The sequence below is a fragment of the Ochotona curzoniae genome, unplaced genomic scaffold (assembly GCF_017591425.1).
Source record: "Ochotona curzoniae isolate NIBS_2020 unplaced genomic scaffold, NIBS_Ocur_1.0 contig_3819, whole genome shotgun sequence".
In the NCBI taxonomy this organism is placed as follows: domain Eukaryota; kingdom Metazoa; phylum Chordata; class Mammalia; order Lagomorpha; family Ochotonidae; genus Ochotona; species Ochotona curzoniae.
In genome coordinates, this window is record NW_024466004.1 from 12,105,233 (window position 1) to 12,164,455 (window position 59,223).

The 59,223-nt window shown below is 38.7% G+C and overlaps 1 protein-coding gene across 1 annotated transcript; it reads left to right on the forward strand.

Moving 5' to 3' along the window:
• The first annotated feature begins 253 nt into the window (after positions 1-253).
• Positions 254-40,467, forward strand: OPN5 (opsin 5). The gene is made up of 8 exons (XM_040982991.1): positions 254-466; positions 4,296-4,415; positions 7,438-7,608; positions 10,806-11,140; positions 21,343-21,584; positions 25,128-25,185; positions 33,824-33,828; positions 40,372-40,467. The coding sequence occupies exons 1-8, from the start codon at positions 337-339 to the stop codon at positions 40,457-40,459; spliced, it is 1,149 nt and encodes a 382-aa protein (XP_040838925.1). The 5' UTR covers positions 254-336; the 3' UTR covers positions 40,460-40,467.
• The last annotated feature ends 18,756 nt before the right edge of the window (positions 40,468-59,223 follow it).

A 59,223-nucleotide genomic window follows, 5' to 3' on the forward strand; every position in this document is an offset into this window, starting at 1 on the left:
AGACCGTTGCAAAATTGCTAAAGCATAGTAAATATGGACAATTGTCTTTCAACTTCATCAGTCAAGGTGGGTGTGAGGGCAGTGTGAGGGAGCAGAGAATGTTGCAAGCTTGGGAAGGACACAGAATGAATTACGAAGTATTGATATATTTGGATCATTGAAGAGAATGTGAAAATACCCATCAATAATTAAAACGAGAATCATGTGGGCCTGTGGGAGTGTGTCTTTTGGTTGAATACAGAGGATAGCCTGTTGAGATGATTCGTACTGACTGATTCAGGTCTTTAGAGATTTCCACCGATTTGTTTTTCAGATGCCTGGTGTCTTGAGAACAGCATGGCACTAAATGACACTGCTCTACCTCAGGACCAGCACCTGCCACGCTACTTTCGAGATGGCGATCCTTTTGCTTCCAAACTTTCCTGGGAAGCAGATTTAGTGGCAGGCTTTTATCTTACAATAATTGGTAAGTTTCCTTAATTTTTCTGCGTGAATACTGCATTTAGCAAATTCATGGACGTAGAGTGAGAGTCTTACACAAAATATTCTAGCCTTTGTGGATATTTGGCTGGTGATGAACAGTGGGAGGAAGGTAGTCTGATGGCGCTGTGACCCTCAGTTAATATTCTATAGGCTATCAGCTTCATTACTCGGGATAAAAGTTTCATGGATAATCTATGGATTAGTTATGGCAAAATTCTGTGTTTTAAGACTATATTTCATTTTATTTACTTCGGTGTTAGGTTTATCATCTGAGTGCGAAAAATAATGATAATAATATTTTACTTTAAAAGTACTTCTATCTTTTAAAAATGCTTTTGACAGATTCATACGGTTTTTTTTTTAGCCTGAATGAATCTTAGAAATCATCTAGTTTAGTCTCATCTTCTCATAAAAGAAGGAATTTTGGCCCAGAGGTATAGGGAACATAGACACACTGAATTTACTTTCCTAAAAGTAAAGTTGCATCACAACAGCATCGCTAAATGATTTTGGTAACAAATGCAGAAATGTGTTGGCAATAAGTGGAAGTCAGAGTGCAATTGAAAGATGTTATGCATATCCATAAAGGCATTCATCTGCTTCAGGAAGAATTCAGGGGTCGCCAGGGGCTCCTGGACAAAGGAGCCAGGACTTCCTCAAACTGAGCTATCCTGCAGTAGAAATACATACCAGGTCCTGAGGACTCAGTGTCAGAAAAAAAACATGTAAAATACCTTCGCAATAATTAGAAAATGTCAAATAGATGTTGAACCCATACTATTTTGAATATGTTAGACTAAAGAAAATATATTATCAAAATGGATGTGCCAACCTATTTTTACTTTGTTTAATGTGGCTAAAAGAAAATTCAAAAATGCATGTGAGGGGGTCTGTAAATCATGATGGAAAATGTATTTTCTATTTTTGAATTCATTTTCCCACAAACAGTTGAAAGATCTGTGCCATATGGTACACATCTTATGCTTTATGTTATAATCCTATTGGGCATTGGCAGTCTAGACAATAACATTTTCCTGAAAATTAAATTCATTCTAAATTTGGGTGCACCGTGTACAGATGGGTTATATTTTCAGCTCTCTTTGCCTTTATCTTTCTTGGGTCAAATCTGCTTTCTCCCATGTTCTTTCTCTGCTTCTCTCTGCTTTTCCTTTCGTCCTGCATTCTCTGCTCTTCCGGCACCCCATGCTCTTCTACTCTCATCTATTTATTGCTTGCTAAGATTTTCATTTAACCGCCTGAAATTGGCAAAACTCATGAGAAAATTCTCAAGATTCCTCTATGGTCAATGTTTGAGGAAACATTCATGTATGCGGTGCAGTCAGAAATTCTGCCGCCAAGTGAGCCTCTGGGTCCTTGTCTTTCTAGTTAGCATTGTAGTTCTCTGAGGTCCATTTCTTCCAGATGGACCCTGTGCCCTTCGCTCTGTGCCTTTCCCAACACAGATCTATACGGTCTCTCTATGCTTTCTGTGCTATTCTTTCAGTAGTTGAGAATATAGCAGGGAATAATGGACAAGCAAGCTGAAGAAAGAGGGCCTTACCTGCAGTAAAATCTCCATTATGTTTTTATTAAATGTAAGTGCTTTCAAAATGCTGGCAAAACAAACACCTTACACATTGAAGTCAATCTATCTCAGCAAGTGAACCAAAGAGTAACATCTTTAACCTCTCCAGACTCTACATGAAACAGGGAGAAAGTCATCTCAGTCTGGGGAGAGAGGCAGGTGGAGTGGATGGCAGGGAGGATGAGTGGGGGTGCTGAGGCAGTGACAGGAAAACACGTTCCAAGAGTCCCTAAGGAGCAGGTCAGGTGAACCCTAGAGCTGGGCCCAGCGGCAAACACGCAGCCCAGCAGCGGGTCAGCTGAGGCGAGGGACCGGGCGGAAGCCTGGGGCTGGGTCTGGAGTCTGGTTTTCACCTTCTCCTAAGATCAGATTTTATAAATATACCCAGAAGGATGCTTTTGGTGAACTTTGTTAAACACTGAAGGTCTTAGGGATGAAAAGAAATCTGCATTTGAATTGTAAAAGAAAAATTTAGAGATGCACGCTCCACTCTCCTAGGTAAATTCCTGGTATAACAATGGTCTAGATATGTTTTTTTTTTTTTTCCTGGTATTAAACAGAGATGTGGGATTTTGATAATCTAAAAATGTCCTCACGTTACCTTCTTGTTTTCCTTGAATTATCATTAAAGACAAACTTGCAATTTTTTTTTTTTTAACAACACATCTGGTGAATAAGATTGACCTTGGAAATAAAGTCAACAGAGTTGACTGTTTTGTTAATACTTTGGGCACTGGGTGAAGCCTATGAAATAGGGATAGTAAAGACCATTTTAGAAAGAGGAAATCAGAAGCAAATATTCTTGACAGAGATTTAAATGAATTTTCATGTGGAATGCATATGCATATTTATTGTTTGAAAACTTTTTGGGATACAGCACAGGTGGCATTTGTTTTATAACTTTTCAAGCCCTGTTTCCACAATTTAATTTTTCCAGTGCGTTGTGTTATCTGGTTTCCTTTTATGAGACATGAGCCTCTTTTAGTTGGTTTGCTCTGGAACTCTGTAATCTCCTCTGCTTTTCCCCTCTTGTGCTTTAAGAAAGCTAAAGAGGTTTTAATGGACCATTAAGCAGCACTGACTCCAGGGAGTCAGAAGTTTCTCAGAGTACAATGCAGTCTGTTCCTGGTGGTTTCAGACCATCAGCTGAAAGACACATTCCTTTCCTTGCCCCCAAAATGAATTGTGGTGGAGAAGTAAAAGTTAAAACAGAAAACTCTGGGTTTCTCCTGTTAATACTCTCCTTATTCCTTACTACCGAAGGCAGCTGTACCAGATTCTCATTTATACACAGCTACTCTATGAAGCAAGAATTCCTGAGGAAATCTACTCTACATGTTAAGCTATGGAAGTAGGTGTATTCTTTTCTTAAATAAAGTCAGTAGGGATTGGGTCATTTTGGATTTAAACTGGGTTTGTAAGAACTTGTGGACAGTTTCCTTGTAATGCGAAAGCCGATCAGTCATTCGTTAATGACAGGATATAAGAAAGCGGGAACACATGTATGCTGTTGTTGGTAGGTCTGCTGGGTTGAGGGTCACTTTCTCTCCCCTTTGGTGGGAGGGGGAGTGCCTGTGTTCTCAGATTTCACCCACTTACCCTTGACACCTATTTTAGCAGCAGATGAAAGTGGTCCTGTCTGCCACACACCCAGAGTCCAGGTCTCCTTAGGAGACTGATGTGCTGGGATCTCGGCTAGGAGATGACCCTTCCTTTGTAGGAGGTTATGCCAGGCTCACCTGGCCCCTGCCTCTCCTGAAGGAGCCCACAGTGAGACAAAAGGCACCTGTTGGCTTCATGTTAGACTCGATCCAGAGCCAAGGGCTTAACCCTACTTATCAGAGGGAGGGAGTTCTATCAAGCCAATCATCTGTAACAATGGCTGAGGAGCATGCTCATTCCTGGGGGCCGGTCCACGCTGGCCATTGGGATCCCCACACCCTGCGGAGTCTGACTGCGAGTCAGCAGTTCCATTTTCTGGGTAAGTTCAGTCTCAAGGACCCTGACTCCAGCCCTTGGGAGGCAGCCCCTCCCTTGCCAGTGTCCCACTCACAACTCATGCTCTTTATTCCATCTTCTTAATTTAGACTTTTTGTTTAGAGTCCTCTCACTGCCCTCCAAATCTATGGTGTCCATTTTTTTTTTTTTAAATTGAGGAGTGTTTCGTATCCAAGTAAATGCTAAATGATGGTTTTAACGATGAGGCTTTTTTTATTTTTCTTTGTAGGGATTCTGTCCACATTTGGAAATGGGTATGTCCTTTATATGTCTTCTAGACGAAAGAAGAAGCTCAGACCAGCTGAAATCATGACTATCAACTTAGCAGTCTGTGATCTGGGGATTTCAGGTAAACACAGCCCTGCCGTCTGCTTCTTGCGGGTCTAAACAATTTCCTTTTCTAGTGTACGCACTGGCTCTGCTTCTCCTCCGCAAAGCATCTTTCCAGAGGTCGTGGTAAGTGTTTTTGGGCTGCAGAAATCATTCACTCAACATCCATTCAATCTTTCCTAAGTGCCAGGCGTAAGGTGTGCAGTGAGGTCAGCCACGCAGAGATCAAGCTCATTGGGAGGGTTTTGGCCACCGCTTGGAGCGCCGTGTCTTTGTATGCTCTCCCTTGGCAGGTGGTCTCGAGTGGGGTCCTGAAGGGTGAGTGGCAGCACAGCTCTGAGGGGAATAGAAGTGGGGAGGACTGCTTGGCTGCTGGTGGTTGTGAGTCAGGAGAGAATGCAGGCACAGAAAGCTAATGGCTCAGTGGTTCTCAGGTTTGACCGCCTGAGAAACCAAAACATGCTTCATGATCCCTCACCAAGATGTTTTGACTTTAAGTGTTTGGAAATGTAACATGGATCTCGGGATGTTTGAAATTGGAATCTCCCATGGAATCAATGTATGTCCCAAATTGAGAAGAGCTAGTTTCTTTTTTGCTGGTTCTGCTTCTATGACAACACAATAAGGAAAAGTTGGAATACTCTCTCTCTTTAAATATAATTCACTCAAAGGATGAAAGATATTTGGGTAGATCACCTCCCATCAGTTTCTGCTATAAAATTCCAGTGCTCCTAATAAGTCTTTGGATTCCACTGTCTGCTGATTAGCACATGGTTTTGGTTAGAGCTGGGAAATTGTGTTTGAACAACACATATTCACTTCTTTTACCACTAAAAACCTTTCAGCAATTTCTCATCTAAAGTTCTCTTCTTCAAATGTTCTCCTATATTTAATTCTTTGTTCCTAAGTGAAATTTTCAGCCCCAATCTACAAAATCACTACTTCTTCTTTAGCATTATACATGTTGTGGTCTTAGTTATTTGGGAGATATTTTACTCGAAATGGGAAGGTTTCAGTATCAGCTGATCCTAAGGTAAATAAACGCACATTGCTTATTAACAGGAGCATGACTCCTGTGAAAATAGGATGCATCTGCTGACCCGTAGTTACAAATGATTGTCATTTTAGACGTTGCCACACGATGGCGGTGTAGCAACACCAATGATAACTTTCCCAGCGCACTCAGCCAGAAGGCCCCTGGAGGTTCTCTCCGGGTACTGAGATGAAATGCCTGAGTGAAACCTGTCATTTCAACTTCATCCTTCACCAGCGGATAATGCCAGACTCCTGCTTAAGGCTGAATTAGCCTAGGCTTGGATGAAACTGTCTTTAATTGGCCTGAAACATCGAAAACACTCTCAACCAAGTGAGTCAGCTTTAAAATGGCACAACCCTCTTCATTCCTCTGCACGTCTTTACAGCAATTAATCAGAAAGCATTACCTTTCAAGCGACAGCTTTTGCTGATTAAATCAGATCAGTCAGAACGTCTGTAATGTACTTTCCCTTCCAATAAACCTCAAGTTTTGGCTGCCTTTTTTCCCCCTTACTCAGCTACATTCAATTGCAGGCACTTACAAGTAGCACAACCCAGAGAATGCTGCTCACCTGTGCAGCTAATATTGCTGTGAGAATACCGAAGGTTGACAATTGTGAATGCTTAATACAGCAACCTGGAGAGTCTAAAAAGGATACTGATGCCTGGCTCATTCCAGATAAACGATCTCAGCGTATCTGAAGGCTGTTCTCGACATTGATTTTTAAATGAATGAAGCAAAGCAATTTCTCCAGTGATCCTAACATGTGGCGATGTTTGGAGGAGACTTACTAGAGCACATCGCAGCAACTCACCAAAACCCTGATGAAGCAGAGAGCTCAAAGCAGCTCTTGCTGTCATTGTTTTAGGCACAACCAACACTACAGTTATCCCATTACATCTTGGCTTGTCCACCCCATCTGAGGCCCCTAGCCTTTCAGCCTGCTGTTCCTTGTACGATGATCTCTAGTCACCACTGACTTAGAAATCCTAGAGAAATACTACCATAAATTAAGAAACTAACTGGGTCAAATTATAATTATTGGGAAGTCGACTCTCAACCATCTTTGAATTGAACAGGTTTCCTTGTTGGATATTTGAATGTTATTTAAAGAACTAAGAATTTCGCATCAAATTACTGCTGAATTCTGGGCTCATGCCTTATGTTAATGAATTTTTTGTAGTTCAATGAGAGTACACTTTGTCGTCTGAGGAGCAGTGTTTCCTAAGGGATAATGGATGGAATGTGTGCAGGGTTTTATATTGAAACTCATTTGGAAAATGGTATTACATACAAACTCTGATACGTTTATGAATGTTTAAAAATGTTTACAGCCTCCAATTTTGACTGCCAAGAAGCATATATAATAGCTTCTTCAATATTGTTGATTATGTAAGTATTTTAACCTATTTGTTTTGCAGAAAAGCTAATCAGATTCTTGTTTGGGAGATTCTCGGGTTCTAGATGAGATTTCTGAAGTTGAACACATCCAGATGTGCATGCTACAAACCTCTTTTCAATGAATATTCTTTTATCCATCAGCTTGGAATGTCTAATATTCGATGGAGAAAAAAATAATGCGATCTTGGGCACTCTAGAGGGGAAATCAGTGTAAACATTGCTATTTTCTCTTAGGGTTCAAATGAACCGCTTCAGTAAAACATCAAAAGTGTCCAGATTGTTGCCACTACCCATTGAAGTAGTCCCTGCACTTCCTGAAGCTGGTTCCCTTTAAGCTGGTTCCTTCTAGTGATATTTACATTGAAATTTCCTTGAATGATTTTATTATCTTTGCTTATTGAGATGACTGAAATGATCAAGAGAGGTTTTCAATCTCAGTCTGTTCTGAGATCTTCGAATTTCATTAGGACAGCAGTTCTGTGTGCTGAAGCATGTCGGGGTGTGCCTCTGTGCTTCCGGAAGAGGAGGGGCCAGGTGACCTGAGGTCGGGAGGCACCTTGTCACCGGAGGGCTCTTCCCCCTGACAACTTGCTTGGTGCTCTAGTCGTAGGCAAGCCGTTCACCATCATCTCCTGCTTCTGTCACCGTTGGGTGTTTGGCTGGATTGGTTGCCGTTGGTACGGATGGGCTGGATTTTTCTTTGGCTGTGGAAGCCTTATCACCATGACGGCTGTCAGCCTGGATCGGTACCTGAAAATCTGCTATCTGTCGTATGGTAAGCTGGAAGGTTTCTCACTTTCTGATTCTCAAAGCTGGGTGGAATCACTGTCACACAGTTAATAAACACATTGTTAATAACCTCAGAGATTGAATGTTTCTATTTATCGCTTATCTTGTGCTGATGAATGTTGAAGTATTTGAACCCTTTGTCAACACAGATTTCTTTTAATACTTTTCATAGTGATATCTCATGTTTTGGTTATAATATTTTAAATAGTATACTTCTCTTTATATAACTGCATAAACTTCTAACATGTTCTGCCACAAAAACCAAAAGAAATAAAGTGCATTGAAAGGATGTTAGACCCAAGATGCTTATCTGATTTTCCATGTAGAAACTATGATTATGGATAAAACTTCTGATTCTCCCTGAGGATTTAAGATTCCTATGATATCAGAGATAAGTTCCAAAACATTCAGTTTCAAGTTAAAGAACCATGTAACTGTTCCTATGTAAAAAGGCACACATACTGAAATACGACTTCCCATTCTTTTGTTATCAGTAAGTAGAAATATGAGTAAAAGGAATTGATGAAGTGAAGCCAGCAGTTAAACATGTTTTTAAAGTTCAAGTATTTTTAAATAATTAAATGATTTGGCTAGTGAAATGTGATTTTTTAATACTTTGCTTATTGAGGTTTTGGAAATCTGTTGAATGTGAAAAGACATTTTTAACTTTAACATTGAGAGTCAGCTACAGCCAGGTAATAGTACAGACTTCTGGATAAAGCTGCTATCATTGCAGTGATCTGTCAATCAGAGTGGCTGGGACCACAGGACGAGAGTATAGCCAGGAGACCAAGGTGGAAAAAAACAAAGTTGAGCTGTCATGCTATCATTGTGGTTGACTTTTCCATTATAGACCCCAAACTCTCAAAAAACCATTCATGGATTGGTGGGAGGGAGGGTCATGAACCATTGTCTTCACGATTCAGTCTTCATTAAAAAATGCATATCTTTTTCTAAACATTTAAATCATCCAATATAAATAGCCCAGATCATCAGTGTTTCCATAAGATTAAAAATATACAATCATACATATTCTAGACATGAAAATATAATTTGTAAATCTTATTTCTGGTCAAACTAAGCAGATTTTAAATTCAACCATTGATCTTATAGATAAGAAGGCAAAAGTATTTCCTTGAAGTATTCAAGAGAGATTAAACCTTCGCATTTCTGTTTGCAAATCTATTCTTGAGGTTAGGCTTTGTGTCAGTTAAAGAAATGACGCTCTACACTGCCAGACTCATTGCAGGGCACAGCTCTGTAAGAAAACTATATATACTTTATGCCTCCTCTAATATTAAACCTCAACAGTACAGCTTCATAATTTGATCTGAAGCACTATGGAACTTTCCACACAGTCTAGAAGGTTGGAATCGAAAGGTCACTTGGGGACATATAGACCTTTCTCCCAGTTTTGTGGTAAGCTGTGTAAATGCATCCTGAGGGACGACTATTTGGCCTCTTCTTGAATAATTCCAGTGACCAGTGACGGGGAGATTACTACTGCACAAGGCAGCCCATTCTCTGATTGGTCTGCTCTCATTGTTACAATGTTATTCCTTATATTGAGACAAAACTGCCTCCCAGTAACCTCCACCCATTGGTCCTAGTTCTGACTTCTGGAGCAACACAGAGCCAATCTACTAATCTACTCCCTCCTGTACTTGACAGCCTTTCACCATACTCGAATGTAAGTATAAAACACCTCACTAAGTAACCTTAACCATAAACGCTTATAAGTATGCATATATGCACATTCCCATAATTATGAGCATTTCTGCCAATGTTTTATCCATTACAATGGAAAACCCAAAGTTGACTTGTGTTGTGGCGACATGTGTGCTACTCATATCTGGTTGGGCTTGACAGGTTTCATTATGCAAAATACTATGTATGTGAGGGAACAGAGACAATAGCGTATAGAAAGCATCTGCTATGTTCCTTGTGCCAAACTAGACAAACATACAGGAATAAACATTTGTGATGGAATGGTGCTTTTCTCAGTTTGCAAAGCAGGTTCTTACATGACAACCCTTAACCCTTTTCAAAACCTGTAAGCATTTGATCCTTCCCTTGATTTTACTACGAAGAATTCCGAACATCCAGAAAGAGTATATGAGTAAGCTTAAATACTAGCAGTGATAATTAGGGTGTACTAAACTGCCCAAACTTCATCATGTACCAAGTAGAGGCAGGCCCCGACTCTACATTGAAGAAATCATTTAGCTTTTATATATAGATATATATTTTTACCTACTCTAGCATAACCAAGGCAGTAAGAATTCCCTCGCTAGCCGCCTTATTTGAGGTGATGAGTCAGGTGTGCAGGCAATTTCCTGTGCAGGATACAGCACTTTATCAAGCTGAACTAACGGTGGTGGTAGCTGTGTTGAACTTTGGAAAACAAAAAAATCACTTGTGTTTCTCAGATTAGATGATTGCCTTGTTTCTATCCCTTGGAATTTCCTTTTGCTAAAAAAAAAAAAAAATAGAGCTAAAAAGTGGAGCTCATTTTTTTTTTCTAGTCTTCCTGAAAATATTTTCACAGAATTTCATTTGTAGAAAGACCATCATGCTACCTATTTAGATTCTCTGTCTTTCCTTTTTCTTTTTTTGGCTACATGAATAATATTTGAAGATTCAAATAAATCACCAATGACAGTCAACCACTTTTTGTAGTATAATGAACAAAATCTACCAGCCCTCACTGAACGAGTTCTTAGAAATAAATTATACACGTGAGAGTTCTCAAGAAGAAGGACATTTAGAAGACATGGTGATATTTTGTGATTTCTCACTCCTCTCCCAGAGAGAACTCCCCTTCCCTTGATCCCTGACACGTGCTTTTGAGATGTTTTCCCTAAGAGCCATCACATCTTCAGCATCCATTCATCTTTGGACTGTTCCCTTTTCCCAGCCTTTGTCACTTCTCCTTTGCAAAGCTCCCAGGTGCCTAGAGAAAACCTTCCTTGTGAAATCTCTGCAGAATTACTCTCCTGGAGACAGGCCCGGGTTCTGGAACGCGTCCCCCTTCACTGCACTCTCCCTCAGGCTTCAGTTACCTGCTCACGTCTCCCAGAATTCAATGGAATAAATCTTTGGAGGTGGAATTGGATGTATCGAGGGGAGGTATTTGGGTACAGGGCAGATTACATCGAGGTAACGCTTTCCTTCCACCTCCAGGGGTTTGGCTGAAAAGAAGGCATGCCTACATCTGCCTGGCGGTCATCTGGGCCTATGCCTCCTTCTGGACCACCATGCCCCTGGTGGGTCTGGGGGACTACGCACCTGAGCCCTTCGGAACCTCGTGCACCCTGGACTGGTGGCTGGCCCAGGCCTCCGTAGGGGGGCAGGTTTTCATCCTGAACATCCTCTTCTTCTGCCTCTTGCTGCCCACGGCTGTCATCGTGTTCTCCTATGTGAAGATTATCGCCAAAGTTAAGTCCTCTTCCAAAGAAGTAGCGCACTTCGACAGTCGCATCCACGGCAGCCATGTTCTTGAAATGAAATTGACAAAGGTAACTGCAGTAATGATTCACAGATGCTGTTTTCTTAGCAGTTGAAGCTGACTTAGTGTCTCCTCTGTTGATGTACTTCTGAACTTTGTAATTGAGTCGTTGTAGTGTTTGTCCGCTGTCTCCTGCTGCCCTCTCTGTTTCTCTTTTTTGTCTCTTACACATACAATTGTGATGGTTACCGAAATTTGTTTAATGGATGCAATGGGGACACATTTTCTCAATTGAATGGGGGAAGACTTGATTTTTAAAAGTTAATTTGATAACAGAGTAACTTATGAAACATATATCTACATTTTCGCATGGACTTCGGTCGGCATAATTAGCAATATTCAACCCTTTGGGGTGCTTAAAGAGTATGAGTTTATCTCATAGAGCTTTCCATGGGGAGCTTGTCTTAACACAGGAGCAAATTCTGCAGTGTTGAATCTCTTAGTTAGTGTCTCAGAGTTGGAGATTCTTTATAATTTGTGTTTGAAGGAAAAGAACACACAAGTTGGTAACAGGCTCTTCACTGACACCACGTTTGTGGCTCAGAGCTGGATACTTAACTTCTGTGGATCTCTGTTTCCTAACTTGCATGCCAGGAACGGTGCCAAATATGTTAGTGTAATTGTGGAGATTCAAAGGGATAAAAACTTGTTATTCTGTCCTTCTTATACAGAAGGTGCTAACGAAGCTATAGATTTCTCTTTACCCTGCTTCCTAAAAGGAATCCTTGATAAAGTCTAAAGTGGTTGTTATCACACTGTAAAGATACTCCACCCCTGTACTGAAAACATCTTTTCCAGAACACATAACTTCAATATAGGTGATGCACAGGTAACACCACTGAACTGTGTATTAAATATTAGTATGCCATATTTCTGTCTTATATATTTATTTGTTTTTATTTGAAAGGTAGATTTATGGGAGGGGTGGAGGGATGGAGGGAGGCAGAAAGAGAGGGTGAAAGCGAGAGAGAGAGAACTTTCATCCTCTTGTTCACTCCCAAGAAGATTACAACACCTAGAACTGAGCTGATTTGAAGCCAGGAGCCAGGGATTTCTTCTGGGTCTCCCACATGGGTGCAAGGACTCAAGGACTTGAGCCATCCTCCCCTGCTTTCCCAGTCCTTAAGCAGGGGATTGGACTGGAGGTGCCAGCATCTGCAACGTGAACACGGGATGCTGGCACCTCAGGCAGAGGATCAGCCTGTTGACCAACTATGATGGCTCTTCTATTTTAAAGATGGAATCAAATATGCACTAACTTTGTAATCGTTTCTTCTCATATCCCAGTTGATCACATTATTTGATATCTTACGCCAAGTGTTCTCTCAGACACATTGGTCTTGGGGATCAATAGCAGATAGTGCCCTACAGAATGAAGTCAGCTTCTTCCATTAGGACCTTGATCCTGGTAATATTTTCCTGTCCAAGTGGCAGTTTTTGAAGCCATGTAAAGATCGTTCATTTACACAATCTGAACTAAAGATTGTTTATTGTTTAATTCATCCTTACTTGCTAAACTCACTGAGCTAGAGGAAGCTTTGAGGAAAATTTTCTTTCATTGCTTTAGACCTCTTCAAGTCATCTGATAGAATAATTTAGGAATGAAAATGTGGAATCTGTATAACTACTTCATTTAGTCTGATAAGTGGTTGAAAAAGTTGGGCAAATATTTCCATAACACATGACATTGCAAATTATGTTCTTCATTTCTAGCTTTGCCTTTATTTCTTATCTGTGAGCTAAACATTTGTTGAAGACAGCATTAGAGGAATGGACACACACACACGCATACACACAGAGTATTTCCATTTTCTGGTTAATTGTCCAAATACCAGAAAATACTGGATTGGGGCCAAAGGCAGGAGCCCTGAGCTCTCACATGGGTGGCAGGAACCCAAGTCCTCACTAGAGTTTGCCATGTCTGTATTAGCAGGAAGCCAGATTTTGGAATTGGAGCCGGGAACTGAATCCAACTAATCTGATGACAGACTCATCCATCCTAGCCAGTATCTTTTTTGTTGTTTAAAGATTTTATTTTATTTTTATTGAAGGTCAGATATTCAGAGAGGAGGAGAGACAGAGAAGAAGATCTTCTGTCTGTTGATTCACTCCCCAACTGGCCACAACGGCCAGAGCTGCACTGATCTGAAGCCAGGAACCTGGAGCCTCCTCTGTGTCTCCCACATGTGTGCAGGGTCCCAATGCTTTGGACCATCCTCTACTGCCCTCCCAGGTCACAGGCAGGGAGTTGGATGGGAAGCTGGCATATTGGTATTAGAACTGGCACCCATGTGGGGTCCTGGCACATGCAAAGTGAGGACTTAAGCTGCTAGGCTACTGTGCTGGGTCCCTAGACAGTATCTTAACCACAGGTTAAATGCCCACCCCTTTTCTGTGGGTTCTAAAATTGAAATTTAATCCAAACATAATTGAAGTTAAATTTGAATTGAATATAAATTATATCCCGCTTTGTATCTGGTACTGCTTTAGGAACTGGACAGATGCAACAGTGATAAATTCCTACTTTCAGTAGCTGGTGGGGTGCCCAGTTACATCCAGGGAAACAGTGTGAGACCCATCACAAGTATAAGTGGGCTTCAGTTTACCTGGAAGCCTTCTTGTTCAACATCACGCTAAGTGGTCTCATGCAACAGTGCTTTTGCTGTCCCGTTCATCTGTCTTTATGTCAGCTTGCCAATGATGCAATCAGTCAATCTTGTTGGTCTTATTGCATCTGGGTGCTGATTCCCATGACGTTCTTATTTAATTTTTCTGACTCTGTGACAAATCATCTGTTCTGTTAGTTGAAATGTACAACTTGACCCAGTTAATGCTAGCATCTTGTACTTTTTTATTTTTGGGATGGGCAGCTTGTTTAGTTCACTCCTCTGACTCAGGGCACATGGCAGGTACAGCTCAACATCTGCCGGTTAGTGTGGTATGTTTTTTCTATCTTTATGCTTGAGTTGTACAGTGCGGATCAAGTAGTTAGGCTCACTCTGAACCAGATTAACCCAGTAGACGCTAGATGAATAATTTAAGAATATGTATGTATAATTTAAAAAATTTATAAATAGATGTGTATTCATCTAACATATCCAAAATGATATTTTGGATAATGGCATGTATTATAGTATGTCCACATTTTATTCATATTTGTCAAACATATATAAATAACCAAAATCTAAGATGTTTATAATTATTAATATTTGTACACAAATATACATCAAAATTCAACTGTATGGAAACATAATAGCATCTTATGTACTAAATTTGAACTGTTTTCAATCATTATTTAGTTTTGACCTTGATTTTCCTTTTTGGATAAAAGTAAGTAGAAACAGCTGCCTCCTGGGCCTTTTTATAACCTCAGGGTTCTTCTCTCATTCAGCTACTGGCAATTTGCTTGTTCCCTGGCACTTCTGAAAATCAGAATAAATTGGTCTTAAAGTTTAATATTTAAAACCTACTTTACTGAGTTCTACAATCAAAACTCATTTTCTTGTGTGCTCTAATTATGTTTAGCTAGGTTATTGTCCTTATATATATAAGACTAAGTCTCCAAAACCTTCAAGGCAAATGAAAATGCAGGGTATGAGAAACGTAGGCACAGAGTTTAAAAATTGCATCAAAGAAACTTTATCATATTTCTTTTTCACAATTTTTATGTATTCTTACCTCTGTGGTTCCACATAATCTTACTTTTAAGACCACAATTACTTTGTAAAATAAATTTTAATTTGAGCAATCAGGATCAGTTCAGTAGAATCTAGGATTATTTCCTTTTTCCAGGGTTACCAATCCATTCCAGGAAGGGCTTTTCAATGTTGGCGATGGTGGGTGAGCCTCCTGATGTAATTATCATTAACTTGGTATTGTTGAGTTGTTTCAAGTTCCTCCCACTGGTCTTAATAGGTGGCTCACTGCATCTCTGATTTGTTCCAATTATAAAGCCTTTTAAGCTCATCATCACTGCCCAATTTCTCCATATACTTGGCAATATGTTGCTTCTCTTTAGGATGCTAGTCTGTGAAGCTAATATGCCCAAATGTGCTGAAGGTTCTATTGCTACCCAATTCTTTATCCTGACCTTTGGTGCTCAGCTCAGTAAGACACTTATCATTGGTTTGATAAAGGTACAAAACAAGGTTTTACATATCTGTGTTTTCAATACTGATACATACAGACATTTATTTCTTTTTTCTTTCTTACTTTTTAAAATTTTAGCTTCGACAGGATGGTGTAGGTGTCTTTTTGATTCAAGGTGTTGGCATCTTTTGAGTATATTCCTGGTAGTGTATATGGCAAGTCTTTCTAGTTTTTTTTTTTTTAAATAAATTTCAATATTGTTTCCCACAGAGGCTGTACTAATTTACATAGCTGCCAATAGTGTATTTGTCCTTTCTTCATCAGGATTTGTTACTCCTTATGTTTTGACTTTTAGCCATTCTGACAAGTGTGAGGTGATAGTTAATGGTGGTTTTGATTGGCATTTCCTTGATGACTAGTGACACAGAGCAGTTTTTTTGAAAGTTTGTTGCCCATTTGTACTTCTTCCTTTGAAAACTGTCAATTGCAATTCTTAGTGCAGTTCCCAACTAGATTGATTGTTTTTAGTTTGTGATGCACAGCCTTCCTAATTTTGGGGATTGTTGCTTCTATGTGCAATTTTTGGACAGGTTTTGTCATGAGGGCATGCTGAATCTTATCAAATGCTGTCTCTGCCTCTAGTGAGAAGGCCATCTGGTTTTTGTCTTTCATGCTATTGAGGTGATTTATGATGTTTTTTTGATCTGTGGAGGTTGAGCCACCTTTGCATTTCTGGGATAAAAATCAACTTGATTGTGATGCATGATCTTTCTTGATTACGTTCAGACTTGATTTGCTAGTATCTTGCTGAGAATCTTTGCATCTATATTTATTGAGGACATGACACTGTAGTTTTCTTTTCATGCCATCTCTTTGGTTTTGGTATCCAAATTATACTAACCTTATAGAGAGTTTGACAGAATTGCTTCCTATTAAATATTTGAGAATAATTTGAGGAATGTTGTTTTGGAGTTTCTTCTTCTTTGAATTGCCTTGGAATTCAGGTACTGGACTGGGAAATCCACTTTCAGTCAGTCCCATGTTCCTATCAGTAACATTCTCTTCAAACAGGCAAGATCTTTCCTTCTCCCTTCTCTCAGTGCACTTGACCTGGCGATCTCACTCTTGGTGACCCTATTTCAACGTGAGTTACTGAAATGCCATTTTGTCAATAGTCTAACTGCTTTTGAAACTCAATGTTATTGATGGGAATTTCTTTCATTCTTTTGATCCTCTCTATAAAATGTCACTTTTACAGCAGTCCCTTGTCCTCTTCTCATGTATTTTGCAAAACTCCACGTCCTCTTCTTGTTTGTTTTATTTATTTAAAGTGTCATGCATTTTTAACTGCTAATGAAGCCTTATTCACATCTCAGTCTCAGAGTGTGGTAGGAAGGGAGGGCGCTCCTTCTGAAATGAGTGTATGAAGAGATCTCCCTCACACTTGTCATGGATGTTGCACTGTGACTATAATGACCCAGGCACCTCCGGTCCTATCTTTGCCTATGATCTTTTCCCCCATTCCATTCTGCCTGACTACACAGAAAGGCCTTTTTTTCTCTCTCTCTGTCAATCTCTCTTTTAAGAAAGAATGTCTTCCAGGATAGTTCAGATGTTTTTGGACCCAAAGTAGAACATCCTTCTAGTATTTTTCACAACATAAAATTCTTACCTTGATCACATTATTATTCTGTTATGGTTTTAAGTGACTAATTCGTTGGAACTGAGTACTTGTGGACATCATGCTTGAGGCATTGCATGCCCCTTAATTAGAGCTAGAAATCATTTATATCCCTTGATCCTCTGCAGCAAGTTGTATTTTTAATGAATCAGGTGGCATCACACCATAAGGTGGTGTTTTAGAAGGTATTCACATATTCTGGGAATTTATTTTCACTAAAAAGACCAATTTTGGAATTAAAGATTTGATTGCAGAATGAGTGTTGTGTTTGGTGAGTTAGGGCATGACCAGGACTCTTTCAACCTATATTGAAGTATTTAGGATCAAGTTTTGCTCCATTTTTGCTTCCAACTCAGCTTTTTTCTAATGCACTTGGGAGGCAGCAGATGATGGCTCAAATACAGAGGCCCTGCCACCCTGACATGAGCGATCTGGAGGACTCCATCCTCCTCCTGGCTTCAGCCTGGTACGGCCATGCTGTTGTGGGGACTTGAGGTATGAACCAGCAGATGAAAGATTTCATTCTCTCTCCATCTCCCTCTTTTTTTCCCTACCACTCTGACTTTCATGTAAATAAAAAGCCAATAAATATTTATAAAAACATTTTTATTGTTTTTTCAAGAAAAGGCAGAAGGTGATAATAGAATTGAAAGAAGGAAAAAATGAGTTAATTTGTACAGTGCCTGTGTCAAAACTGATTGAAGGATATTTGGGTGAGGTATTTTTGGAAACAGAAGTGAGAACTCAGGAAAACATGAAGTTAGAATTGAGAAGAACAAGAAACAGTCTGATGGGAAGATCAAGCATATACTAAGATACATAGAAATTCCTGGAAAAATAGAGGATAAAATGAAGGCTTTGGAAAGTTTTGTGGAGTCTTTTTAAAAATAGTTTTGGTGCTTAAATGTTTAATATTTCGGGAGTCTTTTGAAATTGGAGTCTATAAAATGAAGATGTCTGATATTAACTTTATACTTACTTCAAAACCATAACATTTTTAAGTACCTTTTAGATCCAGCTGTTTATCCCTCTCTCAGCTTGAAAGTCAATTTCTGTTAAAATATTCAGATTTATTCTAATCTGAGAGGAACTGCAATGATTTATTTGCTATGCTTAAAACCACAATGTAGTTTTAATAGCTCCATGCCTTTACAAGATGACATAATGCAAATATTCTAGATCCTTCCTTTTTCTCTGTGGTGCAGTCACTCAAAAGGAAAATATGTAAGATACAGAAAATATTATGGACTAAGTGTTAATCTGTTTTTTTTTTTGTCAATGACTTCTTCAGCAACAACACAGAAAACAGTGCTTGAGATACTGTGAAATCATCATGTGACTCACTAGAGAAGCAGGGAGGGAGCTATCTTAAATCCACAGACATCTGCAGAAACAAACTTTATTTATATAGTTAGTGTTTATTTGGGGAATTTTAAAAAGAAGGTCCTCACTGTGCACCTCAAGGCATCTGTTCCATTTACAAAAAAAAGAAAAAAAATCCCACAGACCAAACCAAATGAAAATTTCTCCTGGGTATTATTTTGCAGAAAGATAGAAAATCAGGCCCAGGGGAGAGCTGGTTTTTTGTGCATGAGGTCTTAACAGTTTCTCAGTGTTAAGCATGGGTGACAGTTTTAGCTCAGGACCCAAAAGCAGGGTTGTGGGGCACCTGGGAGATCTGGGCTCAGTTGATTCATTTCTCAGGGTTTCTGTTTGCAAAATGGAGCAAAATAGATGTTAAGATTTTTTTTGCTGTTGCAGTTTATTTTCAGAGATGAACCTTAAAATACCTGGGTATAATTTTAGCACCTGAAAATTTAGGGCAGATTCATTCTTCTTACACACCTTCTAGGCTATGTTCCCAAAGTAAACACACTCCACACGGGCAAAGTAGCCTGCGTGTTCTGGCTACCTCCTGGAGGTGATGGCTTTGTTTCCACTAAAGCGTTCTACACCCATTTTGGACCTCTAGAGTCCTGCCTCCTCTCATCAACCTTCCTTTTAAAGTACCTGAGAGGTGGAAGCAGGTGTTCAACTATTTGGGTCTCTGTCAGTCATGTGGGAGAGCAAGATAGGATTCAGGGCTACTGGCCTCAGCCTAACCCAGCCTTGGCTGTTGCAGGAATTTGGAAAGTAAAACAGGGTATGGAAGATGTTTTTGCTCCACATCCTTTTCACTCTGCCTTTTACATCAATTAGTTAACCTTAAAAATGTAAATGGATACATATGATTATGTTAGAAGAAAATACACATTCAATTGAACTTCCAAAATGACAAAAAAAGCATTTACAAATATGTTTGCTTTAACTATTATTTTTAAAAATATCTTGCATCTCACTCCTTTATCACTGATTCTCCATAAAACTTGTCATTATCCTGGTGTTGGGTATTACTGCCTTACTTTTAAAAAATTAGTTTTATTATTTTGCATGACACAGTTTTTTAGGTATAGGGGTTTCCTCCCTTCTCTCCCATTTATTCCTGCCCATTTCTCCTGCCATCACTTTCCCCATATTATTACAACAGTATATAGTCCTCTAGTAACAGTACAAGTTTGACATTCTGCTATTTAAGTTCATCATGGAATTGTAGGCATATACAAATCTAGAAAATCTAATATCGTACTGTCAAGGTCTGTTGACCTGTTATTCCGCCTTTTATTTGGGTATAGAGATGCCTATTGTAACATATCTTCACTTCCAGGCTTACTTCTAAAATTAGAGCAACAGTGAGAGGAAGTCATAGAGATAACTTCCTGGCAGCTTCCCAAGATTGTGGGAGCTTGAAGATAAAAATTTCCCTTTTCATACAAAGCATTTATAAAATCCAAAGATTGGCATTATCAAGCTTTTATGACTCATGTGCCAATCCCTGTTCCTATTATTGCATCTGAGGGTGTGTAATCTTGTAATTGGCCACATTTGAGTCATGTGATGTTATAACATCAATTCTTGCCTAAACAATCCTGCTAAGGGTGGGAATTCTGTGTAGGAAGGATGTGTCTGCTTTGTTCAATGATTTTTTTTTTTCACAAAACCATATACAAGATTCTCAGTAAGATTCATTGATTCAATGAATAAACAATAATTCTACTGTCTATTCCTTTCTGTGTGTTTTACTTTTGTGTGTTTTATCTATTGTGTGTTTTATATTTTGTGTGTTTTATTTTGCAGGCAAATCTTGAGTAGAGCTTGCATGTTTGTTGCTCAAAAATCTGTTAGTGTCCCAAAGCATATGTAACTAAGCTGCAAGCAAATTAATATGTTGTACAAATCTGCAAATACCATGATGCTTTATTTCTTTTCAAGCATCATTTCCTTTTTTTGCTTTCCTGCTTTTTCTTACAGCAGTAGCTCCCTGTACAACCACATGCTTCATACTTTTCTTAAGTTGCTCTGATTTCTGTTCCTTTATTTCTACTGATAGATGGGCAGTTTATATGACACATCTTCGATGAAACTTCATTTGCCCAATAGGATGTAATTTTGTTCTCCAATCTGACACTTAAATCACAGAAAACTTTGATAGTACATGTATTTGCATTTTAGGGGGATACAAAGCAGGCACTGAAGTCCACTATGATCCCACACATGGCATGGCACAAGGTTTTGTAGAGAGCTAAGGTGAATGTGTTGAAGTGAGATGATTAATGGGGACAAGGTCGCTAGCTTCAGGGCACCAATTAGGACTACTTTATTAAAGGCTGAATTGCATATGATGAGAAACTCATGGGGGGTGTTTTAACTCTTATCTCTTACTTTCTCTAAAATTAAAAGACCCTGTAAAGTAATTATAATTTTGTGTCAGAGAAATGTGCTTTCTGGAGAAGTCTAATTTTATACCACTGTGCTCCTTTGGCTGAAACTCGATGACTCTATTTTGATCTATTCCTAGTGAATTTTCACTATCTGAATCTCAAGCTTGAGAAAAACTTGAGTCAAAAGAAATAACATTTAATAGAAATCTCCAAAGAAGATACATATTAGAATTTCAAACCAGGGCAAATTCTCTACATTTCCTGAGGCAAATATGGATAATTTAAAATTTCATCAAGGTGAACATATTCCTGTCAAGTTTATAAGTGAATGTGGGTTGAGAAGTCTAGAAATCTCAGGAGCACTGATAATCTTTTTATTATGATTTCTTGCCCAATACAGGCACAATCTGATTGTTATTGTATTATATGTTGGATTTTTAGTATGTTGAGATTCTGGAGTTCAGAACAGATAGGATGTAATAAATGGGATAAAAAAGTACAATAACTTCTTCTAACTGAATTTCTCAGAAACTTTGTGAAACAATTCCTTATGGACAAGATAAATGGGAAAATATTAGACTTTTCTGGCTGTAAAAGATGACCTGCTCCTCTTCCACTCTTGTCGCTTCAAGCTCTTGTTCTCCTGGTCTGTTGATTCTGTTCTCTGATGCCTTTCCTCATCAGGTGGCAATGTTGATTTGTGCTGGATTCTTGATTGCATGGATTCCTTATGCAGTGGTCTCTGTGTGGTCAGCTTTTGGAAGGCCAGACTCCATTCCAATACAGCTTTCTGTGGTGCCAACACTCCTTGCTAAATCAGCAGCCATGTACAATCCCATCATCTATCAAGTCATTGATTACAAATTTTCCTGTTGCCGAACGGGTGGTTTGAAAGAAACTAAGAAGAAGTCTTTAGAAGACTTCAGGTAAAATTTCATAAGTTGGAAATAAGTCATATTATTTGTTTTTCAAAATTCTGTGGGGTACAAGTTACTTGGTTGTGCTATTTTAGGTTTAGAATATATCACCTAGGAGCTTAGATAAGGAGGTCTTTGTTTTCTGTTCATTGAAATTCTTGAGATTAAGATATCAGGAATTAAGGTACTCAGGAGCAACATGGGTAAGTACTGGGACATGTGATCTTGGCTTTGATTTTGGGTTAAGTAAAACACAAAACAGTATCTACTTGAGCAGCTATCGTATATGCATGTCTCTTCTTTATTTGGAACTAAACTCATTTTACTTCAACAGCGCTGTTCCATGTGGCATTGATCTGAAATGAAATGCTCATGACCAAATGATTCTCTTATCTGAGAAATCATTACAGTAAGTGTAGAATTTGGGAAGGCAGAGGAAGGAGTTACAGGTGGTATTTTTTCTTCCCCCTTTGTGTCAGGTTATTGTAGTTTTATAAGAGCCCCTTGTTTTCTTTCTCTTATTCAGATGAGGAAATTGTGGTTCAGGTAAGGTTAAGTGTGTTGCCCATATTTAGATAGTCCGAAAGCAGTGAAGTAAGGATTTACATTCATGACTATAGGGTTCTAAAACTTAAGCCCTTTCATCTGTTTCTACTATACAGAAAACAATGGAGTTGGGAAATCTGGTACTAGTTCTTTTCTGAAGACCCAGAAGACTCAGGGTAGATGATGTGCTGGGGCCCAGTGGTGGTCTTCTGTGTCCATTGACAACTAGTTTTACTGCTAAAATGTAGATGAGGCACTTGCATTCGTGATCTGAGGCAAGCAATGTTGAGAAGGTAGCAGGTTCTCAGATGCCCTTAATTATTATTCACTTGATGTGTAAAAAGTTTTCAATACTCCTTACCTTGAGTAATTATGAAACAGTAGAAGAAAGATTGACCTAACTGTGGGAAGGAGTTTGTTTATTTTTTATTTTATCACTGCACTTGAAGAAATGGTGAAACTCATGAATTTTACTTTAACCATGTAGATGCATTATCAAATGATAAAAAATTATAAGGCACTAATTAAAGGTATTAACATTATTGAGGTAGTGTGGATAAAGAGAGACAATTTCAAGAGAGACAACCACTGTTGAAATTCTGTTGTTAGCGGTAGTTTTATAGTTTTGGGCAAATTCAAATCAGAGTTAACAGTACACTCTATAATGTGGATGAGTTGATAGCAATCCCCAGATCCTTAAGTTGTTAAAATTAACCGAATAGGATGTGTGGAAGGGCTTAGGAGACAATTGTTAACGGGTTTTTATGTTGCTGGAGGCAGGTGCATTCTCTCTTGAACTGAACTGAATAGCTGGATCCAAACACTATAATGCATATTCTTTGGAAGTAATAACACTTTGTCCTTATCAGCTATTGACACTTTATTATGAATACAGGTAGAGTGAATAATTCTAATGGAGTCCTTGAAGGAGAAAATAATGGGCACTTCTTCATCTTAAGTTGGGGATTTGACAGGAGTTGCTGGAAGCACTTCATCTACCTCATTATTTTGCTTCTGACTGGCTCTGTGTTTTCTATGTTCACTCACCAATGTGAGCAGCACATAAATATTCAGCACTCAATGGGAAGAAGGAAATGTAGGTGGAAGCCAAGTTTGGCTTAGGACAGAAACCGCTAGAGCAATCAGCCAGTCAGGGAGACTCTACGCTTCATCTGTTCCTATGGGCCATATTTTGCAGTACAGAACAATAGCCTTGCTGGAGCAGGACTGGGACTAGCTCCACATTGGAGAATGTCCACTTACAGTGAGGGAAGCAGGCACTAGTGCTGAGCAGCAAACAGCCCTAGAGATCCAGAGGTTGGGGTGCCTTTCGGGAAGGAATACTGATGAGGGGTTGGATCACAGATAGCATTTTATTATTATTTTAAAATTTTTATTGCCCATGTTCGATGAAGAGCAGAATGCTGAAGGTGGCATCAGATTTCTTTTTATCCCTACAAAAAAGCCAAAAAAAAAACCTTCTGCTTATCCTTGCTGCTGTTAAGGAACAAGCAAGTGAATAATTTGATGACCCACAGAGTGATGTCCGGAATGGCTATTGTGTTATCAAGACAATTAAATTGAATTAAGCTGAATTAATTGATTTCATACATTCTGCTTTTGAGCTCTGAAATGTGTATTTGCTTAAAATAGAAGACTCTGCTGGGAAACATTTTGATTTCAAATAAAAAATACTCTAATGTAGCAAATACGTGAATATGAAAGTACATCTTGAATGGTTTTTAACAGTTTATTACCAGTTAGACTCACTCCTAGCTTCCTTCTTGGTCCTACTTAATTTTAGTAGAAGTTGAACTGGCTTCAGGAAATGCATAATGTGAAAAGATAATTCCATTTCAAGGATGTAAGTAGTTAATCTGCTCCAAATCAGAACTGTTTTGGGGAACATGCTCTTAAAGACTGGTTGTTTATCTCCAAATTGTTTTTCTCCTCTAAAACCACAGCAGCAATATCAGTTTCAATGTGTACCTTTTATCTTGTTTTTAATTTGCTCATGCAACTCCGTGATGACCAATACAGTTCAAGAGATTTGTCATTTGTTTGAGCCCAGTGATAGGGCAACAAAATGTTATTGTTGTCCCCAACTTGGTCTCTATAGTATTTACTGGTATCTGTAGCAGTCTCTCCTATTTTGTAAATTATGTTTTGCCACTTGGTGATATAAACCAGACACCTGGGAAATTGTGAAAATTGCTTTATGGACCCACTTGAAGAGATGCCACTTTAGTTGGTTTGGTTTGGGCTTAAGCTTCAGTTGTTTGTTTAACTTCTCAGATGATTCTCATGCACAGTCACCTGGAAAATCAGTGAGCTCCTGAGGCCAGCTATGTCAGTGACCAGGAAGGTGACTTCAGATGCTGGGCCTTACTCAGGTGGAAACAAAATGCTCAAAGACTCGGACATGGATCAGTGAAGATGGGGGCATTTTACTTGCTAATATTTTAGTAAAAATAAAGAATAAGGCCCCCAAACCTAGCATTGCTATCATAATTAAATTTCCACCTGACTGAAATAGTTTGCAATGCTGTGGGTGAACAGAGGGTCCTGCTCAAATATAGGTAGCTGTGCAGTGAGTTTTGGTCTAGAAAGCAGGAAACTCGCAATGGCACAGGACTTATGTGGTAAACCAGTAGCTTGGTGTTTGGGGAAATCTGCCCAAGGGATTCATTAACTGCATATGACAGATTTATTATTTTTATAGCTTTCAAAATAAAATCAGACATCAAAGCTAAAGTTCATAAAAATGGAATGAAACAATGTTTATTTTGGCATGAAAATATCTGAGATTCTTGCTTACAAGAGACCTTCAGAAACTTCATAGGTCATGCACGTTAGAAATAAAGTTATGTGGGTTTTGTGCCAGTAAACTTGCATTTTAATTCCATTTCTGAAGCATCCTTTTATGTAAGCAGGTATGCCTTGGTGTGTGTAGGTGTATTTGTGTATGTGTATGCACATTAAGTTGTGCTTTTCTTCCCTCTCTAGGCTGAACACTGTTACCACTGTCAGGAAGTCTTCTGCTGTGCTGGAAATCCATCAAGAGGTATGAAGATGGAAACGACATCACTCATGGACACAAGTTGTTTGCCTTTTCACTGCTGTTAACATTTGGTTGTGGCCATACTTTTCTTTCCATATTATATTTTTTTACATTTTGTATACTTTTCCTCTAGTTTATCAAGTCAGGGTTTGCTGGGAAATCCCAATGGACGAATGGAAACTAAATTACAGGCTGTTACTTTAAGGAATATTATTAGGATGAGCATCCCTGGAACTTTTTTTTTTTTTCTCTTACAACATAAAACCTGTTCTCATGCCAAATAGTATTAAGTCTGACAAATTAACAAAAATGTTAAAAGGTTATTCCATTATGTGCTATGGTGTTATTTAATTTTACTGTATCATAGTCATTGCTTTTTATCACTATAGGGGCAGGATGGTGGTTCCTAGAGCTCGTGTTGGTGGGCAGTTACCGAGACCATGTGTTGGGTCATGGCTTTTCACTGGTAGATGCTGCTTATTCTCACAGTCATTTCCTCTTTATGTTGATGGGATGACAGTGATTACGCACAGGAGTTCTTTGGGGAAATCAGCTTTGCCTTAAACCCCTAAATAGAAAACTCTCTCGTGTCTTATACTCTGAAAACAAAAATAAACCCACTGATGACAATTTTACACATGTGGGTTTTTCTCATCAAGTTCTATTTACTGACTTAGTGGAAGAAACAGTTTTACTGACTATAATTGCCTTAGAAATGATTATGGTGAAAATGAGTTTCTAAGTATTTTTTCCTTTCCTTATTTTTACCTTTGATCTTTGTTTTGGTTCATCTTTGTTTTTCAACAAATACCTTTTTGAAGTCTTGAGGATGGAATTCTGATTGCTGACTGTAATCTAGGACAGCTCTGGCCATTGTGGCTATTTGTAGAGTGAACCAGTGGATGGAAGATTTCTCTCTGTGTCTCTTCCTCTATGTCTATCACTCTGTCTTTAAAATATATATATCTTTAAAAAATTACAAATCCTGAATGCCTGAACTGGCAGATACTTAAAAATTAGGCGTTTTTGGCAATTGATTGCACGAATGCAGAACATTAGTAATGGCTTGGGTGGATTTTCATGGGAGACAGTATGGTTGGTGTGTCCATAGAAGAGAGAGAAGCTGGGGACAGAATGCATTACATTTGAAGTGTGCTTACAGCATATGAAGAGCATTAAAACTAATTAAAAATCTAAATGCATACCCAAATTATATGGAGATTATGACATTAAGGAGCCGAGGACGAGCATGATAAGAAGAAACTTTATTTCAAAAAACTTAGTGTAGATTTGTTCAGAAAGTAAAAATCTAATAATTGTGTTTTATAGAAGTTCCTGAAGGTATATGGTCTCCTCTTTATTTATTACCTATTTAACTAGAATGTGATTATTTGCAAGGCTTTAAAGAGCACAGATAAGAAAGGTTTTGCATGGTGAGGAGGGGAAAGGAGAACTGAAATATGAAGAACTCTGAGAGTGGGGGAAGCCTAGAATTGGTTTTTTGCTATAAATTTGAAATTGGGATTTAAAATATTCTGAGTTCTAGCTCTACATTTCTTTTTATTAATATTTTGATAATAGGGAAGAACAAGAATTGTTCCCAGAATGTTAGATAAAGAGGCAGTCCTTGGGGGCAGAATGAGAGGGGAAAAAACATGAGGAGTGGCTGTGGTTCCACTTAGAATCCAAGCAAACCAAGGTGATAGAAATATAGTTCACAGCATAAATTATTTTTAATAATTACTTGACCCTTGGAAAAATAATTTATCTTAATAACATTGCACCTGTTTAGAATTAAAACGATAGCTGAATAACTCAAGTCATTTAACTTTCTTTTGAAGACTGTTATTGCTATTGATGGGAGTGTTTTTTAATATGAACTGCAAATCTATGAATGATTCTTTATTTAGTTTGTACAAATGAGGAAGAACAAATGAAGGAGAGGAGAGGGAGACAGGAAACGAGAGAGAGAGCGAGAGAGAGAGTTGATGAGTGGAATATTGAATGAATCAGTGATGCTAGCATAATAAAATGTCTTACAGGTTTCCAAAGTGTCAGAGGCTATTAACTATAGTTAGAGGATATATGTTGCTACAAAGAAAAGGTCAGTGAAGGTAGTATCATCTTTTAATTAAATAACTAATTTTGTAGAGAAGGAGCCAGGGTTATTGTCTAAAAGGTCAAAGTGTTGACTATTCTTAATTGCTTGCATGAAAAAGAGGCAAGAGAGAAGACATATAAGAGCTATAATGAATTTAATCAGAAAACACATTGAAGGACATGCCTTCATTCAGTGCCAACTTAGTTTGAAATCTCAAGACATTCGTGTATGCCACAAAGCCAAACCATTGGTCTGTACTAAGAGTTTGAGTGAGTTTTAGAACATTATTTATGTATTTTGAAATAGAGATTTTAAAAATGTTTGTTTAATGTTCAACACATAGTTGTGTGTTTATCAGGCTCATCAGGCCTTGAGTCTGAATGGGAAATATTCTGAAATAATTTTATTCAAAAATTTTGAATCAAAATAAGCATTGGCATTTCTATGGTTTTTCAGGTTTTGAACCTGCTATCCTAGCCATGTATCATCATATATATAGTCATTCAAGTTCAGAATACAGTTTTAGAATTAGCCAGGCCTTATGTCCAAGTCAGGTTCTGTCATTGACCATGCCTCTTCTCTGTGTGTAAATTTATTTGATCTTTTATTGTGCCCAGTTGTCCCAAGTATGAAATAGGAGCAATATTATCTCATTAAGACTTGTCATATTTCATTTAAAGTTTGCAAGATTCTTAGGACGCTTCTGGCCAGTTGAAATCACAGAAAATAAATGAAAGCTATTATTATTGTCATTTTTGGATGAACCAATTGCAGGTGGGTTTGAGGGGACAGCTGCAGGTTGTTTTCTAAAGTTGGTAGGTGAGCATTCCTCCAGGTGTTTAGTCACTGCAGATACAGGCGATGTTCAAGCTTTAGGAGAATAATAGCTAAGACTCTGTGGGAACAGCTACTGCCTACTCTTCCACTGAAAAATCTCTACTCCTACGCTCAATACCTTGAGAAAATGCTTTCCAGATTGAACCAGGTTGGAGGTGACAGGTTGGGCAAGAATTCATTTTCTCCGTTACAATGCGAGTTGTCTGCAAGGAGAAAGGAGTCACAACGTATTGTGTACTAATCTATAGTGAAAGCATCAAAATGAACAGGCTCTCAGAGATAGTTCATTGAGGTGGGAGCATAATCATTTTCTACTATAGACTTTTTAAAAAAATTTATTTTTTAATCGCAAAGTCAGATATACAGAGAGGAGAAGAGACAGAGAGGAAAATCTTCTGTTCAATGATTCACTCCCCAAGTGACCACAATGGCTAGTGCTGCTCTGTTCTGAAGCCAGGAGCCAGGAATTTCTTCCAGGTCTCACATGCAGGTACAGGGTCCCAAGGCTTTGGGCCATCCTTGACTGCTTTCCCAGGCCACAAGCAGGGAGCTGGATCAGAAGTGGGACTGCCGGAATTAGAACCGGTGTCCATATGTGGGATCCTGGCACCTTCAAGGTGAGAAATTTAGCCGCTAGGCCACCGCTCTGGGCCCTCTTCCACAGACCTTTTATAGTGGCAGAATCAGAAATTCTATCTGGTGTTCAAGTCCATTATAAAAATTGTTATGTTACCTCTGACTCCTGCCTAGAAAGCATAGAAGATTGCATTGTAAAAATTTCTCTGGAATTTTAAAAAGCATTAATTTTCATATATGTTACATATGTAGGGAATTATTTACATCATTCTTATCAAAAGTGTAGTCTACAAATCCAGGGCCTAGGACATTCTTCAAATCTGGTTAGAACAGTTGAACTAAAGCCACTTGCCTGACCTCCTGAGTCAGAACCCATAATTGAACAAAGTGATTGGTATACATATTTTAATTCCTTAGGTCATGGTTTATTAAGATAAATGTAAGTACAAGTCGTTGCTGTTGAATATGGCATGGTTAGACTTTGTCCAAGAAGTACCATTGGTAAGCAGTATAAAGACAGGGACTTGAAATCTTGGTAGCTGCCCTGGCAGCTGGAGATCTAACTCCACCATGAACCCACTAGCTACAGAGCACTGCAGCTTTAAGTATGTTGTGGGGAGAACTCTGAAACTTAATTTCTGTGGATGATGAGGATCAGGACCCTTCCAACTCCTCAGAAAGCCAGGGAAGGAGAAATTGAAGCTTTTGAGGAAATCAGCATTTCTTCACATAAAGTTATATTAGCAAGGATTGATTACTGCAGGGTAACATGTACAGAGAGAAGTGAATTTTCTAATAGCAAGAGTTATGCTTTTCAAAGTATTTCTTCTGCTCTTCAAGTGGCATCCACTTTCAACACCTGGGATACATGCATACACACCCAAATGAACAAAATGAACAAAGATCTATTTTGCTAGAGGAAAAGAAAAAGCATACGATCCTTTTTAAAAGTGAGCCAAATTTTCCTGAAAGCATGTGGGATTTATACAAACCTCCCAGAATTAGAGCTGAATCTACCCATTTTGATATTCCATCCATGTAGAAACAGAGCCATGTGGAGGCCCAGACTGATAAAATGTTCTGAGGGACTGGAAGTGAAGAATAATAGCATTAAAGTAGCAGGTTGCTCTCAACACTCCCAGACAGTGGAGAAGCTGGTGTCCTTCTCTAAATATAGGGCCAGATCTAAAAATTGCACAAATGCTTCTAAACTAGTGTCTTGTAGGAACACACCACCAGCAGGGAATTGGCAGAGTATCCACCCAAAGGATAATCTTTTTCTGCACTTGAGCTTGAAATGGGGCATAGCAGGAGACCTGGGCTCAGAAGGGTTACAAGATGAAAATAGGCAATAGACAGAGATGATACTTTTCAAAGAAAGGGAAGATGTTCCAAGGTGAGAGAAGATCTCACTAATTTCTTTTGAACTATATCATATTATTTTTATTGAATTGGTGTGCAGTCCTGAAAATAAGAATCAGGTGTGCCTTGGAGCCAGAAGACTCGGCAGGCTCCACTGCAAGAAGTGCCTGGCACAAAGGTGTTCATGACATGAGTTAGAGCACCTTGAGCACATCGTGGGTGAGCAGACAGTGCCAAAATGAGAGGGAAAACAGAGTTACCTGTGAATTTGCGAACATTAATGAGCATGAGCATTTTCTGTCTCATTCTGACTGGCAGTGGCTGTTGATGGTCTAGGCCCTGCAGAGCAAGATAGAATTATGTTGTATGTGTTGTGTGGTGATGGATGATGGGCAGGATGGGCAGAGAGGGTTCTAACAAAGTGGGAAGAGTCTGTGGGAAGGAACAACTTCCAGACAACTGAAAAAAAGCCTATCACTTGCAAATGTTGACATAAAAGAAAGCATATGTGGCTTCTTTAAATCCACTTCTTTTAAAAGAATCTATTTATTTTTAGTTTCTGGAGAACGTATCAGTAGTTGTTAAGCCCTTATACCTATAGTATAACATCACAATAGCCATCCAGAACACCAGATATTATCCTCCACTACAGACCAGCCTTCATTTACTTGGTAGCGGCACAGATGACATGACTTGCTAACTAGAAATATCTAAATAAGTCTAAAGTTTAGGTGAAAGTTTTGGTACCTCAGCCAGAAAGCAAAGCAAGAGCCTGATAGATTCTGTATTTAGCAGCTGAATGGTTTCATGTATTTTTTTTTCCATTTAATTGACAGAATTATAAATGAGCAGTCTGTCATTAAATATAAAAATTTCCAAATGATCATAATTATCTATATTGGGTTGCTATATCGATGCATTTCCTATTATAGTGTCCTATGAGACAGAGATAGAGAGAAAATGAGACCATCCTGCAAAGCTTTAACATGCACTTTCTAGCACGTTACAGAAAAACCTTATCAATAGATACTCTAGTATTATTTTATGCTGTTAACAGTTCTAACAGATATTCTTCACTCTCAGTTAGGAAACTAAAGCACAAGAAATTTGTGCAGACTACTTAAAATACAACCTACTGTCAAGAGGGCTGGAATTTCAACTCCTGTTATCAACCTACAGAGCCTGTGGCTCTTACAGTTTTATGTGTGAGTTTATAATTTATTCCATATTTATTTTCCCTCTTCCTTTAAGACCTTACTGTGATCCTTTTTAACAATTCTAGTTTCTTCCTGGACTTACAAGTTAGGTGGGGAGTAATGTTTTTGCTATAATTTTTGTTCATTTTAGGGGAATTGGGAGACCTCAGGCCAGGGCTCCAAGTCTTATTTCATTTATGGGATAAAGAACTCTGTATGTAGGGGGTGTGAGAGTAGCTGAAGACAAAGTCAAGTAGTTGTACTTTGTTGAGTGCTTCTCATATATGAAGTTAGGCAAAAACAAATGAAGAAACAAAAAAGCACTTATGTAAGAAGTAGGTCGTGGTGTCCTGGACCATTAGTAAGTAGTTGATTGCAATACATTGGGGTCATGCTGTAATAGGGCTTGCACAAGGAGCTTTGGGAACACAAGATGGCTACCCTGCACCAACTAGATGTGTGGAAGTCATGGGGCCTGGAGAAATTTCTGACTATTAGAAAGCCTCATAGTCCGTGGTCAGGAAGTGTTGGGATGTTCTTCAAAACCTGAGAAAGCTTTGTAAGAAATGGAGCACTGTATCTTTTGGCACAGTGTATCCCAGAGGCTTTGGCTAGTACAGTAGGAGACCAGGAAAGGGGTCAGTTCTTAAATGTCTTTAAGCATCAAGTCATCATGGTCAATAACTGCCATTCTTTCCGGTTGGTTGTGGAAAAGTCTAAGTGATTTTAATGCCTGGACTTTTTTTTTTTTATATTTCCATTTAGATGATATACTTTGAGGTCAGTGTAGTCCTCGTTCTTGTCACAACAGGCCCTTGGAGCATGGAGATAAGAGTTGCCTAGCATGATTGTTAAAAAATTGAAATAACTGGGCTCTGTTCTAAGCTTCTTACTCCACTTCTTTGGAACAGTAATTATGAATATGCATCTAAGTGATATTTCCAGGTGTTGCTGATGTATCAGTTTCTGAAGAATTGAAGCATGACTTTAAGAAGAGGAAATTAATTTAGGTGATGCTTGATGAGGGTCTGATTAGTGATGCCTGGGCTGAAGTGGCATTTCAATTTTAGAAGTAGCTTGGAGATCAAAATTGACAGTAGTTAGTGATTATTTGGATATGGAAGATGGGTAGCAAAGGAAAAGGAGATGCCTTATTTTAAAAATTCTGGCTTATGTGATTCACATGAGATAGTGATTTTTTTTCCTCTCATCCCAAACTACCTTTTTGCCTTCTTTTCTAGATCAATTCAGAGCCTTTTTCAATGATATCCTTGTTTTTCACTCTGAAATGAGACATTCCAGTCAGTTTGGAAATGTGTGCACATTTTACTTCCTCAGAAATTCACAGAAACATCTCCAGAATAGTGGCTGGAATGTGTATTTAGTGAAATGAAGAGCCTGGTGCACAAAATGGGATATAGTTTGAATTGACTTGCCAAACGTGAGTGATGTGGAGCCTGGCAAGAGAGGCAATTTGGTTCAATAAAGGAAACCTGTTCTGTGGGCAGATTGAGCCCTAGAGAACCAATGAAGGTTTGCTTATAAACCAACATCGTAACTGCTTTTCCTTTTCTGTGAAAAATGCTATTTGGTTAGAACATTTTTATTATCCAAAATTTCTCTGAATAAAATTCTAAGACTTCATGACTCCATAAGCTGGTGTCACAGATAGCACAAAAGTAGGATAAGAAGACTTTCCCATGTATTTGAAGGACATAAATTTGAGGCTAAGTTTACCCTGGTGGTGCTGCATGACACAAGAGCCTAGCACAAAGCCTTCTTGCGATTCCAGCAAAGCCCCAAGCAAATTTCCTTACTCAAAAGAATGCTGCTAATGGAACCATCAAAGGGTTCTGTTTCTTCTTGGTTATGTAACCTTGGCCCAATGTGTGACTGGGGTAGTAATGCATAAGACATGAACTTAGCCAGGAGTTTATTTTCCAACAGGAAAGACACAGTCTGGAGAGAATTTTTTTTTTTTTTGTTTAAGAATGACATTATATTTGCACAGAAACTGAAAGGAAACATTAGAATTACAAGTATAGGAGTGGGTAGAAGAACAGTCTATATTGGAGAGATGGAAAAAAAATGTAGGGAAAATTTTTATTAGTTGGAAGCATATCCTGGAAGCTCATGCAGGTCAGTCTTTGGTGGTTGCATTTCGTTTTATTTAGTCTTTAGAAACCGATATTGGTGACATGCGTTTGGAGCATCTCGGAGTGATATGGGTAAGAAGGGGACCTGAGTAGGGAACATTATACTATTCAAAAAGGGAGCATGTTGAAATAGACCTGGATGGATAATTTGTAGGATGGACTGCCGAATGATGTATAATAAGAAAAAAAAAATATTTCTGAGAGAGGCTATTCTTGAAAATAATGTCCATCTAGCCAGTTCTTGCCCTTTTGGCCTGAGTGTGGTATGTTTAAGCTTGAATTTCATTTTGGAACTTCCCCAGTACTGGGGGCGCATCTATCCCTGGAAAGCATTTTTCTTTCTATACTGGGACTATGAAACTAGCTGGTTATGAAGAGTGCAAGTGAAAAGCTTCAGTGTTTGGCATACTCAGAGAAGGTTTCTGATTTTCTGCTTCGATTCAATTAGTTTGTCAGGAAAAAAGATTTAATAAGGAGTATCAAAATAATGATATACTCTAGAAATATCAAGGTACAGTGCTGCATCAGAATCGTGTGAATACAATATTATAAAAGGGGAGAGTTACTCTCTGAGGAGTGACCGGAACCTAAGCTCTCGATATTCTGCATCGCATGCCTCAGCCTAATGATGAAGGACCTCACTTTTGCACTGTTCTGGAGCTGGTAAAATATGTGATACCCAGACTGATTACAAGAATGTGTGATGTCTTGACTTGACATCTGTAACCTGACTTGCTTTATTGTAGAAGAAGTGCTTAGCATAGCTAAGTATTATTACTATTATTATTAGTATCATTATTATTGTTATTATTTTTTGTGGTGGGCAACGCTGATCAAAGGGGTGTCCTTCTAGGAAGGAACATCCATTTGTGGATTTGGACTTGATACCTTTCCTGCATCTGAGCATCTCTCAAGAGTTTTTCCAGGTCAGTTTCAGGGTCAAAGAAGATGGTAGCTGATCTCTAAGCCAATTACACTCATTACAGTTAATACATAGGTTAATGTCCAGTTACAGCTTCAGGTTCCCAGATACGGGTTCCATGTAGGCAGAAATGGACAAGTTTTTAAAACTGAATGACTTCTACTGCGGAAAAGCTTTTTCTGTGATTTTGTGTGTGTGTGTGTGTGTTTTGAATTAATTTTAATGTAGTGTTTTATTCATTCTTTTTGATTTTTAGTTTTGTGGTACAGTTCCATAGGCTTTGAGATTTTCCTTAACCAATTCCCAAATGCCTCCTTCATGCTGATTTCCCCATGTATTGCAATGTTTTTGTCCTTCATGGGCAGTCAAAAGTCCATATTCTGCTATTTGAGTATATGCTGACATTTTTGGGATGGACACTGGCCAATAGTGCAGGATCCTATTGCTGAGATATGTCCAACTGTTTCATTAGGATTCCATCTTTGATTTGGAAGTAGAGATGCCCGTAGCGTTGTAGCTTCCCATCTTCATATGATATCTCTATTACACAGTTATTGCTCATTCCCTGGATGGGATGCTGTAAAACAAAATCAACTGCAGGAAAAAAGTTTAAAAATTTAAAGCAACGTGGAGTTAAATAACATGCTACTGAGTAATCCATGTGTAATTGAAGAAATGAAAAAGAAAACAAAAAACTTTGGAGAAAATGATGCTACTGTGTGATCTATTGGTCAGTGAGTAATCTGATAAGAGAAAAGAAACTTTTCTGACAAAATGAAACTAGAAACAGAAACATTGAAACCCTTGAGTTGCAACACACACACACACACACACACACACACAGTAACAATAACAGTAACAGTAAAAAACCTGAATGACTTCTTTTCCTTTCTGATTAGGGTCCCTGAGAATGCTCCCTCTTAGAAGCCTTTGGAGAATGAGCAGTCAAGTCTGGATAACCTGAATCAATATTTTCACAAAGAGGAAATTAGAGAATATTATTTGCATAATGTCATGCAGTAGTCTTAGTTTTCTTTTTTCTTTGTTTGGGCTTATACAATAGAAACATAGTAAGAAGAGTTTACCTTAATCTTAAAGTCATGCCTAGCCCAGGGGAGATTGGAACAGGAACTGCAGAGGATGGTAACAAATGTAAGCACGTTGTAAATTTTGAGTGGATTGTAAACATGTGCTAGATGAATGAGAAGGACCTGCCAGGAGACTGTGAAATGGTCCAGTGGGGAAATAACTAATGCATGAACACAAATCTTGGTGACAGGTAGGTTAGCGATCTATGAACTTTCTAAAGGTTAAATGAACGATAATGGGATTTTGTTAATGCACCAAAGTGAATTTAAACTATGAAATACATGATTCAAATATGCGAGTACCTTTAATTGGGTTTAATTAAAAATAATGAGATGTGTTTAAATTAATGACATTTAGAACAAGAGAGCACACGGGCAAATTTGTCTAAAACCAGCTCTCAAAAGCAGTAGTTGCTTGGCAATTTCATTGTTATCAGGAAAGAGAATGCTTTTAATACAATAGATCAGGCAACTTGGTAAGTAGAAAGGGTTCTGGGTCAGTTGAGTGTCATACAAGATTCCCTACTGGCTGGAAGACTTTTTACTCCCAAAAGACAACTTCATTAAAAGAAAAGATGAGCATAGTCTTCAAGTCAAGTGCATTGTTGCACCAAGTCCACTGGATCATTCTCAAAATCTGGTGGCTTTTACTTCAGTTTCCTTACAGTGACAGGCACATTGGTCAGAGTCAATTGTTTGGATTTTGTGCAAATAGAATGATTTTTCCATTGTGCATTGTACTTTTTAGATGATTTTTACCTCATTGTCTTCAACTTCCTAATGTCTTATGAAAATGCTGGGCTCAGCATTTTTCCTGTTTGATGAAAAAGAGAAACAAACTTGCATTGCTCAAGGTTACAAGTTCATTTCAGGACCTAGAATCTGAAACTATATCCTAAGTCCAAGAAAAAAAAATGTTTTTGACTGCAGTGTGAATATTGTACTGGCAAATGCAATAATACAATATACCTCCAACTCCTTGACATGATTTCTGGAGGCAAAAGGATGGAAGTAGTGGAGGACAGTCTTGGTTCAGAATTACTTGATATTGGGGAGTGTGCCAGCAGTATTGATCTTCAGAATACTTCAGTAATGAGGTCTGCTACTTGCCTTAGCACCTATGTCCTGTCTTACATCTTTTAGGAGTGGAACAGAGAAATGGAAAGGGTGTTTTTTAGGACAGCATATGAACTTCCAACTTATCCCTTTGCTTCTTTAGACCATGGAAAATCCCTATCAATGCAAATTCTGATACCTTACCCACCTGAAAATTCTTTTGGAAACTGTGATCCATGCCCCATCCAATGAGATGGCTAAGTGGAGCTGTTCATGGCCTGGCTGGAAAGAATAGCAGGGAGCTGGAAGTGTACTTCGTCTCTATCTCACTCTCTGTCAAGGTCAAAATATTGCCTTACAGGTGACCTGTCTGGTTTATTATTCCTGCTCACAAAATTATGCAAAAAATTAAGAAAAATTATGCAATTATTTTCAAATGTATCACAGGAAGCAGGGCAGTTATATAATAGCTACAGAGAATTAAGCACAAAGATTATTAGAGCCTTAGAAAGGCAAACTAAACAGCTCTGATTAACTGGACATTTATTCTGGCTAAGACACACTTGCATGGAGATAGGGAGCAATTAGATGTACAGCTGCTAATAATGAACATTATCATTCAAAATAGGTCAAGGTAAGCAAATGTGATAGTTATTCCCACATGCTATAATTACCAAGGGCAATTCATTAGATTTCAGATCTGTGTATATCTGGACCATAAAATTACATAATAAATAATTATTCATTGATGTGATTAAAGAGAAATATCTCCAAAATGTATCAAAAGCTGAGAGACACAGATTAAAGCACCATGGCTCCACTATTTGTTATATCCACTCTTATAATAAAAGGAAGTATAGACTTTAATGTTTAAAATGCGCAGGCACCTGACCTTGCATAAAAAAGCAAACTCCATGGAGTCAGACAGCCAAGGTTAAGGAATCATTTCTTATGCTTTTGACAATGAGGTCTCAGAAAGATCATTTTGCTTTTTGATTCTTGGTTTGCTTATTTTAGAATGGGTAGAGAAGTAAACCCCAAAAATATGCTTTGGTGATGAAATAGCATATTACATGGACCTATAGTGTCCTGACAAAGTGATGGTTAGTAATAACATTGAAAATGGTAGCAATAAACCTGGCATAGAAAGGTAGCAATGAATGGCAGCTGAGCCCTGGCAAGAACTGTTGTCTTTGAGTGTGTTCATGTTCAATGTTGTTCTCTGAAATAACAGTACCTCCAGCAGCAACCCCATTTTACTAATGTGAAGAAAGTCAAACATCTCTAGAGCAATGAGCCAGGGAAAACAGAAGCACCAATCTCTTTGGAATACCAACCTAAAAGATGTCCAAGTAGGGAATATGACACCACATAGATTCCTATTTACAAGTGTGCAATATTGTCAATGTTCATTGTGACATGATAGCATAAATCTTGTCTTGTTGACTTAATAAGATGTGACAGTTCTGAATGACAAAGGCTTGTTCTATGCTACCAGGGAACTCATGATAACACCAGAGAACAGTTAAAGGACTCACTTGCAATAGGAAGTTGCTCAGCTTCTCCTTGTTTCTGGAATGCTGACATTCATGGAGCCGGTTGCAAAGACTTCCCAAATTGACAGCTAGTGATGGAGTTGAAAAGACATTAAGTTTGGGGCTTTTCCATCAGCTTTGTTTATTCTATGTTAATTGAGTGTTTTTTTAAATTATCCCTGAACAAGCCTTTTCTTAGTACTATTGTTACTAAGAAAAAAAGGGAGACCTTATAGTGCAGTAAAGACTAGGTAGAAACATGGGTATGCTGTGATCTGGTTAAAAAAGTTAGAAAGCCTTCATTAATGACTTCATGAATAACAATATAGTGAATATAATATTTCCAAGTTAAAAGAAGTGCCTATCTGGAAATCTCAGGGAGCTAGCAGTGAAAGAATTCATCTTGTCATGGAGTAGGGAAGAGAAAGTCAGTTAAAGGTGAGTTGCTTGTTGCTGTGAAAAATTTCTTTTAGTTGGGGGATAATAGGGAGTTGGAAATCTCTCTGGTCTTAGAATTAACTCCATCAATACTAATGCTAGTTATTGCTGTTTTCTTGCTGTCACATTATTCAAGGAAAAAATTGCCATTTAAGAATCTCCATTGCTAATCTCTAAAAGTAACATTTTTCTATTTATTATTCAGAATAGATTATAATTTCTAGTGGCAAGTTGAGTTTTTGTGGGAAAGTTATCTCATTTTTCTCACAATGTCAACATGAGAGAAATGTTGCTAGATTTAAGTTCTTCTTAAAGAAATTGAAGAAAGTATCAAAAATACTAAAATAAGGTTTTAGTTTTCATTGTGATTTTAAAATTGTTATATGATGGGTCTTCAACAAGTTTATGTGAAAATGTGTATTACGAAAAGCCATATATGGAGTTCAGATTCCTTTTTTTTTTTTTTTTTTGCCTTCAAGGTAAACTAAACAATTTCGTTTTTACATTGACTTAAATTTATTTCAAAAGAGGATGGATAGATGATAGAAAGATGGATGGATAGACAGATAATGATCTACCATTTGCTGGCTCCTTCCCCTCACCCCTGGGTCTCCAAAATCCCTGTGGGTACTGAAGCCAGAATTTGGGAATTCAAAATTCAGGTCTTCTGTGAGTTGCAGAAGCCAGAAATCCAGTCCCTTGAACCATCACTGATGCCTTCCATGGCCTGCATCTGTAGGAAGGTGGTGTCAAGAGCCAGAGCCAGGTATTGAACCCAAGTACTCCCATGTTGTATGCATGTGACTTAACTGCCAGGCCAAACTCCTGTCCTCTTCCATTCATTTGAAGTCCCCTCATATAGTCTTATTTGAGCAACTAAAACAACGCTGACACTGGAGTTTGAAATAACCAATCACTTTTCCTTCAGTATTATCTGTGTTAATGTGACATCCTTCAACATGATTCCTTATTCTCATATATGAGAACTATAAAAAGACAAAAACTCAATGGGGATTTTTAACTTGGAGTGCACGTGGCAAATTTAAAGAAAGAAAATGCCATTATTGCTCTAAAATGGACCTGTCTTTAACCTCTCTTCCTCTTTCTATTTCTTTTTTCTTTGTTTTTATTTTTCTTTTCTCTTCTCTCTACCTGTCAAATTATCCACGCATTACTATATCATATATATGTATATATACATTTATAAATCTGTATATTCATGTGGTATATGCTTGGACATAATAGGTATGTTTTTAATCCAAATATTTTTGAAAAGAATTGTGGAGAGTAATATTTGCAATATTTTTGGAGTTTTCTCAAATGGGAAAAATTGGATATTTTTTGCTTTTAAGAGAATAATTTCTATTACATAATAACTAATATTCTTTAGTCCACTGCTTTCACACATTTCCTAGGGGGACACAAAACCTGGTGGGATGTTTGTTTTATAAGTTTAACCAGGTTTGAAAGTCACCCTCTAAACTCTCTTTCCCATTGGGTTCTCATCTCAGGATCCACCTGAAGATCCCTAAAACAAGCGTTAAACTTGCTGTTCTGTGAAAAGTCAAATAAATCCCTACCTCCAGCCCTGTGCCTATTGCTGAGATATGTGTAAATATATAGAAAAACTAGCCTGGCCTCAGAGAGTGTGAATCAGGGACTGCGGAATGTCTATACCATTCTGTCCCCCGTTGAACAGCTATGAAGACTATTGAATAGACACTGTGTTCTTGGACTGGGGAGCCTGTTCTCTGCCAAGGACCATGCCTGGGCCAAACAAAATGATCAAATTAAAGATCAGCCTGCTGTAGATTTATTGAATCCTGAGTCCCACCTGCATTTGCCTTGGCAGGGCCACATCAAATGATTTGGCAGGTCTTATTCACCCCAGCCATGGGCTGGAGACTCCCCACCCCTGCGAGTTGTACATTTACTAGGACCTGTTACCTGGATGGACAGAGGCATAGGAACGACGGTGATGATGGCAAGAAATATGAACCTACGTTCTGAAGCCAAGAAATCCCACACTTGTTCACTACAGTAACAGATGTACCTAGGAAGCTCCAACATAGTTTTTGACATGCTGAAAATTTTATTGTATTGTTTGTGTTTATTTCTTAAGCTTGAGAAAATACATGGCCAATGTTAACTGAAATGTTGCTATCGAAGTATAGTTGTGAGTACTCATTCTTCAATCTCCATAGAAAATTAAGAAACACAGACCCCAAATAATAATAAGAAAAAGAACATCCTAAGCCTGGAAAGGCAGAGTGGCTTATGCTTTGTACTCATTGTGATGGCAACTGAATAGCTTGTATTACTGTAAAAATGTCCTTGAAACCACTGATTATTTCTTGCTGTAGATGGCTAGAAATTTTGAGTCTTATCTGGAAAAATCCTAGAAGCATAATCTGTCAAGTCAGCATGTATGCAGCATTTGTCAGTACTCTCTATGAGAATATTCAGAAGATGCTTTAGTTTGATTCATTATCACCAGCTCTTGCGTGTTAAACTTGAGGATACATTTGACTACTGCACTGTGAAAAATTGGATTGGTCCTTTTCATCTCTGTCATCTTTGCCCACACATTTAAAGTAATTTGTCCTTTGTTTAAGCCACAGCTGTGTTATTCAAGTATGATTTTTCCCAATAAAGAATACATATTGCACTGACAACCTGAATCGTTTTAGTTTTGTCGATACTTACTTTATATCTAAAGATTCAGCAACACAACAATAAATGAGAAACTTTGACAGAACCGAGATCATAGCACCTTATATTAAAGGTACACAAGTCAGTAATTCTCCATGTGCCTATATTATGATATGTGTGGAACTTTCTAAAACTACAAGATCTAGGTAAAAATTCTTTCTGGTTAGGGATATTTTCCAAACATTGAATAGCACTAGGTTTTCTGAGACGCAACATCTTTACAAGAAATACCACTGATCTCCTTATATAAGTAATAGCAGATTTCCCACAGTCACCCTCTAAAAATGGAAAAAGTTAGTAAACATTCCATTGTCATTTTTATTCCTATTTTGGAAGGCAATGTGTTCCAGTTAAGAAGTTGTTTTGCCACTAATAGTATTTAGAAAAGACATTATATATTGCAACAAGGGCTCTAGAAATTTGAAGGGTCTCATAATCCAAGAAGCCTAATTTTAAAGTAGCTAGTTTAATACAAATTTATGATCACCTAAGAAACAAACAAAAATATGGGAAAGAGTATTGAAGAAAAGAAGAAAAAAACAGGAGGGACTGCATGTGAGTTTGTCTATTGTTGCTCATATATTCACGTGTGTGTATGTACATATACATATATGTATATGTATATGTGTGGGTTTTATATTAATGTGGGCATTAATGTATTAATGGGGTATTAATGTAGGCACACAGAAATAAACCCATTCTTGTGAAGTGACAGCAACTGACAAGGAGTGCTGTTTTACAAAGGCCACATTCAACAAAATCAAAGGAATGTAGCAGTGACACCACCGAACAACTAAAACTTCTAACCCTTGGGGCCAGCATTGTGGTGCCTACATGAACCTTCCCCCTGCAGTATTGGCATCCAATTTGGATGCTGACTCCTGTCGTGGCTGATCTGCTTCTGATCAAGCTCTCTGCCAATATACATGGAAAAACTATTAAAGATATCCCAAGTCATTAGGCCCCTGTCCCCACATGCAAGGCTGAAGAAGTTCCATGCGCTTGGCTTTGCATCCGTCCATCTCTGGCCATCTGGCCATTTGGGGAATGAACCAGCAGATGGAAGATTCTCCGCTTTTGCTTCTCTCTCTGTAAAATCTGTCTTGCAAATGAAAATAGACACACTTTAAAAAACACACTCCTACCCTACAAAACACCTAAACTCAGTTCTTCAGCATAAAGAAGGTGGACTACTTTCCATTTTGTGCTCCAATGCTAAAGAGCAGAGAGCCAGGCGTAGCTTTGAGACAGATTTCTTCCTTCTTGGCTCATCTCCATTTTCAGTGTGCAGTGTTCGAGGTTATTACAAAAACCTCGAGCAATGAGAACATAAGCATCGGTCATGAGATTTTATGCATTTCCAGGACTTCTTCACGTGTGACTTCCATTTACTTCCAGTTGGCTAGCACTGAGCCATGAGCCTAAACACAGCTGCAACGAGGAAAAAATAAAACTAGCTTTTCCTGTTTTCCCAATGAGAAGATGATTTTTTTTTTTGCTAAAAATGCGAGATGAGTGGTTTGTGATTTTATTTGATTTGTTGATCATTGAACTTTTAATACCAGTTCAAATTGTTTTAAGTCATTATTAAAATTGATGGGACAAAATAGTATTATTCAAAGTTCTTACAATACTGGAAACTCCACAATGCTTATGTGTTCAGTCCTTATTGATGTTGAGTGTAGAAGTAGATACTGTTATTCTCACTCACACAGATGAGAAAAATTATATTTAAGTAGGATTTGTTTGATGATTGACAGAGCTAAATTTGGGTCTAGCCATTTCTTGCCATGGCCTAGGATCTTTATCACTGAAACATATTGTTTCATCAAACAGACATTTTTCTTTCATGTGTTTGTTTGAGTTTATTTTGTCTCTTTATTAAAAACCAGTTGCTTTATCCTCCTGTGCCTGATATTTGCGATCTACAAAAGGGGACAAAAATACCAACCTCCTACTCCCTCTGTATTTCAAACCAAATGCAATAACAGCTGTGATATGTGCTCAACTCCCTTCAATAAGGGATATATAATATCCTTCTAGATTAAATCAAAATAATATTCTAAAATAATTTTATTTATTTATTTTCACTGTATTTGAGGGAGAGAGAGAAAGAGGGAGAGAGAGGGCTAGGAAGGGAGGGAAGGAGAGAGGGAGAGAGGGATAGAGATAAAGAGAGAGAGAGAGAGAGAGAGAGAGATCTTTATCCTTCGGATCACTTCCAAAATCCCTGCAAGAACTAGAGCTTGGCCAGGTAGAAACCAGAGGCAAGGAATTGTATCAGCAGATGTGTCATCATCTGGTGCCTCCCACCGGGCACACAAGCAGGACACAGGATCAAAAGTTGAGCCGTTAGGATGTAAACTGTGCACTCCAAAATGGGACGCACAGTTTCGAAAGTCCATGTAACTGCTACACTGAATTCTTTGAATAAGTAAGACATTCACAAGATTCAGCTTTTGGAAGTTCCTACAAGATTTGGAGAGAAGTTTCCAAAACACCCCTGTTTCCACTTCATCCTACTGCTAACATAAAACTGGATTAATTTTATATTCATACACTGTGTTCACTTGTTTGTTGAGAGAGACCATGTTTCTAAAACAATAATTGTTCATTTTAGTTGCTTGGTCAGTCTATATTCAAATTAAATTTCTTCACATTTATTTTCCTGTAAGATAGTGCATTAATTGTAGGGATTTATTTAGCAACTTCACTAATATTGGACATTTAGGTTGTTTATAATAGTTTTGCAAATTATCAATAATATTTGTAGGACAAATTCTTCAAAGTGTTATTATGATAAATTCAAACTGACATCTAAATTAACATCCTGTATTAAATGACTGAATCAGTCACCCATGAACATCATAGTAGGAAAAGAGACATATAATACCTTCTTGGCTGCCTCATAATAAAGCTACTGTGGAAGAAATTGAACTACGATCAGAAGCATCAAATAATAAATGGGTCTAGCCGTTAGTTCTTATTCAAGATGTACCATTATCCAAGTTTGTGACCTGTTGTTTTTTTCGGTTTCATAGTTTATATGTTAAGAGGATGATTATTGTTCTTATGTGCTATGACATTGCACAGAGTTTATTAATCTAATTCAGATGATATTTTGAATATTAAATCATAACTATAGCTTTACCATTTTGTTTAATTCTAAATTAAAACTTATCTGGACAATAAGATGCTGGACTCTATGCTTGGTATATGCTTGCAATGAAAGAACCTCAACTGAACTTGAACTGTGGCAATGTGGCAAGGTGGAGGAATCCACCATGGCTGGAGGGTTGAGGGAGGGGTCGGGGGAATCCCAATGCCTAAAAAAATGTGTCATATAATGCAATGTAATAAAAAAAAATAAAATGAAATAAAAAAACACAACAAGACTTCAGATACTGTTACCAATTTGTTTTACATCAAAAACAGAGCTGAAAAATAATGACAATTCAAGTAATTCAGAACTTTATTTCTCAGCCACTTGGACTCTGCCTGCTGTGCTGTTCTGCTGTTCTCAGGGTGGAGCAGCTATCTCACGGTCCAAGATGATTCTGAACCACTCCCATCCCTTCCATATCTCATACAATAGAAGAGCAGAAAGGACAAGAGCTAATGTTCCTTCCTTCTCGGACATAACTTGTGAGCTTCACAAGACATTTTCCTCAGAATGCTCTAGCTAGAACACAGCCACATGTAATTACAGCAAAATTAATGTTCTCTGTTCTGTTGGGGTTAAAACATGGAATTCAACGATTATGAGAGGAGAGAATGAGGAACAATAGTCTATTTCACAGCACATCTTTCTGTGAACGTGGTATCTTTTCTCAATTTGTCATGTGCAGCACATACTCTGTCACCCACCACCACAGTCACCAAGGAAGACAAATCTCAACTCCTGCATGAGTGAAGCTGTGGGGGATGCCAGAAATTCTGGGTCATAGAAGCAGCACCACCGGGTGTGAAGCCTGCTGACCTTGCCCTCATTCATAACCTATGCAGTGGGCAATGATGGAGATAGGAAGCAGATTACCACCACAGAAACTCATAATCAGAGAAGTATGGGATGAAAAGTATCATAGGACTAAATGACAGACACCATTTGTCAGATCCAAATTGGCAGGCATTGTTGAATCTTCTGCTCTGGCAGTAGAATAAATTCCTTAAATAGTTCAGTCTATTTGCTTGGAAAGGATTCCCCATCATTTGGCTCCCATATTCTTTGGCTTGTCCTTTGGGAATATTTTTGGCTCTTAATTGTCTGCCACTACATATTAAGCAGGCACTAGAGCCTGTGTATCTCCTGACGACTGTGATGAGTTCTTGACCTGATTGATGATTGTGTAGGCTTGCAAGGTGAGTTTATTTTAAGGGTTAACATCACTTACTGATTAAGTTAAAATTTGTGTAAGTTAATCCACACTCCTGACTATAGAAAAAAATGTCAGAAATGAAACACTGAAACTAGAATTTGAGTCATTATCACCAACATGTGCAATTAGAACAAATGCTCTCAACCTGATTTCCTCATTTTTAAAATAAACATGTTGGAGATGGTGGTATGTCAGAGCTCTAAGTAGTTCAATATCAAAACTGATTTCAAGTAGGTAAGCAGTTGCCATTTCTAGGAATATTTGAATTTTCACCATCATTGGCATCTTTTCTTAATATTTTGCTAGTGATATTTCATTTCTTAAAATAGAAAGAGTACTTTATTTCTTGCATTCATTTTTTTTTTTCTCCCAGAATGTGCCATCTAAACCCAGACATACTCTTCATTCCCTACTCTTAATCAAGGAGAAATGGCTGATTCCCAGGGTTCATCCTTAAGTATTTTCAGAAGATGGCGATTGTAGCACACTCCCATCTTTGACTGGAGAAAACTGCCCCAGTGAAAGGCAGAGAGGGCTGGCCCGTAGTAACGGATCATAGAACAACAGCCCTTTATTTTGTGTAGAGGAGTACTTGTCTGCTTTGGAAACATTACCCAAATATTTCCTGATATCTTATTTTATCACTCCCTACTTTAAAGATGGTGTGTCTTGAAAGATCTTCTGGAGTATGTTTCATGACTTTGTATCTCTAATAAGTTACTGCATCTGAACACAAATGTGTGTACATATATGCACTTACATACACACACATTTAGTAATATTGTCCCCAAATTGCTATCCATTTCTATATAATGACAACTCAAGCCAAGATGAAACTATCCTGCACATCAAAAAGAAGTTTTCATTGGTGATTAACAAATTACACACAGTGCTTAAAGTAATGTACGCTTCATTATCTTACTTTTTTGGCAGTCATAGTCTGAAACAAAACAGCAAGTGTGCCCTTGGGAATGCCACCATATTAAAGCACAGCTCCCCTGCCATCAGAAGAACATGGCAAGAAGCCCACCTTGGACACTGAAGTCAGCCCTCACCAGGCATTGGCTCTGCCTGTGCCTTGGTCTTGTCTTTGCCTGCCCTACTTTTAGAATGGTGAGCAAATAAATTTCAATTCTTTATAAATGATCTAAGCTGTGGTATTTTGCTACAGCAGCAAAATGGGATAAGGCAATTAATATAATGTAGGGGGGTTGAGAGACTGCCTAGATGTTGAATAAGGGAGAGAATGGAGTTGGTGACTCCAAGACATTTCCCTTGGTGACAAAGCAAAAACAAAGTGAGTTGGAGTGGGGTTCATTTATTGAGAATGTAGAGGATCCTAAAGATAAGCAGAAATGGTTCAATCTCCATGGGCAGAATTTTGATAGATGTTGAAGTATACCAAATGAAAATAGTGGTTGTTCAAAAAACTCAGAACTATTGGTGGCTACACAAATTAACATCTTGTGTTCCTAATTATATGGGTTTCATATAATTTGAAATAAAGTTCAAGGTAAACTATAATGATATATTTTTCTTAAAAATAGATCTAAGAATAGATTTAAGCACTTTTTCATTCTCCTCCTAGATCCAATCTAAAGATTCTGAATCAGGGAAATTACTTCATCTTGCTTGCAAAGTGACAGGAATGTCTTGTAAAAATCTATTTACAGAACCACATCTTCAGCCCCATTTCCATGAAGCGGCGATTCTCCACTGGAAGATTTCACACCTTAGTAATTCATGGTGTCACAGGTTCCTCTAAGTGTGAAATTCCTCTGATTAAGAAGAGCTGACAGAGGTGGGAGGATGAAGTAATTCTCCTTTCCTTCCCTCTAAATAAGTCATACTTCATATTTCTTCAAGGTCAAGTTGAACTGAAAATAGGAGAAAATGCTAGCACCTTAGATTTGTACTAACAACTGGATGTTCTCAGTCAGATCTTTTTTTTTGGCATAATATCAGGGTTAACTTACCAGAATACTGAAAAATGCAAGAGAGCCTGGCAGCTGAGTTCTAAAACATTCAGGGTCTATCATCAGTATATTTCTTAATTATTTATTTATTTACTTACTTGAACAAGAAAGAATCTGATGCTAGAATAGCAAATTCTCTGTAAGCAGTATTTCAGATGCACAGAAAAAAAAATGTACTTCTTATAATTTTATCCATAATTTGAATTCTAGCTGTTCTCTCCCAATTAGCTTCAGAATGTATTAGAGCAACTTAGGTATGCCAATACTTTTCATCTTGATGACAATTACTTCAGTGACATCTTTGAGCTTAATGTACTCAAAAGACCAGGTGACTTCTTCCTGAAATTTACTCAACTAAGCCTTCCGTCCTTCTAGTTGCCTGTTGTGACCTTTGTTTTTTGAAAGTTTAATAACTTGAAAAATGGGTTTTGTTTGTCTGTATATCTAAAAGCTTGAGTACAGATTCACCTCAATTCCTAGATTTCTAAGAGATGCTTATATTTCTGGAGTGGGTAGTGACTCCCAATGAACAGAATTAAGTTTTCAATTTTAGCCCAATTCTAGCCTTTCATAGATTTGTGGTCTTGTACGTATTTGTTAATCTTTTTTGAACCTCAATTTCTTAGGGGAAAGAGTAGTATTTTTAATCTAATGACATATTTGTGAAGAGTAAATGGGTTGTGGACATACAAGCCAGTGGTTGGCACCTAACAAACCCTAAACAGGAGGCACTTACTTTTAATTTAATTATTCACTTTAAAGAGAAAAAATGACAAGAGGCTCTTGAGTTTTGAAAAGAGTATTTAAAGATTTTCTTCTACCATTACACAACCAGATCATTTTATAATTTGGAACTGTCTTTTATAATGAACAGTAACAAACTCCAATAATGCAATAATAAAGATATGTCTCTAAGAGGAAGTAAATGAAAAGCAAATATAAATGAAAAGGTGGCTTGTGAAAGAGAACTCTTTTCGTAGGTGTTAAGGTGTTCAAAACAGCACAGAGAGAAGCTCTGTCTGCCTTTGAAGTACTGAGCTAATTAGGCCTGAAGAGTAGATCCCGGGAAACATGGAGATGATGAAAGAGAGCGGGATTTGAATATACTCAGAGGAAATAGTCACATGTGGGAGAGCCTGAAGGCTTACAAGTATTCCTCAAAGGGAATGACAAACAGGAATTTTCAAATGGAAAATTAGTGTGCCTGAAATGCCATCCCCAAGGAAGTTTTTCTCTTCTCATGTTCTATAAAGTTTGAAGCAAGAGGGAATGCATTGTGTTGGTCCTTTTCCGGAGTTGTTTTGTTGTCCTAAAGTGCCCCACATTGACTTTCAGTCTGTCATCTTGGCATGCTCTTCCCAAGGTTTTGAAGCAGTAAAGAAGAAAAGCTCCTATCAGCCACCTCCACCCTCTGAATCATTAAACATGCTTCTTTAACTGGGATTTTGGCACAAAAAAAGAGATATGGGGATGCATGTTCTTCGTAAAGTTGTCCCATGTTCACATTTCTCCACACTTCAATTAGCCCAGAAAGGACAGCTTTCTTTGGCTTTCTCTGGTGGAGTCCTTTCCCTATGTCATAAAGTCCTTCTTGGGAACATTAAACTTCATAGCTCTGCCATAGGCTGCAAGAGTATTGACTTGAAATTGCGTGGAAAGATGTTCCTCTGCTTCTTTCGGCTGTGGTATGGGCAATACACAGGGTTATACTAATAGATCACCGAGATAGGAAAATGAAAACAAATATCCCAACTATATGTAGTTTTAATAAAGAATTAACTAGAATCAACCTCATTCCTGAATTATTTTTGGGAAAGGACTGATTTCGAGTGAGCAAAATTGCATCAGAGAGCAGAAGACAATAAAGAATGTAGAATATCCAGGGAAATTTGTTGAGTAATGGAAAAGACACGGACTCAAATATGTCTTGTGTAAGTTGTTCTTGATTACTTCACTTCTTAGAGCCTCACAAGGATAATCTTGAAAAAGCACACTTTCCTTGATAATTTGAATTTTCCAATACTGGTATGACACTTCTTATGATTTTTCTCTGCATTATTTTACTAAAACAGAGAAGACAGATTTCACATATTCAGAAGACAAAATTCTAAGAAGATAATTATACCAATCTCCCTTCCTGAGATCCCCCTCACTCTTTTTGATTTGTTCTTGTAATTTTTGCAGTAACTTTTATTTTGTTTTTCATGTATTCAGTTTTAAGAGCATAGTACTTCTCACCATACCTCCCCCACTCTCTCGTTTAATTAGTCCACCCTCCTTCCTCTCTTCTTTTAGTTTTATAATGACATAATTTTGACATTCTTTGTTATCACAAGCTTAACTCCACTAAATAAAGATTTCATAAGTGGTAAGTAGAGAAACCACTGTTCTTCCAGAACATAAACAGGGGTTATGAGCAATAATCAAGTTTCAAAATGTACTGACTCAATTCTGAGGTAAACCCAGATGTGCATTATCTGATTACTGGTTAAAGAAAATTTATGTATACACAATACTACTCTGTCATAAAAAGAAATAAATCCTGTCTTTCACACAGAATGGATGCAACTGGAGACCTTCATGTTGAGTGAAATAAGCCAGGCCACAAAAGAAAAATATCATAAGTTTTTCCTGATTTTAAACATTATAATGTAATAATATTCTGGTGTTCTATTGCTGCTTAACAACCACACAAGTATTAGTGACTTAAAAAAAAAAAGATGTACATTTTTAGTGATCTTCAACTTGGGCTTGGATTCAAGAATAAAGCTAATGAAAACCCCAATTATCATAATAGAAATAAATCTGGTTAAAAAAAAGATCTAAGACTACGAAATTTCTGGAAAGAAATAAAGGGGACATTTTACCATGAGGCAAGTTGGGAACTGGGTTAAAATTCCTTGCTCTGCCCTGCCACTAAGATCTTGCGGCTGGGTGAGTCTAGGAGGGGTTTGGGCCTTAGGGTTGGGGGCATTTGCCGCTCCCTGCAGTGTGGTGACTGTGGGGGGTGCCCCTGCCAGGTCGGACCCAATGCTGGGGAGTCACGCCAAAGACACTGCACAAGGCAGTGAATGAGTCCTCGGCCTTGGGCGGTCAATGCACCAAGTGGTGCCAGGCTTTGCCTGCTGGCCACCCGGTGGCGAACTCTGGGGTTTTTAAGATATGTAGTTGCTGCCTGGGGACACTCATGACTAAGGCCAGTTTGAGTGTAGGTTAGAAGTGAATTTTGGGTGATTCTCAGTGACAGGGTCATGAAAGATTCAGACATGCGTGGGGACCAAGACCTGGTGGTTTGGAGGGAAGTATCCAAAAGATAATTTGAGTTAGACAGATTCACCAGCTCAATTAGGAATGCAGAGATGGGCTATTAGCATAGAACATCACTGATCGCCACACACTAGCCCACACTAAAGCTATGGATGGGGGCCTCTTTCGCAGTGTTGGGTACCATTACCCGACTGGGTGGTGGAGTTGTGGAGTGGTCACATTTGGCAGGATCAAGACACTATCCAGCACGCAAGAGAACTTGGTCTGGGAGTAGACTCTGTGGGGTTGTGTGGGCCCAAACCTCTGGAATACAAGTCCCCCTGGTTAGCTCACAAGCTGGGGTTGCAATGGTCTAATCCAGGTGTGACCATGCCACCTGCCATCTCTTATAGGTAAAGGAACCCACAACAGTCAGGGTAGGTCAAGGCAGCAGCACCCAAATGTGCATCCTTAAACACGATGTGGGGTGAGCCAGGCTGCCACTGGAAGGGGGAAGAATGGGCAGAGCTGAACAAACCTTAACTCACAAGAAATAACAGAAAGCAGGTTGGAGCACAGGTCATGTAGGTGCTTGCACCTACTGATCTGCGTGAGGCAGAGACACTAAGCCACAGCATCCAAGGGGCCAGGACAAGTGAGAGGTTCTGCCAAGCTAGGACAGAACAACCACCGGCCTGCACGTGATCTAAGGCTGGGAAGAGGCCCGGTTGGGGAACTAATGGGACACCCTAGCTGGGTTGAGTTTCCCACCAAGGGGTGCATGGGCTGAAATTGGGGCTGCATTCTGATCAGGAAACAGTTGAAATTTCCCTTGGCACAAGTGTGGACTGGGACTGGAAGCACCAAGCCAGGTCAGACTCCAATATCATCTGGTGCTCTGCTGGACCGGGGAGAGATGTGCGACAGACTAGGCTAGGTCTCAGCCCTTACTGAACCATGTGTGAGCTGTATGGGGGTATGGAAGAGCCATGGCTGGGTTGAAACATCCAACAGTGAGAACCAGATTGGGTTGAAGGCTAGTCAGGAAAAGCCATTGTTCCTGCTAAGACAGGAGGTGAACTGAATAGGGCTGGCTCATGGACCCACTGGTATGTGTAAAAACTGGCACTGGGAGAGGTTCTGATGGAGGAGCCTGGGCTACTTCTCTGGCAGGACACAATCCCTGCAGGTAAGCGCAAGAAGCACAGTAGGGAACAACCAAGTACAGGCAATGGAAATTATCCCACTGGCATACACATGGCATGGATTGGGGGCAGACCAGGCTGAACCTGTTTACATTACCTACTGGTGAATCTGAGCACCAGAACAGAGTGTGGGGCGAGCCAGGTTTGGTTGCAACACATACCAGTACACAACAAGTAATGCCAAGGTGAGATGAGCCGTACCAGATGTGGTTGCAGTGCCCAAATAGCACATGTGACAATCAGGGAGGAGGCAAAGCCAACAGGGGAACATGGGCTTCCCTGCTGGACAACTACTTCCATTGGAAAGCGTGAGTTGGGATGGGGGCAGTTCAGACTAGGCAGGGCTATAACACCTGTGGGCCTCATGTGAGCTAGATAAGGGAAGGGTCATGGTGGGCTGACTGTTCCGACTGGTGCAAGCAAAAATTAGAGTGGCTGAGGATTGTTTGGGCTTAGCTGCAGCATTAGCTGGTAGAGGATGGCACTGGGAGCTAATTCTGTCAAGTCAAATGCCAGAACCACCTGGAGACTGCATAATCTGGGAGTGGGTGTGGCCTAGAAGGGAAATAGTGGGCACCTCCCTTGGGGTTACCACCCTCACTGGACAGCACAAAAACCAGGATAGGAGCAGGGGTGGCTAGACAGAAAGGCACCTGCCAGTAGGTGTATGGGCTGGATAATAGGTTGGTTGGGTTGAACTAGGCTTCAATGTCCATTGACATGTGCGAGAGCTAAATGGGATGTGGGACAGACTGAACAAGCCTGTGGTACATACTGGCAAGCATGGGAACCAGGGTAGGGGCAGAACTGGTGGGGGTTATGAGGAGTCACCACAACTAGGCTGCAGCTCCCACTGGTTTGCGTGAGGACCAAGTATGAAGTGGGTAGAATCGAGCTGGACTACAACACCTGTTGTTTCATGAGGAAGACAGGGCTGGAAACCAAACGGACCCAGCAATTACAACGACCAGCATGTGCATAAGCTGATTAGTGTGACGGATGGTGTTGGAGTCTATACTAGCAAACTCACTCAAGAATCAGGTTTGGGATCATCTCAGATGAAGTTTCTTTGGAGATCCTTCCAACCGAACTGCTGATCTTGGAACCCCAACCATCAAGAGACTGTCAGCCAGTGGACTCTGAATAGATTTCATTGTGATTGGAGCTGTGAGATTGGCAGCAATTCAGAAGTGATGAACTATCAAAACTATTTGAGCAGGACCCTCGGAGTGTGCCTCCTGTTGGGGATCTGGGATGGGTGGGAGGTTGGGTGGGGCTTTTCCCTTTGTTACTCCCCTGACCCCAGATACAGGGAAAAATGATTATATTAGTGTGGAAACAATGATATTACCCACTTTCACCCTGTAGCCCTTGACCCTTTGTGCCCTAATCAACTAAGCTTATTAAAAAAAGAAAGAAAGAAAGGGGACATTTTAAGACATTGATATAGAGGATGATTTCTTGGTTAAGACCCCCCAAAACATACTACCAGAAAATGGAAAACTAGAAAAATGTAATTATATCATCAGAGAAATGCAAGTCAAAATAATAATGTTTTATCACCTCGCCACTTTCAGGGTGATTACTAACTAAAGGACTGGCAAGGTTGGTGGCAATGCTGGCAAAGTTGCCGGAATGTAAATTAGTGTAGACACTATGCAAAATATATGCAGAATTCTTTGGAAAGTAACTGGAGATAGATTTGCCATACAACTCAGCAAAATCACTACTTGGTAATATACCCCAAAGACATGAACACTTAGGAAGGAAGTACTAGAGCCATCATGTCCACAGCAGTACTGTTCACATTAGTCAAAGCATGGAATCAACCAAGGTGTCTATCATCAGAATAATGGAGAAAGAAAAGTTATTAAATATATAGAGAGCCGTATTATTCAGCTACGTGAAAGTATTTGTATCAAGATGTATGCAATTGGAGGACATCGTGTTGAGTGAAATAAAACCCTATACAGAAAGACAAGTACTGCATGTTCTCCCTTATATTTGGGAGCTAAAATTTGAGAAAAAAAGAAATGAAACTTCAAAAACAGAAAAAAAAAGAAATGACTGTGTGTATCAATGATGTTGAAAATACAATTTTGTCAAATTTTGTTTTACATCTTTCTCAAACACATGGTTTGATGTGACTATTTTAACATTTATGGTGTATGAATGTGATGGACATGTTTTCATTTGATTATTGTTTATAGTGCTGCTTACAGTCCCACTGACTTTTTTTTTACTTGTTGAACTCTAGTTATATAATATATATAATATAATGTACATTAAAATGTATATATAATATAATGTATATTTCAAAATTTGAGAAAGAAATGAAAAAGGGAGAAGGAAGGAAGAAGTAGAGCAAGGAAGAAAAACAGGTAGAGGGAGGGAAGGAGACATGGAGAAAAGGAAATATTTTAATTTACAATTTTATTTATGCACTATGTGAAATTGTCCATTAGCATGAGAATTGTCAAGAATTGTGTTTGGTAATTATCAAGCATTTGCTATGAGTCTGTGAGTCTAAAGTGCTAATACATTTCTTTAAAAATATATTGAAATACACTGAATTTTTGGAGTTAATAAAATATAATGTGTTTACAAGAACTGATAATACATTAATTTATCAATAATAAAGTCAGCCAGTTTATAATTTGACCAACTAGATAGCCCAACATCATCAAGGTATCCACAAGAAAGTGATAATAGGAGTTTGGTTTTTGACTTCAAAGTACAGAAGAGAAATTCTCTATAATTTCTCTTGATCCTGAATGTAAGCCATCCTCCTAGCTTTGAAAATATGTGGTATTCTATAAGATTCAAATATCCAAAAAGAATATATCTGGTTTGTGTAAGTATGGAGCTTGAAGAATAAAGTTGGAAAACATAGAATCTGATAAGCTGGCTGGAATTTCAGAGATCAATACAAGTACATTTTCCAAATAATAGAAATATTGATATATCCTTCTTCAATGATAATGAATATAGACAGCACAACACTTACATGACTAATTTCATTAAAGTTGTTATACTAACTATTTCCTACAAACCAATAAGCTTAAACAGGAATTTATAGGATATATATTTGATGAATGAATAATCAAGCTAATAATATATTGAAATCTCTCAAAACATATTTGTTGAGTAAATTCAGCTACAGTTTTGAGATATTAGGAGACTAACACACTCAAAGATCATATATTTCCACTTAGTAGGTTAGTAGCATAAAGACTTGGGATGAAGTTAGATATTTCAACTTGCACAATTATCTGTAATTCCTAAGATACACCTCAGAGTAACGTATTACAAGTATGCAAGGTAATGAAAATGAAAAATATTTTTTAAAAGAAAATTTTGTCAAGAAAGAGTTTAGTGTTACTTATGCACACGAGTTTGGGTTAGTGCACATTTCTTATGATATAAATGTTATTTACAACCTTGAATTGCCTTCTAAGCGAATAGTCTCTTTTATGCAGAAGGTTCTTTTTGGAGTCTGTTCCTGGTTAAGAAAGGTAGAATATGGCACAGATGTAAGTCATTGCTCCAGGGAAGAACGCCAAAGAATTCAAATAGCACTAGTGAAACCCAAAGTTTTAGATGGAGCCCCTTGTAATAGACAGAGATCTTGCGGCCTAAACCACACACAAGCAGTTAAGGAGCTCATCAAATTGAGTAAGGAATCACTAGGTTATGTATTATGAGAGTGTGAGTGTAAAACATATTTATCTTAACACTTCCCTTGGTTTTACACTTAACTAATTAATAATTTGGATGTGCAAACATTTTTTCTTCTATTGCACATGAAGATATGCTGAGTCCTACTTCTAATGTGCATGGATTGTAATAAAGGATGCATGTAAGTCCCACACATTTAGGTTATAGCTGACTGAGAGATCATGGTCCATCATAAGCTTTCATAGTGTGAGGGAAACATCATTAAAAATCACACCATTTATTATTCACCTTTGCAATCTTGGTGAGCCAAAGGAAACTTTTCTGCCAAGGTAATCCCTTGTTAGGCGGAAGGAGGTAAGGATTCCGTTAAGGGTGAGTTCAGTGTCATGGTCTACACATGTGGTTTTTTTTTTGTTTGTTTGTTTGTTTTTAGACATTATGGTAAATTCCCCAGACTCCACAATTTTGATGTCTTTTTGGCTAGAGTCTTTCTCTTTCTTTCCTCATAATTTTGTTCCAAATTGTAGACAAGCTTTGAGTCTCAATTTCCTTTTGTACCTGAATGTTTGGTTGGTCCTCTGTTAGACTCCGGGGAGAACAACAAGACCCACGAGCCTTCCAATGATCAGAGTTTACTATCTGGCCACAGACATTCTCTAGCATTCCTTCATTCTTACTTTCTTTTCCTCGTCAATTAGAATTGAATATTTGTTCCTCGAATATTTGACTTCTCTTCATTTTGAACAAGAGTCAAATAAATAGCATATATGAAATATTTGCTGTTTAGCACAGCATGTTCATATTCCTAGTGCTTACGCTAGAGCTTATGAGGGAGTTGGTGCAAAGTTCATGACTGGGAAGTGCAGGTGACTGAGAGAGATGGACTAGTTCAGTAGAGTAGCACCATGGACTTGGAAAATGGGTAATGCAGGAGGTTGTCCCTCTGGTGGTTTTAGCATTTTTCTGTGTTCTACATCTCAGCGGTGGTAAGAATCTATAGAAGAGGCTGTTATGGAAATTCCTGAAACTGTATCATAGTGCATGAGGACATAACAGCGACCTCTGTGTATCGTCCTATTCAATCACACACAAAGATAAAGCACCAGTTGGGGAAACAGAAGACAGCAGCAAACTCATGCTGGGTTCTGGAAACGAATCAAAATTACCCTCATTTTATTTGTGAGGTAAGAATCCTGGAAATGTTGGGTAAGTTGTTAAATTCCCCATGACTTGCAAGTTCCAGAGTCAAGGAAAAGGCAAAGATGTGGTAGATGAAACCAATGGCATTACAGACAGGCAGGGTCTCCTTAGAAGGTTTTCTCATGTGTGAAGATGACTCTGCGCGTGTAAAACAAACGCTTTAGAACATGCCTTTTACGTTTAAAAACGCACCAGACATAATGTGCAACACCTGTTCCCACGAAGCGAGTAGGGAGGAAAATACAATCAAGGAAACCAAATAAAAAGGAAATACAATAAACAGATCAACTTGGTAAATGAATGAATCACTTCCGACGGGACAGTGAATACTAAAAGTGCCCGTGACTATAAATACTGAAGGATGGCACCCCGGGTCTGAGGGAGGGAAGCTGTCGAGGACTAACTTTTCTTTGCTGGCCGGGGCTGGTTTTCTCAAGGAGTTTGGTGCTTCTTGTGTTTAGTGGCCTTCCTAGGGTTTTTCCCTTTCTGTTTCCTCTATGCCTATTCTTGATGTCTAATCAGTGAGAACATTATTAAAGAAGAGAAGTCATAATGCTCAATTCTTAATAGGTATCAAAATGATGCCCTTCTTGGGTCCACGGTTGAAACTGGCCACTGAGATAGCTAATGCAATCTCAGGCGACGTAACAGAGTTAATATGTGTTCTCTTTGCATTGTACAATGATCAGACTGAGACTGAAATTCTGTGTCCACCTCTGTGCAAGATGCTTGCAGAGTGCTGGTAGTGACCAGGATCATGTCCAAACAGGATCACTACAAAAAATCATGTCTGGGGCCCGGCGCGATGGAGCAGTGGTTAAGGTCCTCACCTTGCACACCCAAGATCCCAGATGGGCACCGGTTCTAATCCCGGCGGCCCAGCTTCCCATCCAGCTCCCTGCCTGTGGCCTGGGAAAGCAGTCGAGGACGGCCCAAAGCTTTGGGACCCTGCACCCGCGTGGGAGACCCAGAAGAGGCTCCTGGCTTCGGATCGGCATAGTATGGGCCATTGTGCTCACTTGGGGAGTGAATCATTGGATGGAAGATCTTCCCCTCTGTCTCTCCTCTCTGTATACCCGCCTTTCCAATAAAAATAAAATAAATCTTTAAAAAAATAATGTCTGAAGATTATGTCATATACACAGTTACTGAAAGAGCTGGCAATGATATATATTTTTTGCATTATTCTTCAAAACGAGAATCCTTAGTGGCATAAGAAAGCTCTTCCAATATTCAAGGATCTACAATGTGAATGATGATCTAGATTTCTTTTTAAAGATTTATTTTTTATTATTTTTTTTTATTGGAAAGGCGGATATACAGAGAGGAGAGACAGAGAGGAAGATCTTCCATCCGACGATTCACTCCCCAAGTGAGCGCAACGGGCCGATACTATGCCAATCCGAAGCCAGGAGCCTCTTCCGGGTCTCCCACGCGGGTGCAGGGTCCCAAAGCTTTGGGCCATCCTCTGCTGCTTTCCCGGGCCACAGGCAGGGAGCTGGAAGGGAAGCGGGGCTGCGGGGATTAGAACCGGTGCCCATATGGGATCCCGGGTGTGCAAGGTGAGGACCTTAACCACTTGCGCCACCGTGCCGGGCCCCTTGATTTCTTTTGATTGGGCCAAATAGTAGACATAAGTGTCAGATCATTATATAAAGGAGTTTTTTTTTTTTTTTTTAAATCATTTGGCTGAAGAGAGAATGTATTGCCTCACAGAGGAGTGAGCCTTTCATGTAAGAGTTATGTGGTCAGAAGTTAAATATATTTATAGAAAACATTAGAGCTTTGGATAAAAAGTTGGGTAAATACTAGACAGTCAAATGGAAGCTGCCTAAGCTAAGAGGTTTCTATCTCTGGCATAGTTGTTACTAAGAGTTAGGATTTAATGGTTTTCATGTGTCATAATTGCATAAACTATACCTGCAGAGAAGGATAGGCGGGTCATATTGTCACTGATGGAATTTATTCATTTTGTAGAGAACAGTAAGAACTAAAGGGGATCCTCTGCTTTTTCCTTTTCCGATGGCTTTCGTATTTTTCCAGAGAGTGTGAAGATATGGAAGCAAAATGGTAGATGTGGCTGGCTCCTCAGTCAGGTTGTGTTGGTCATTTGCCCTACACATCCAACTTCTGCATAAGTCTTTGAAGAAAAGATCCCATTGTGAAACAATCAGACATCCTGCTTTGTATTAAATAGCATTGCATTCTACTCCCTGTAATTCTCATAGCAATGGGATAATGATGCTCATTCCTTCCTATAGGAATGCTATAAAACTCTTTTTCAAGCACCTTATCAGCAGAAGGACCCAACAGAGTGAACAAGTGGTACACATCTTGGGTTCCCTGGCTCAGATTTATTATTTTCTGCCCGACTTGCATTG

Coding starts and splice junctions, on each gene's coding strand:
- OPN5 (XM_040982991.1), top strand. CDS start 337: ATGGCACTAAATGACACTGCTCTACCTCAGGACCAGCACCTGCCACGC. Junction 4,416..7,437: donor CTGTGATCTGGGGATTTCAG/GTAAACACAGCC, acceptor TTGGTGCTCTAG/TCGTAGGCAAGCCGTTCACC. Junction 21,585..25,127: donor AAGTCTTTAGAAGACTTCAG/GTAAAATTTCAT, acceptor TTCCCTCTCTAG/GCTGAACACTGTTACCACTG.